This window comes from Vidua macroura, chromosome 1 (genome assembly GCF_024509145.1).
Source record: "Vidua macroura isolate BioBank_ID:100142 chromosome 1, ASM2450914v1, whole genome shotgun sequence".
In the NCBI taxonomy this organism is placed as follows: Eukaryota; Metazoa; Chordata; class Aves; order Passeriformes; family Viduidae; genus Vidua; species Vidua macroura.
In genome coordinates, this window is record NC_071571.1 from 71,512,276 (window position 1) to 71,565,225 (window position 52,950).

Sequence of the window (52,950 nt, forward strand, 5' to 3'; positions counted from 1 at the left end):
CATGATGTGTTTCTGAAGTTAAGATCAGGTGACTGTCAGCTGCCCATTCCAACACAAGTTACTCTCTGACTCTGTGAACTTCAGGAAACCAGTTTTTGCAAATAACTGACTTTGTTCAACCAAGCAATATTACTTGCATTTTTATGTATTAGAATAGTTAGTACTGGAATAAATAGTAATGCCTCAGGGTCAAATTCTGTCATCTCTAAGGAATTACCTTCCCACTGTAAGACCACAAGAAAGCAAGCAAGTGTGGTCTTGTATCATCACAACTCATTAATCCTTTGAATGCATGCTAGAAATTACAAATATATATGAGGTGTGATGGTAGAGCAATAAAACCTCTAATGACAGATCCTAAAGCTGTGAGTATGAGCCTTCTTCCATACTTGTGCTGAAAGACATTCTGTGGGCAATCAAGAGCATAATCCACCTGTACTTCATGGCACAGCAGAAAGCTGGAGTCTCTAGGACATGATGCTAACTATTTTGTTTCTTTGAGGATGGTGAGATGAAACTGTAGCCTCATTTGTTGGCACAAACGAGAGGATTTGTTCCATGCTGAGTGGTGGAGGTCTGATATCTGGCACATAGCTTGGGGGTAGATCCAGATTCCTTAATAGGTGTATGATTTGCAAAATTCCAAAATGGTTTCTGAAAACAGGACTGGGAACACATGGGGTTTTTTTTCTTTTAAGGAAGTGACTACTGGGAACAAGAATATGACTGCTTGTTGCTGTGCTGGCAGCTGAAGTCAACAGAAATTAGGAGGCAGCAGTGAAAATATCTGTCTATATACAGGAGAAGATGTATTTCTTTGTGTCTTCTGTTTGTGAAGAAGTATGCTTTAATTGATAAAAACTAAAACACCCTGGAAATATTGTAGTTTAAAAAAAAAGCTGCTGAAATTTTAGTGTCCTTAGGAATTTAGCTGCCCTATTTCCGTGACCAGATCAACAGAAACTCTAGGACCATATTAAACACACTGTTAGGTCTCTTGCAATAAGTTTCCCCATTGTTATCTCTTGATCAGCAATCAGCTAAGATAAAAGAAAGTGAAGGAATATATTTGAACTATTTGCATACCAGTGAAGGTGGTGTCATGTTATCTTTGCTCTTTTGCAAGATCATCTTTGCTACCAGCAAGTCGTGTCCTCTAGGTCCTGCCAAAGTATGTGTTAATTTGGAGGATGGTGCAGGGGAAGCCAAGACAAGTAGAACAAGTAAATACTGTGTGGTGGAACTGAAAAAACATTCCATCACAGTTCTCCCAGCACTGATGTTATGCTGTCCAAACTGGAATCAGGAAAGAACATAGCCTTCTTGCAGTAACTGCACCCCCAAAATCTTTCTGTTTTACTCTCCTAGTGCTTCATTGTGACAGTTCCTCACAGTTCTGTTTCCTTTCTTGCTTCAGTGTCAAAGAGATGAATAAATAATTTCAGAGAAAAACTATAACTCACCATAGACATCCCATTTCCTAGCATGATTATTCTCTTTAGCTTCTGAATAAAAGCCCATAAATCTTTGTAAACACACCATAAAGATAAGTAAAAAAACTCCTTCCCATTTCCCATTCCCCTCTATTCTCTGAGGCAATGCTGAGTCTCACTAGCATGTAGATTCTGCACATATCCAGCTGCCTTTCAGATTGCTTATCAACTGCTGTTTCAGAGAAACTGGATGAATCATGTTTTGTGCAGAAATTGTGGCATCTGACTAGTTTGAGTAGCATGCATGAAGGAGTATGGGTCACACAGGTCCCTTCCTGGCAGAAAATTGGTCTCAATATTCTCTCTTAGTCCTGAGTTATGACAGACTCATTCCTCACCTCTCTGAAATCAATGAACCAACTCAGGCAGAAAAATTGCAGAAACACAGAATATTTCAAGTTGGAACGGACTCATAAGGATCGTTGAGTCCAACTCCCTGCTCCTCACAGAACTATCTATAAATAAAACCATATGACTAAGAGCATTGTCCTGATGCTCTTTGAACTCTAACAGGCATGGCACCATGACCACATTCCTGGGAAAGCCTGTTCCAATGACCGACCCTCTGGGTGAAGAAACTCTTCCTAATGTCCAATCCTGATACAGCCTCATTCCATTTGCTCATGCCCTTGCTGGTCACCAGACAGAGAACAGCACCTCCCCCTCCCCTGCCCCCAGTGAGGAAGTTGTAGACTGAGATGAGGTCATCCCTCAGCCTTCTCTTCTCCAAGCTGAACAAGCCAAGTGACCTCAGACACTCCTTGTAAGTTTTGCCCTTGAGAGCTTTCACCATTTCGGTCCCCCTCATCTGCACACACTCTCAGTGTGTGATGTTCTTCTTATACTGTGGCACCCAAAACTGCCCCCAGCACTCGAGGTGAGGCTGCCCCGGTGCAGAGCAGGGACAATCCCCTCCCTTGCCTGGCTGGCCATGCTGTGCCTGATGCCCCCCAGGACACCCCAAGCTGACCCTCCTGGCTGCCAGGGCACTGCTGATTCATGTTCAACTTGCCACCCAGCCAAAGCCACAGATTTGTACACATAGCCAGGATTACCCTGTCCCAGGTGCATTTAAAATACTCCAAACGAAAAGCATTTGCTTAAATGCTGTTTATTATGATTAAAGGAGCAAAAGTGTACACCCACAAGACCCATTGTAATACAGGGATAGGATACATGGAGAAAATTTTAATAGCAACCTGCCATGCTTGGTCATGATGATTGACCCAAAAAGGCTTAAGAAGAAATACATGAATATATGAATTATAAGATTCCTATAATGCATCCTTAGAAAGTGAGGAAGAGCCTTGCAGTATCAGGGGTAGAAATAAAAATCAATTGCTTTGTCAGAGTAGGTATGGTTGGTAGTAGTTTAGAGTTTAATTTACGAAATTTTGAGTGACTTATTCCAGAGGAGTCACCACAAAATTTATCTGTAAGAAACCCGGATCAGTTAGAAGACTGCAATTTTTTCCAAAAAAGGTGATGTGGTTTTTCAGTGTGATGATTCAGTACTACTATTATTAAATTGCACCAGGAACATCTCTGTTAATGCTTATGCTTTCTTTGGGTCAGATTTTCATTCTTGCAACTCTTCATCTATGAGTAAATAATAATACTCAGCAGAAAGGAAAGGCAAATGGCCTCTGCTTTCCTGGCAAAATTTCTCTGCCTTAACTTTTTTTTTTTTTCTTTTAATAAAGCATTCTGGTTTTAGAAAATATGGATAAAAGAGAAAGTTTGTGTTTCTTTTTACCCCTGATACTGCAGCACCTTGGGTCTTGCTGTGGGGGATAGAAACTCTTTAAGCTTTCCTCTCTTTAAGGGGAAAAGCATCTGCCAAAGAACAAGATGCTGTCACTTGGGTTGTGCTTGATCAAGAAGAGGAAAGGGTGGTCAGCCCTAATCTCTTCAGAGACACTTGTGTCATCTACCCCAGCTCCTGATGAGCCTGCCACCCTATTGCCTGCTTCATAGATCTCCACAAATGCCTCATGGAATGCTCCAGACACCTTCAGGCTCCCTGCTGAAGAGATGCCAGACAGATTGGCTGATGAACTGAACAGGTCAGTGATACCCAAGGATTTTAAGACAGATGTGAGGTTATATGTTTCCTCAATCTTCATGCGGGGGAGATAAACTTTAATTTTCCTCTCTTCCATCTTACTGGAACTGGTCCACTCCTTGAGATTTTCAAAGGTGATTGCGGTCTCAAGCTGCAAGGAAACAAACAAATTAGATCTCTGGGATGTGAGCAAAACTTCTTTTGTAGCAATGCAGTACCATTTGAGTATTTTTCCTCTTAAACTGACTGCTTTTGTTATGGTGTATTTTCTGGGTTTATATGAATTAATATGTCTAGAAGAGGAAAGTAAACCATGACTCTCTCTTCTCTGTTCTGCTTCCTATTTCTTTAATAAGCTCACTGGCAACTAATAGCCTTGATTAGATAGCTACTCAGCAAATTTCCCAAAGCCTATTTATCTTTTCTTCAGAAATATATTCCAGAAGTCATTCTGTGCTTATGAGCTGTAAGCTCTATCTACATTTAAGACCTCCAAGTAAGGAAGTGTTAATGGTTTTACTAATACCTGAAGTATTAGTAAGCATTAGAGGCATTTGAACACAGCTACATTTCTTCAGTAATAAATGAGCTTTCTTCAGTTAATACTGAAGTAATTTAGCTGTGTCCAAATGATTCTATTTTTATAATTTAGGGTCTTTGAGTTAGTGTGCAATTATTTCAATGAACTTGGATTTATTGCATAACTTTTCCTATTCAAACTGCATTCCTGCTAATGGCTATATTCTTTTCATATCAACAGTAATATGTCATGTATGTTTTACTTTCTGAAATAGCTTTAACCATTCCAGTACTCATATTCAATTTTTAGATAGTTTAATTTTTGAAGGCATGAAGGAAGCATGTTGAAGGCTGTCAAACTATTCAATAATTACAAATACTCAAGCTAAGATGAACTTCCCAGTAAGTTCCTCAGAATGCAGAAATTGAGATAGAAAAGCTTTGGCGCTCAAGCTGCTGGAGTAACAGCTGCTTATCTGAAAAGAATCTGCTCTGCAGTGACAAAAATTTAACCCACTAAAGCAGTTGCTTAGCAATCCATCCTCACACAAACTTTTGCAGGACCACTGAGATAGCTGCGTGCCTCTATGCAACAATCCCATGCTGCCAATATTCAGATCTGTGCTAGGGATGTGCTTTAAGATAACTTTATTGTGAAGAACTTCTTTGGACGTAAAATTTCACTGTGTTTATGGTTTTCTGAAACCAAGCTTCCAGGGCCATACCTGCTCCAGGCCGGAGATGTCATCGGGCAGCATCACCCACAGGCTCAGTCGCCCACTGGCATATGGAAGCTCCAGGATTCTGCATTTCTCAGAAGGGATCTCTGCCACTTTAAATGTACCAACCTGAGACATCATCTGCACAGGTTTGCTTTCTTGCTGCAAAACCAAAGAAAATAATATAGTTTTCAGAAAGATTATTCCTAGAGTGTAGAAATGTGTACTTATGGTTAAAGCTGATAATTGCTCTTTTTCAGGAAGATTGTACAGCAACTTGTCTACTCCCCTCATAAATTCTAGAAGCTGACACCTTTGAAGTGATGTATGCCCACATACCTCAGAAATTCTGAAAGGAACTGTCTGGGTATCTTCTTCCTTAAATGCTTTCTCCCACAATCCCTTGAAGTAGATGGCACTGACCAGGACCATGTCAGTTTGTGAACTCACAGAGCTTGGTTGAAGGATATTTTTGATTGACCCTTTCAAAATGCACAGGAAAAGAGAACATGTATACATCTGTGTATAACACAACTTACTTGGCAATTACAACATTAAATGGAGGGTAAAGAATTTGTGGGAAGGAGAGTGTAGGGCAAGGATATTGCTTTGGTTTTGTAGCTGTTATCTTGTAGCTCCAATGTTGATTTGCTTACTGATGTTGGCAATGGTTGTTGTTTCTCTCCCTATGAAGAATTATAGTGAGAGATAGAAGATCCAGAGTTTTACTTGATACAAAATTAGCATATTTTGTGTCAACAGGAAGAACCATTGGAACCTTGTATCCCAGGATGGTCTCCCAGCCAAACATTTAATACTTTTTGCTTCAAACAAAAGTTGAAACATTGCTGTCAATTTGTCAATGCATAAAAAGCATACTTTAGTGCTGTCCCTTTTATCAGGACTGGAAATATTACATATCCACAAAGCCTCTACAGATAGAGAGAGTCCTCTAACAGGGGTGTGTCTGAGGAAAAAAGAAATTGTTAGATGATAGTTCTGTATCAGGGAACTGATCTATTATCCAAGAGAAGGAGCAGAGGTAGAGGTACTGGTTTTTCATTACCTGACTTAAATGTTCTCACATGTTGTTCAAACAGGGTGGCAGTAGGGAAATACCTATGCTGATATTTAGGTTCGTCTTACCATTTGTCTGACTTTCAACCCAGGAATTTATGAGCTCTCTGGATTTTTCTGCAGCTGTTTGAAAGCTGATAGATTCCAAACCTCCCATATACAGTTCCTTCACACATTGAATGTATTCCTGCAAAGAAAGTGTATGCAATTCAGATCAGAATGCTAAAGCATTTTGCAGATGTAAAACGCAAGAATGAAATTAACAGATATAAACAACCTGCTTATTTAGCCTAATCATTACACCATGAGCTAGTTCATAAGCATCTAAAGATTAGACATGCATTTTTTCAAGCAAGAGTATATGCCCATGTTTTTAAAAAATAATTTTCGGAGCTGAGTTTAATCTAAAATCAACATTAATTTCAGTTAAGTATGGGTTTTTTTTTCTCTTTGCCCACTTTTAAATTGTTTTTTTTGCAATGGTATTCTCCTTGAATTTCAAATTAAATGTTCCTTTCAATGGAAAACCTTGGAATGTTTTTGAGAACCTGAAGTCATTTTTCCAGGTTTGTTTTGCAAGTTGAGAAAAGAGTTGGAGTTATCTCTTGCCAGCAAAAAATTACCTTTATTAGTTACACCTTGACTTGATTGGATCTTTATTGTACTTTGCACAAACATCTTTTAGTCGCATTTTTTTCTCAAGATTTTCAGGGATTAGCTGTGATAGAGAGAATCTTTCCATATGAAAGAAAATTTCTTTAGCAGAACCAAGACTTCTGAGAGTGCTTTTTGCATTACAGAAAGTTACAGTTTTGACATTCAGATCAGATCTTAGAGCAACTCACCGGCAGAATTGGGTATTTCTCTTCAGCATAAAGTCTGCGGGCAATGTTGATCGAATAATTGTCACTTGGTTTGGTGATTTGGGTGAAGATGTCCTTAAGTGAATTGTGGATGCTCACAGATGTGCCACACTGATTGACATGAATACAAATAAAAATACAGATGATGTTACCCTAGTTGTAATGATGAATAGGTATTACATACTATATGAAAGGAGTAGAATAGTTCAGTTGCTTCTGCTTATAAAACTGTTCATCCTATGTTGATGTAGTAATTTTGTAATATACAATATACAATTCAGTGCTTAAAATTATAGTTTTCTACTGTAATTTCATCATACCATTCTGGGGGCGGGGGGTGCTTTTCATTACCTGCTACAGTACTCTAGCTTCAGCAGATCTGTTACCAACCACTCCTGCTTAACCACTAGCTACTTTGCCTAATCATACAAATATCTATAATTTCCCCCTGTTGGCTCAATGTTATGGTGATGGATTTCATTTTATGCTTGCTCTGAGTTCTCTGTTGCCTGCCTTCTCTGTTCATTCTTATGAATGAAGTGTTCCCCCAAAAGTTGGATGAAGATCACTACCTGCACATTGGAGTAGGGTTGGAACTGCTACGAGACTGCTTTATCTGATAGATTTTGCTCCCAAGAGAAACTGACATAGAGAAGGGATTAAATTTTTTCTGTACCTGAGATTCAGTACTCTCTCCAAATCCTGGGATTTTATCAAAGTGGATAGCCTGTAATTAAGAAAAACAGTAGTTGAAATAACTGGTATGACAAGAAAAAAGTTGTGCAACTGAGATTAACACATAATGTTTGAAGCAAACCTATTGACTAACTGAGAATGACTCAAAAAGTGCAATCTATCTGTTCCGTCTCTGAATAGCCATGCATACTGTTGCCTGCTTAGATGATCCTTTTTTCTATTGAGCATCTAGGATTCAGCTCCAGTGTGTGCTACCAACAATGCCAACCGTCTTATAGGTAACAAGCCAGCCACTCTCTGTGAAGATAGTGAGAGCTGTAGGAAACACATGAAACACTTTGCAGTCTATGCATATGTTTTGGTTCTTTCCCTATAGATTTTGTCTCCTTTCCCTATTCCAAAGAAAGGGTCACTAGAATGTGAGAATTCTACTCCTAAACTGTGATAAAATTTAAATCCAATCTCAAATTTTGGGCTGATGCATTTGTTTAACACTGTGGGAGTTTCAGGTGGCCACAGCTTTTGATAACTCTGGATACACATTTTGGTAACTCTGGATCCACATTTTTTTAGCCGCTGAGGGCATTATCATATCTTTAAGGGCTGTGGCTCTGTTGAGCAGCAGGAGGGTTTAAATCCTAAACGTAGTCTCACCTTTTCTATCTGAGCCTTGGTGTTATCTTTTGCACCCATGTAGACCATGGAGAGGGTTGAAATGATGAGCAGAGGGGAGTAGCAGACATTCTCCTGGACACTCTGGCTTCTCAGCTCCCTGAATATGTCACAGCAAACTTCTGTGCTCACTGGACCGATGGAGGCCATTGTGCAGCAGTATTGCCTAGAGCAAAGAGCAGAAGTACAATAACAATGTAATGATGGGAATAGCATACACACACAGCACATGCACTTTAATAGGAATTTTCAGGCTATAAAATATAAACAAGTAATTTGGAAATCATTCTATTCTATGTTAACATGTCTGTTGCTATGCTCACCTCTCATGCATGTTAGAAACTGTTTTCACAAATCTGTTTCCTGCTGCATTTCTATACATTTACCTTTTTTAACAGTTCCTCAGAGATCTGGAATCCGTATGTGATTTCTGTTTACCTTTTCAAAGCACTCAAACATTTGCCTGTACTTATTTTCATTCACTGAAGGCTAAAATTCCTTAGTACTTTGTAGCAGCTTGATGAAAACAAAAAAAATATTATGTCTTTCATATACTTGCCAAACTGGTAATTTAATCACAAATTATATTTCCATTTGGTCTGGGACTGGACAGATATAGGTAAAAGCAGAGACTAGTTATATTTATTTTCTAAAAATAAGTAGGTGTAGTAAAGTATCTATTTGTTGCACAGTACTTACTGTCAGTAGATCTTCAAAGGCCTGTATCTTACTCTTGTTTAAGTAATGGAAGCATGGACAGGCAATATAATTTGTCTAAGGTCACCTAATATAGGAGCAAGACTGATGCGCAAAATTCATGTTTCATTGCATTGTGCTTTCAGATATAGCTTGCTTTGTATAAATATGCTATTTTTTCTCAGACTATAACCTGTCTGAGAAATTAAATTGCTGTTTTTCAAAATCCAGCCCCTTATGTAGGAGCTAAATGCTATGATCTCAAATTTCTCTTTGTAGTGTTAAACTCCACAAAAGTGTTTTGTGGCTGGCCTCTTGGATATACACATACAGACACACACATTTTTCTCTCACTTTCATTTCTGTATACATGTTACCACTTATAAATTATTTTTAAATTGTACATCTGTCCACCCACGTACTTTTTTATGTTGTGTTCACCAACTGTTTTTTTCAGGAATGCAACTCTTAGAGAAATTTCACACTAAAATAAACTTAGCAAATTCACTAAACGCCACAGTTCTGCATTCAGTGCACTCTTTTGAACCAGAGGTCAAGCAAGGAAACTTATTACTTGTCTGTCAAAATCAATCTTAAAAGATATGGAATGGGAAGATAAGATGCTCTGAAATAAAATCATGTTTTGAGCACAAAATAACATTTTAAGCACAGAGAATAACTTCAAAAATCTCCCCAAAACCACAAACATTCAGATTTTACACATAATAAAATAGTGTAGAATGCATATACACTGGTGAGATTTGTAGAGAATATCATGTAAATATTCTGTCCTGAAAAATATCAAACACAAGACAATAACTTCTCTCTTTTTAAGTTTAGTCAGAACCAAGAAATAATGCAATAAGAAGGTAAATTTTCCTGGAGAAATGCTTACCTTCAAGCTTCAGTACCAAAGACAATACAGCTTTCCAGCTGTATGTGGGTATACTGGCTGAGCCCTTGGGAATTTATACAGTCTGAGTTGTGACCCACCCATTGCTGTCCTTCAGAAGTTTGACTTTTGACACCATAAAAATAAATTAATGGTATTAGGTCAGTTTTTTTGTTTCAATGGGTTTGGGTTTGATTGAAGGGAGAACAAATATTAGTATTTTATTCTGTGTAACAGTGCTTTCCACCCGTACGTCAGGACCCTTGGGCTGGAGAAAAGGCTGGGAAATAATGCCTCATTTTCAACGAGATACTGGGATGGCAGAAAAGAACAAAAAAATGTGAAAACCTTAGTGATGTCACACATAATAAGCAGTTATTAGACAATTCATCAATAATTAGTCAATTTGTTATTAAGGTTGTAGTAATAGACCAGAACTCCCTTTCAGGTAGTCCTTTGTGAATGTACAAAATGCAGCCATGCTAGACAGAAGAGATGGAAGGACAGGATTTAGCCTTTTATTCTTCAAAAAAAAAAAAAAAAGGGGAAGTAAAGTAGGGTGCATGTGACAAAACCAATTGAGATTAAAGTCAAAAACAGGAACATTTACTTTGAGAAGATGGAATATTTATAAAAGATCTTTCTATGAATGTGGTTTTATAGCAAAGTATTTTATTCTCAGGGGTTAACAGCAAGACATCACTCTAGACAAAGTAAAAAATAGTCAGTTCTAAATGTATTTGTGTATGCACTTGCCTTGTATCTCTCAGATCTTCCATGAGTAACTTAATGGCCTGACAGATGATGAAGGAACTGTGAAATCCAGCTAGAGCTTTCATGGTCTGTGGGACAATCATAATATATAATAGCAAATATATTTCATTTATAAAAGCTATTGTTCTGTATTGAAATAATAGAATGGACAAACAGTTAAGAAACCATTCTGACCTCTGCAAAGCACTGTGTGATTTCCAAAAGCTGGAGGAGAATGGGGGGAAGACAGGAGAGGGATCTCAAAGTCTGTACAACATAATTCTTTAGAACATATGGGACATAACTGTGATCTCTGTTCAGCAGAGTAGTCTCCTGTACTGCTGTCAAAAGTTTAGGCAGTGCAGTGTTCTTTGTCTCAGTCTGCTTCCTCTTGTGAAAATAAATGTGCCGTATAAATCTACAATCCCCTTGATGAGTCGTTGTCTGTCAGCGTGTAGGTCAGAAGGGGAGAGGAGGTGGTAACACAGACATCAGGAGAGGCAGAAGTGCTTTCTGGTGCTAAGTAGCCAGAAGAAAATCTGACATATGATTAAATAGCAGGAGGTGTGCCTGGACGCCAAATCACAGAGCATGTATCACACGTTGCTTTCCTTTTAAGCTTTGGGCCCACAAATTAATGATTATTAGTTATCCTTCTAAGATGATGATGAAAAAGCTGAAGTGAACATGCCAATGTGGGCATATGCCAGCTATGCTGAACTAGGAGGAGCTGTGGACTCCCTCGAGGGTCTTGGATAGACCAGAGAGTTCAGCAATCACCAAATGTATGAAATTTAACAAAAGCAAATGCAAGATTCTCCATCTGTAATGGGTGATCCTCATTGCAAGTACAGACTGGGGGATGAGAGGTTAAAAACAGTCCTGCATAAAGATATCTGTGGGTTTGGGTTGATGGCAAGTTGAATATGAGTCAACAGTGTGTCCTGGTAGCCAAAAGGACCAACCACATACTGGGGTGCATCAGGTTCAGCATCACCAGCTGGTTGAGGGAGGTGATTGACCCTGCCAAAGGCAGGGGACATCTTTAATGTCCCTTGAAACCCAAACTATTCTCTGATTCTATGATTTTCCCACTCTACTCTGCGCTGATGTGGCCTCACCTCGAGTCCTGTGCAGCTTTGAGCACCTTAATGTAAGAAGGACATCACACTATAAGAGAGTGTACAGAGAAGAGTGACAAAGATGGTGAAAGGCCTTGAGGACAAGAAGAGAAGGTTGAGGGGTGACCTCATCTCAGCCCACAACTTCCTCAATGGGTGCAGTGGAGTAGCAGGTGTTGCTCTCCTCTCTCTGGTGAGCTGTGATGGGCCACAAGGAAATGGAATGAAGCTGCATCAAGGGAAGCTCAGATTGGACACTGAGTAAAGGTTGTTCATCCAGAGAGTGGTCAGTCACACCCTGAAACAAGCTCCCCAGGGAAGTGGTCACAGCACCCAGTGTGTCAGAGTTCAGGGAGTATCTGGACAATGCTCTTAGTCACATGGTTTATTTGTAGGTAGTCTTGCAAGGATCAGAGACCTGAACTCAATGATCCTCATAGTTACCTTCCAATTTGACATACTTCATGATTCTTCAAACCTGTGTGTCTTCACTTAATAAGCTGTTTTCTCACATTGTTTATAGTGCACCCCAGATTTATGCCACTATTTTCACTCCTAATCTTTTTTTTATTCAGGGCCACTTTATGTCCACAAGGGCTTAGTTCTACTACCACCACACTGGTCTCTAATTGCTGCATGTGAGAGTTGGTCAGTGTATTTAACTTAGTGAAATCTGCCTTTCAAATGTCCATCAAGACTCTCTGCTAAATAACCATGATTCCCATTCCCTTAGTCTGGTTGATCATACATGAATTACAGAAGTGTCCAGACCTGTATCACAAGTCCAGCTCATCTCATATGGCCTGAATTTTAGGACCTACAAACATATTCAGGAAGAAGCTGCACTTTTGTTAGTGGTCTTTTTTTTTTTCCACACTATCACACTGCAGGAATAGAATAAAAATTATCACAGTGATTTTTTTAATCTGGTGAGTTTGACTTCTGTGTAATGTCCTGGTTCCAGATCTTCAGAACAGCTTTGTATGCATTTGATGTGGAGCTTTGTTCCATGAGTTATACAAAAATCACGTTTTGTCTCCAAGAATTGGAGTTTCATGTTCAGAACACACACACAATAAGCAAATACATGGAGGATAATAAGCTCTGCTGTGATAAGGTTTGATAAAAGCAGGCTGTGCTCTTTATGAGGGATCTGGTCTGGTTTTCTGTGCTCAGACTGGGAGTTAATGCAAGGCCAGTTTTAAGTGACAGAATATACCCATGAGCAAATGAAGAACAGGATCAGAGCAGATTAACAGCATAGCATCAACCCAAAAAGTCTTTTACAGTCTGCTTGACATGAGGTCTAAAGTAAGCAAACCTTCCTGCACTTAGAAGACTACTTGGGAGAGCTGGCAATGGATTGTCCTGCCCAGCACAGCTGTGCAAGCAGTACAAACAGTTCAGTCACACATCCTTGTTTGACAATGTTTGTCCCAAGAAAGAGGTCAGCTAAGGCTTGGTTGCCCTTTCCTCTGCCAGGCATTTCATTGTGGAGCTGTCCCTAAACCAACAGACTCTTGAGCACCTGAGCTTTCAACAACTGACAGTGTAAAACATACTTCTTATCCAAAAGGATATGAAGTCCAGGTCAGCTCACAGAACAAAGCCTCTCATCCAATCACAAAAACCTACTCAGAACTCGGGATTCTGTCCTTGATCGTGCTCTTTTGCCAATAGAAAGCAGTATATTAATTGTTTTGTGTTTGTCTTCATTCCACATTGTGACTCTAGAAGCTGGCTTTCAGTCAGGGACAGAGGCAATCAGTCACAGAGAGATTTACTGATTGCAGCTGACTGTCTAACTTGTTACCATTGCACACCTAGGTTCTGCAGCTATCATTGATGGTTTCTCTCTTCATTGTTCTGTGGTTCTGTTTTTTCCCCAGTACAAAGCAAATGAAGTATCCAGTCAAGCTCCTTCAGACAGGTGCCCATAGCCCACCTGGCACCTTTCTGCAACAGCTCTATGCCATTGGAGATGTGCACTGTTGCCTGCAGTGCTGCCTTGATCTCTCACAGACAGTGATAGGGCATTTGTCATTGCTCTTAATTGTCATTGCAATATCCTGTATGACATCTTACATCCCTTTATTCATTTGAAACTGACACAGGCTTAGACTTCATTGTACAGATGATGATTTCTTACTGCTCCCCCTGACATAGGTTGATGTGACCTTCATGGCATAATTTTCAATGATCACATCCCACAGGCCAGCAATGGGTTGGATGGGAGACTTTGACTCAGAACTTGAAAAACATCCTCACTGTGCTTAAATGAGTTTTAGACTCACATACATGCAAAGCCTTTGCCTTGCTTCCATACATGCCACATATCTTTCTGTGGAAGCAAAGTGTGTCTGATGATAAAGGTGCCTTCATTCTGTCCAAGGTCAAATGCAAAAAGCAAGTGTACAAGAGTTGAAAGCAAAGAGAGTCCACCAGGCAGGAGTGTAGAAGCTTTCACCATGCATGCAGGGATGGAATCTGAAAAGTAAAAATTGTGCTGGAGGGAAAACTGACAAGGGATGTGAAGGACACTAAGAAAAGGTTTTTTAGGTACAAAAGCAAAATGAAGACTAAAGAAAAGTCTGGATGGTTGGAGAAGGTTCCTAATGGTTTGAAAAATTGACTAATTTTCAGAAAGGAAAAGGAGGAGAATTGAGGAGATTACAGGTCTCTGCAGTCACTGAAAAGGTGTAGTGCACTCCTGCAAAGCACTGAGGATTAGTAGTCATTATGATCTGTGTCAAAAAAGACACAGTCTTTAAGATATTGCTTAAAATACCATTTATTGCAGCTAACATTGAAAAGAAAAAGAGGATAATATAGATATTTTTTTATTGTCATTCACTACAACTACCTGAAAGGAGGTTGTAGCCAGGTGAGGGTCAGCCTCTTCTTCCAGGTAACTAGCAATAGGACAAGAGGACATAGTCTTAAGCTCCACCAGGGGAGATTTAGGTTGGACATTAGGAAGAAATACTTCACAGAAAAGGTGATTGGGCATTGGAATGAGCTGCCCAGGGAGGTGGTGGAACCACTATCTCTGGAGGAGTTTAAGAAAAGACTGGATGTGGCACTCAGTGCCATGGTCTAGTTGACATGGTGGTCTTAGGTCATAGGTTGGACTTGATCATCTCAAAGGTCTTTTCCAACCTAGTTGACTCTGTGAGATCCCCTTAGCTGCAGGGAACTCCAAGCTGTGTAGCATTGGAAAGATCACCAGTCAAGGAATGGCATGCAGTGCAAGTTCCATCCACAGAAATAGGTGTTCACTGACACTTTGGTCTTTAGAGCTCTTGCAGGAATTTTTAAAGAAGAAAACAAAGTATTTCTTCTGGAAAACAGAAGGATGTTCACATGAAAAGTTGCTGCTTCACTTTATGATAAATGCAAGGAGGCAGGGGGTACAGTCACTCTTGCCAAGTGGGAGCTACCTACAGGTTCCTCCCTTCTGACTTGCACACAAAGTTCATGCTGCAGCCCAGGGCGATGTACAGGACAGCACAGGATGGGGAGCCAACCTCCACGCTCGGCAAGCTCAGGCCTGTGCTTTCTCCTGTCAAATACTATGTGGGTCACTAACGCCCTGGTGTACAATTGTATTCGAGCTCAAATCCCTGCAGAAGGCTTCCAGGCAAAGCCTCCTGGGAACATTCTGAGACACGTGAAGGAATAAAAGATGATGGGGAAAACCAGCACAGATTTACCAAGAACAAATCCTTCCTGACGAACATCATTGGCATCTAGGATGGGACAGCTTGTTGTATAAACAAAGGGAGAGCAGAGGACATTGTACACCTGACTTGAGTAAGGCCTTCAGGATGATCTCCCATAATATCCTTGTAGTCACATTGGAGAGCTATAGCCTGAGTAAGCAGGCAATATTTTGGGTGGAAAGCTGTCTGTACTGAGAGAAGCAGCCGGAGCAGGGCTGCTCCATGTGAACTGGGCCAAGAGTCAGCCCCCAGGGAGGGCAGCGCCCTCACCATTGGGTGCCACACCACAATATGTGACCACAGAGAAGCAGAACCAAATGTCAGTGACAGGGTCCATCAACATCCATGGACACAGCAAGAGGAGAACCAGGGCCATGTTCCATTTCCAGAGCCTAGGGTTAGGTAGCAACGAGAGCTGGTTGCTGCCTGTGGAATGGGAGGCTCGCTGACCAGGGCCCAGGCCCATAGCACCTGAGCAAGGGAAACAGGACAGACCCTGAAAGGGTGACAGGTCCAACCAAGCCTTCAGCACATGAGGCAATATAGGTGACAGGGCATGTCCAAAGCCAAGCTGGGAAGTCTCTCCACAAGTGAGGGCTGCAATCAGATCCAGTGACTATGAGGCAGGTCAGTAGTGACAGAGTAAGGCTCAAGTTCAAGCCAGGAAATGAGTGCACAAGTTGTTCTCAAGCAGGCCATGGCCAAGCAGGGCAGGACTGAGGGGAACAGGAGAGCAGCCCCTGATGTGGTGTCACTGGGGTAGGGGGCTGATGGCCCAGGGTGGGGATAGCATGGGATCCTGGGCTTTGGGCAGGTGGGAGAGGAAGATCAAGGCCACTGAGGGCTTCTAGTGCAGTCTCCCCTCTGAGGACAGCATGCCCTTGCTCCTTTCGGAGACCTGCTCTCAGGAGGGACTCACTTCAGAGTGACTCAGTGGGGTGTTAGGGAGCTGTTTCAGGGGATGCAGAGATGGCACAAGGGCAGTGGATAGGAAATGGACATAGCACGAGAGGTCAAGAACTGAGTGAGATGGTCAGGACACCCCAACAGGCCCCAGAGGCTGGCCAGGAACAGACCAGGAAGGATGGTCTGGCTGGATGGAAGAGAATTCACTCAGGAGCCTGGCTGTGGGTAATGAGTGAGTGCTTTGTGGAGATCAAGAATGTTGTAAGGACAAGGCTCTGTGTGACTGGAGACTCAGGCTGCTCGGTGCTTGGCAGAGGGCTCAGGCAGGACTGAGCTCACTGTCAGGGAGCAGCAAGAGCCAGCTTTTCCCAAAGAGAAACAAACCAGGAGGCAAGGGGGATGCCACAGCTGGAGCCTCATCAGCCAGGGCTCAGCAGCTGAGCAGAGCAGGCCTGGAGGCCACGGGCACTCCAGATCCTAAGGCAACGTCATGGCTATGAGGCAGGTGCAAAGACAACATTGACCACAAAGTCAATTCACACAGCAGAGGTAAGTCCAGGTCCAGTGATCACAAGCCAAGGCCAAGGTCACATTAGGAGTCCTTGGCCAGGAATGGGCACAGCTGTGTTTGAGCTGGAGAGTGATACACTACTGATGTAATTCAGACGGGAACTGAAAGTCCAGCACATAGCTTAGAGCTCCTAGGGTCACAGGTGTGGGAGAGGCTCCAGGTATGGCTGAGTAGGACTATTACAAATTCATTAGTGCACTCTGTCATACCTTTATGAGCAAAAGAGATGGGCCTGGGCCTCAAGGCTTTGAGGTCTGTCAGGAGGTAGAACTGGAGACAGGAACCTGCAGTGTACTTCAGTGCTATGTCTAGGCTGAAGCAAGTTTCTGTTGTGGGCAACAGCTTTGATTTGGGGAATTTCACTTAATTTCTTGCTGATTAAGATTAAATTTTTTTTGTTTATTCAGGAGCTGACAAAATCAATGTAATAAATTCTGAAATAAACAGACCTTTCATCCTGCTTCCCCACATTTCACTTCAATACAAAAAGTCTCCTCTTATGCTTACTAGTTTCAGCTTCCTTGTTACATGCAGTGCTCATCAGTCCCTTTGGTGAAGCAGCAAGCAATGGAAGAAGTTGTGATTGGTGTATAACTGTTTCTATCTGCCAGATGCTGCTGCTCACATTTATCCTGTGCTCTAGTGTGCTTCAGGAGCAGCAGTTCCACAGGGATGTCCTTGCTGCAGCATCAGTGACCAGCAGGCTGCAGTTCCTCTGGAGTGTCACTGCCCTGGCATGAGCTGCCTGTGGCTGCAATGCCCCAGGGGTGACTCCCAAGTGTATGCCTTCAGCTGTGCTCTTTATAACTCTTTATAACTCTTTATAACATCCCCTTCTTATTAACATCCCCATGTCTTCTCTCTTTTGTTTCTCCAAGCACATCTGTCACATGTCTCTGTCCACTCTTTCTTAATTACACTCGAGCAGAGGTGCTGTATGCGCTCCTCTGGCCAGAGATTTGGCATACAGTGAGTTCTCTTTATTCATTACAGGGTCTGCTGCAACTGGCCAAGGACAGTTCGTGTCCTCCTCTCTCAAATGGTGCCAGCACCCAATACAGGCTCCAGACCCATGTGCAGAGGGTGTTGGGGAAATCTGCTGAAGTTGGTTGTGCTCTCAGGGTCCTAACACTGGCTGTTGTCAGTCCTGGAACTTAAATAGCTGGTGGCATTTTCTATATATTTATTACCTCTCAAACAATTTGTCTTCAATGGTTTTGTCCAGTTTCCCTTTAAAATCATGTGAAATTTTATCATCTTCCACATTCTTTGACCATTAATTCCATCATTCAGCTGTTTGTTGTCAGCTACCTCTATGTTCTGGGTTTTTTAAACTGCTTTCTGCTAACCTCTTTTAACGCCATTAAGTTCCTGTGTCAGAAGATATACCAAATAGCCAACCTCTGTCACTGCCTCCATAACACTCAGGACTTCGGAAATCTCTGCTCTTGAGATCATCCCTCTCCTAAGAGTTTGACTGCGTGGGCTCAGGGATGGGAGCAAAGCAGCTCCCAAGCCTTGAATCAAGGCACTGTTTGTGGCAGAGCTGTGAGATGCCTCCATGGGGGTCTACATCCCCCTCACTCAAGAGAAGAATTTAAGTGGAGTCTCTTGACTGGCCCTTGCTTGTTTGCATGCCTTTGCCTGGCCATGAACCTCAGCAAGATGGACACTGCAAGTGTTCATTTTGGACACTAGTAAGAAAATTATTAAAGTGCATTTTATTGGAAATGACATGAGAGGGGGAAAGGAGAGAGCATAGACAATTTCATGTCCCTTCCAGTGGTCAGATCCCGAAGCGGTGCAGCATTGGATGGATCTTTATTCAGGCAACAGGACACTGTGCATATCCCACACATGCAGAGGTTCAGTGGTAGTGTGATCTTTACACATTTATAGGTATGTTCTGTTTATCATTTCTACTGATGAATGAAAGTATACAGAATAATGCTTCTTCACTTCAAGATAAAGACAAGGATACGCCAGCAGCATCATCACGGGGTGCCACTTCGTGACCATCTGTGAGGTTCTCCATTATGATTAGCAGATGAAGTTTAGCCCACAGCCATATGATATGTTCAGCACTGTGTAGTCCCAGACACTAAGCAGTATGTGCAGCATAACTTAACACAAAACTGCCCACATTGATCAGCCTGATCAGACCCATTTTTATGTGGTCACTAACTCTTCAATGTACAATAGTGTTCTGGTTAGGAGCACTACAGACCCTGATTTGTGGGTATAACCTGCAGGCTTGATATTTGACCTACCTCATCACCACAGGTTTGTTTGGCAATCACTGGACTGTAGCAGTAGTGTAGGGAACTGCAGCATTTAATATCTTATGGGGAAAGCACCTGCCCTTCTGGTCTTGTTGTCACCTCCTGCTGTGTATCCCCTCTCCTTGCCAAGCTGCCCCACCCTTGCTGCTTTTTGACAATTCCCTCTCTGCTGTCCCTTTTCCCTGTTGATAAATCTTAGCTCACTAGCCACAGGAAACAGAAAGCCCTGCTCTGTGGCAAAGCCTTTCCAGCAGACATGTAGCTTTCAGTTTGATTCAGCATGCTGCGCTTTCTCAAATACCATTTGGGAGCCCAGGACAGCTCTGCCCTGGAGCCAAGGGGGTTCTCTGCACTTCCTCTAGTGACTATGGTTACAGCATAATGCCTGCTGAATCTTGTGCCTTCAGCCATGGATTTGGTTTGCTTAGGAGACAGCAGGCCACTCTCACAAGTAATTTATGCAGAGGTATGTGGAATGGTCTCAGAAATTTACATTCCCCAAAGGGCAGGGAAGATATGTCACCTCCAGCCCTTCCCCAAATGACATAAGAAGGAAAGGCACACTTAGTTCACACAGCATTTCAAATGCTGTCCTGTGTGGGTCTGTTTTTGTTCCACAGACCCCTGGCAGTACAGTAAATCCAGAACAACACGGCACATGTGAAAATGGAGTGTAGTGAATGGACATATGGCAGTTCATTGACATACCAGCTTCAATGATGCTGCCAGGGAGCAACAAGGGCTGCAGGACTTTGTGGGAGCTGGGATTCGTGTTATTAAACTCTTAGCAGACTTCAGAGCCAGGAAAGAGCAGGCAGAGTTTGCTCTCCTCGTGGCTGCTCTTCCCTTATCCCTTTGTAACACCCTCAATGCTGATCTTTTTGGAATTGCTTTCCATGGGAGCTGCAGCAGCCACACTGACCATGGCAGAGCCTTTGCAGCAGGTCCTGCCAGCCCAGACCAGCACTGCGCAAGCACAGTAGTGGGCCCAGCCATTGATAGAGGGGTATGGATCTTATTCAACCTTGCTGAATTTGCACTTCTACCTCTCCTTTTAGCCTCTTTAAAGGATGGTTTCTCTTTCATAAACAAAACAGCTACATCCATTCTACAGTGTTTTACCATGATATTTTTTCCAGGACATTTTAAACTAGACATTTTAAAATACCTCTGATCTTTCACCAAATAATATTTCTGTCTTTTTCTTCAAAAATTACTGGGTTTCAAGCCCAGTGCCACTAGTTTACATTTTCAGTATATTGATCATAATAATTTGCTTGAAAAAAAATAAGAATGGAATTGGAACCTACGTTAAGTTCCCAGACCTCGTTTTCAATTGATGTCTGTCTCTCTATCAGCAGACTTGAGACATCATTTTGTGTCCCTAGTGACACCTAATGGCCCAATGTAAAATGAGTCAAATAGTTCTGTTTCACAGTGAGGATATTAAGTGGACCTCTCTCATATGTAGTTTTAGGATATAATTTACCATTTCATTCATCTTCATTTCATTACCATTGATTTTCTCCATTTCTCTTCTTTAAAATAATCATCAAGCAAAGGAACAATTAAACAAGAGAATAGGTTTTTTTTATATTCATGTTCTATAATTCAATAAATATTAATTTTATTTTCATTAGACCTAGAAAGTGCAGAGTATCAGATATGCTTGTTTCAGTTTAATAACAGATCTATAATTGTTTATAAACTTTCACTCTCTGCTTCTTAGAACAGTATTTTATAAATCCCACCCTTTTCTTTTTTCCTTTAGTTGTAGCAAAACTCTCTTGGCTTCCTTAGGTTTTAAGGGAAGCAGAACATAATATACATAGTAATCCTTGAAATAGCATAAATAAGAACAAGTTTTTACTTTAATACCTCTGTTAACCGTGTCTAATCCCTTATAACTGTCCTGGGAAAACCAGTATTTGCAGTGCTTCCATAGACTTCATAGCAGCCAAGATACATTTCCCTGTAGTCAGCATCAGCATTTCAATTTATGTTTAATACTCACTTCGAAAATGTTTGAGACAGCTCCAAATATTGCCAAGTGTCTCCCTTTTCTAAGCACTTTTAAAGTATTGTGATTTGCAGTTCTGCACGTGTATGCCAGCAGAAGGAATATTGCTTAAGTCAGTGATTAACACTAACATTAAAGTCTTTCAATTGGATAAACTGCAACTTGAAGAGCCTTCCCCCTAAAGACTCTTGAAATAGGAAATAATTTCTCTAGGGGATTATGCTATAAAAGGCAGTAACAAAGATTTTCTCGCATGGTTCTTTTGGGTATTAGACAGCTGAAGCAGGAGGAAAAATAGCAATCCACCTTTCCTCATGTTTTTGAAGTTGTATCTCTTAGGCATCACCTCAATGTATTTCCTAAGGACAATTAGAGGAAATCTTTTAAAACTATCTGGAAATACAATAGCAGATTAAAAAAACTGAGTTATTTGTTACGTCATAGGGAGATGAGTGCAAGGTAAAAATAGGAGCTGTAAGGCTTACTTTACTTAAATTCAGAATTTTAGGGAAAAAAATGTTAAGCTCTTGAATGACTTCATATATGGATACATTCTGGTTTTGAAAATAGTATCTAAATCCTAGTCTAAATGTATTCTGTCAATAACCATGACCCACTATATCATATATTTTGATTGTGTGGTTTAGTAACACAGAACAGGTAGAGACATGTTAGATTGCAATGCTTTTATTAGAATAAATAGAAGGACCAACAATTGATATTCACAAAATCAATGACATATCACAGGAATGAAGATGGAAAATTGTATCAGTCAGGAAGGTGTTGTGTTTGGATATGATGATTTAAAAAGAAATGGTAAACCTTCTGTATGCCCCCTCAGAACAACACCTTAGCCTTACAGTATGTGCAGCACAAAGAAGCACAAATGCATTACTCAAAGAAGAATGATTTGCTGAAATTAAGAATTCCATCTGCAAGTTGACCAGGCATCAGTTCAAGTATGGTTGCCCAACAAGTTTAACAGAGAGGAACAGGATTATTCTAAAAGCTGTGTTTATTTCAGAGAATTCCCGTAGAAAAACCAGACTCTCAATATCAGTGTCAGAATTTCTCACAAGAATCAAAACACTGGTCCTGAATCTCAAGTTATTCAATCACAGTGGAAAATACTTCTAAGCTACCTCTTGAAGTTCTCATTTAGTCCTGGATATAAGTCTTAAGTACAACTTGTGTAAGCAGAAATATCTGCACCCAAAGATCTGAAAAGTCACAGACTTCTTCAGGAATATCTCCCTAGATATTAATGGCTTTCCACTTAGAGATAGTGAAGAGATGAGATTATACTACAATACTAGAGTAAAGGTGGTCTGTTTCTTAGGGGTAGGCAAGCATTATTTCCAGCCCTTTTTCTCCTTAGGGAGAACAATATCTACCAAAGAGAAGGATCATGTCACTTGGATTGTGTTTGATCAAGAAAAGGAATGGGTGGTCAGCCCTGAACTCTTCAAACTCAGAGGAATGTTGGATGTCCTCAGTCACAACCTCTGAGCCACCGGCCTCAGTGCCCTCTTCAGTGACTTCCATGTATGCCTCATGCATGGCCTCAGATACCCTCAGGCTCTCTGCTGAAGAGATGCCAGAGAGGTTGGCTGAGGGGCTGAACACCTCAGTCATACCCAAGGATGTCAGGACAGATGTGAGGTTATATTTCTCCTCAATCTTCATGCGTGGGAGGTACACTTTTACTCTCTTCTTTTCCATCACCTTGGGACTGGTCCATTCCATGAGTTTTTCATAGCTGATTTTGTTCTCAAGCTGCAAAGAGAAGCAGGGAATGAAATGTCTGAGACAAAAGTTCAAGGGCCTTAAAAGCTGTGGTTTTACCACCTGTTACTGGCTTTTTCCATTTACTTTAGGCACACAAAAAACCGATACTTGTTCTTAAATGCATTTTTTTATCCTGTGTGCTTCCTCCTGACTATGGAGCCTATATCATCTGTCTGTCTTGAAGAAGTTCCTCAAACCTTTTTCACCTGAAAATTTCTTCATCAGATCAAGTCTTTTTTCTAAAAGTACAGTTTTTGAAAACATCAAATCAAATTTCCTCTAAGACTGCTCCTCTTGGAAGATATTTTATTGATCCCTTTCTACAACTTTATTCCTTTCTACTGTTACTTTTATCATTTTCCTTTTAGTTAGTTCTTGGAATGCTTTCTTCCTCACTTTCATTTTTTATTTCTCCTAGGATAAAATTTTCTTCTTTAGCAAACATTTGAAATCACTCACAGTGACAAAAATCCTGCTACCTTGCCTGCCTCTGATACCTGATCGAGATTGGTGCACATAGCAACATCCTCTTCTGCAGGGCTGCAGCAGCACTACACTGCTTTACCTTCATTCTGTAAAACTGAGCTCAGGACTCTCCTAAGAGGCTCTGCCTGAGCATCTGGGCAGATTTTGTGCTCCCCTGCCTGCCCTGCACAGCCGTGGGGGGGGGCAGCTGCAACATCACTGGGCAGCAAAAGCTCTGACAGCAGCCAAGCCCCACTGAAGGTCATAACTCTTCTGCTTGCCCTGCCAGGGCTGTACCTGTGCCAGGCCAGAGATGTCATCAGGCAGCAGCACCAACAGGCTCAGCTCTCCACTGGCGTACGGAAGCTCCAGGACCTTAATTTTGTCTTCAGCCACTCTTGCCACTCTGAAGGTGCTGTTCTGACACATCATTTGCACGGGTCTGCTCTCTTGCTGCAAAAACAAAAATGTGAGATGATGCGATGTGGGAGCAATCTTTTTCTTTGGTCAGACAAATGTACAAGGCCTTTGAAGGGACAGGACTCAATCTTCAGTCATGCTGACTTTGGAGAGGAACTGTGTCTCCATTTTCCTCTCTTGCCTGCTGGTGTGCCTTGGAAGCATGGTCAGACCCAAATCTTGCGAGCACTACTTGGCTTTAGGTCCACTCACTGGCAATGATGGACTCAGATAAATCACTCAACCTGTGACAGGTATTTGTGGCACCCAGACTCCTGGCTGTGTGAGCCAACAGCTGCCCTGGTCAGAGGTGTGTCCCTGCCCTCCTACCTCGGTCACATTGAAAGGCTCTTCCCGAGTGTGCTCTTCTTTAAATGCAGTTTTCCATATCCCTTTGAAGTAAATGACATTCACAAAGACCAGCGCAGTATTGAGATCAACAGAGTCTGACCCAAGGAAGTCTTGGATCCGTCCTTTAAGAAAGAGACAGGACAGAGAGAGGTAAGATACAGCTCCTCTGGTGCGCACAAATCTCTGTGATTGGGTGAGGGTGGGGGTTCCTGGTTTGTGGAGTTTAATTTTCATAGTAATAAGCAACCTGCACTTGCTTGACCCACCTTTTCTAGAGGTTATGAGGAGAGGAAGACAAGGATATAGTTTATGGTGGGTGAGGGAAAATTCCTGCTATCCATTTTTCAGCCCTTACCATTTGTCTCTTTCTCCACCCAGGAATTGATGAGCTGTCTTGCTTCCTCTGCAGCTGTTTTGAAGTCAACTTCTTCCAGCTCTGCTTTGTAGAATTTTTTTGCACACCTTACGTATTCCTATAAGCAGAAGGGTTACAGTTGTCAGACTGATGAGAACTTGGAATTATATGGATGTGAAGACTGTGAAATAAAGCAGAATGGTTTAAGGAACAGTGAATGTTTACTCCTGGGTTTTAACATCAGGCACTGAATATGTCAGTCACATCTGTCTTCCTGTAACTGAATCTTAAAGCTGTACAAGACTGCTTCGCATATATAGGTCTGGCACTTTTTGATGAGACAGGGTTCCAAGTTAAAATTTTTATATATTCCCTTTGTTTTGCCAAAATAGTTTCAGTTTAGCAAACATTTCCAAGGGCAGAAAATGTTTGTTTTCTTGTCTTTGTGTTCACTCTTTAGGGTTTTGAATATCGTGTTCTCACATTCTTAGATTTCAAAAGCAAGGCTTCCTTTCACTAGGAAAACTGACAATTTCATTTTCACTATTTCAAGTAATAAAGTTTATTTAATTTCCCTTAAAAATTACATTTTTCATTACAATATTAATAATTAAATAAATAAATATTAAATAAATAATTACATTTTTCTAGTAAATTAACAGCAATCTTGATTGCTCCCTGTGATTTGTAATTTAAGCATATTTTATGCCATTATATCTTTTGCCTTCATCTAACAGGCACAGAAAAGTCCAAACTCATTCTGTACCAGTTCCCCTCATGGCTCACAAGCACCTCTTCATCAACACAGAGTGGGCTACTGTTGGTGGTGCATCTCTAGGGCAGAGTCACAGGGGATTTACAGGAAATCTCATGGAAGTCAGTTCACAGTATAACTCACCTGAAGAATAGGGTATGTTTTTTCAATATAGAGTCTGTCAGCAATCCTGAGTGAGTAAGTAGCATTTTGCCTGCTGATGTCTGAGAGGAGATCCTTGAATGATTTGTGGATGTACTCAGCAGTGCCACACTGAGGTGATGACATGAAAAAAGAAGATAGATTGCATAAGGAAATAAGATCCTAAAGTCTCGTCCCTTTCAGTTAAGAGTGATGCTACAGGGCAGTCTTCCCCCACAGACTGTCACCCTTAGGACAGCTAGTGCTGTGGTGGTGGTGCATTGAACAGGCAAGTTCATCCTCGTCAAGACAAGTCCCCTGAAATGTGCTTTATAAAAGATGCAGTTGAGTTCCTGCCACTGAGACTTCTGGGCTCTTCTCTGCTCAGCATCTTCCTGCCCAGCTGAAAATCGAACTGCTGTACCCTGGCTCTAGGTACTGAGCCCTCTTCACTCATCCCCCAGCAGCCTGGGAAGACACCCTGGTGCCCAAAGCATTCTCCCCACATGATTACTGTTCTGGTACAAGATAAGCAACCTGCTGTCTTTCTATGTTTGTTTAAAAATAGGTGAATCACACCCTCCTTCCCTCCCTCCACAGATCCGCTTGGTTTGAGGCCATTACTGTAGTTTTTGTCAGGGTCTGAAACTGCCAGGAGGAGAGGCAGAATAGTTCTACTTTTGTTCTGAGGAGAAAATAAGACAGAAAGGAAGATTAAGTTATTTCTCTACCTGGGAGTCAGAAATGTCTCCATCTCCTGTAACATTATCAAAGTGAAGAACCTGCAAGAGAAAATACCAGTGGTAGAAATGAGAAACATGACCAAAAACAATGTGAATTTGAGATTGACACGTGTTGCTTGTGTAAAAAAAACCTGTTGGCTCAGAAAAAAAAAAATATGCTGAGAAAATAGATTAACTAAAAATTCACAGGTAAGCTTGCAACTGGTCTATGCCCTCTGTGACCTTCTTGGAAACTGTAAATACTATTCTTTGCTTAGATTATATTTTTTTCTAGTGAATATCTAGAAATCAATTGAATTACATATTACACGTTGCTAAAAGTAGTCTGTCTTCCGGTCTTTCTGGGATTTATCTTTTATATATTAAAAAAGAAAATCTGATTACGCTATTTGGAACTTGTCAGAATTTAAAAATCATAAAATTGCCCAACTGATAATCTATTTTGCTATTGTCCCTGAGATTTTTTTAAATGTTTAAGTCAACTGCCTGTTATATTGAAAATATACACCGTTTTTATTAGTATTTTCTATATGTAACTCTTGATTCAGTTCTCCATATTGTGACTTTGGCTTAGTTCTTGTGCATTGAAACAGGTGGGAACCTCGTCAGTGCATATTTTTCAGGGATGTTATTTAGAAGGAACAAGTAGCACAAGTAGAGGTCACTTTACACCCATGTAAGTAACTTACCTTTTCCATCTGAGATTGAGTCTTACCCCTTGCTCCCATATACACCAGAGCCAGGGTTGACAGCATGCTCAGGGAGGAAAAGAGCACGTTGTCATTGCTGCGGTGGAATTTCACCTCTTTGAATACATCAAAACAAAATTCTGCATTTGCTGCGCTGATGGAGCCCATTGTGAAATCCCTGTTGTCTGATGGAAACAGAAAGAGTCTGACTTACTGTGGTGAAATAGGTCAATTGTAATGCAAAAAATTCAGTGTACGTGAACCCTAAACTTAGTGCACAGGGTTTTTTCAGCAAACAGAATCCAGTGGTGTGGATTTAAAAGGCAGATATGCTTTTGGATTCATGAGCAATCAAAGTGCTGGACATCTGCCAGCTGTGCATAGGCTGGTGAAAGAAGAAAACACAGACTAGACACACAGACAGTGTGCAGCTGCTAGAGAACAAAATCCAGGGTACTCTGCCATATGTATCACGGTCCCTTATGGAATCAATATCTTCATGTGACAGTCATCTCCTCATGTGAGATAATTTGAACAACAATGCATCTAACTGTTCCCCTGATAGAATGGATGTTCATTTTCTCTCTAAATTGAACTGATTGTATAGGTGATATAAGGTAGATTTTTTATTATTTACCTATTCTGCCTACTATTATATTTTAGGCTTTAAGCTCTGTCTTTGTTCCCGGTGAAAAAACAGATTCATGAAGCAAATGCTTGGGGGGGTTCATTGTCATTTATCTTTGAAAATGTAACTATTAAAGATAACACAGAACTGTAGAATGATGGGATCATTTGAACATTCTGCACTCCTTGATTTCATTCAGAGAATATCTTACATAACCCCTGGAATTTAAACAAATTCAATTTTGTCTTTTAATAGTAAATGAAATATTAAAGCAATAGAGGAAGAAGAAAGAAAGTCTGTTGTAATTTATCACCAGCTTTTCAGTGTGGAAGAGTTAGTAAACAAAACTGTAGTTCATAAATACAAACACTTTGACTTTATGCATGGCAGACTGTGAAACAGCAAAAGAACACAGACAATGCTCAGAAGGTAGGTAAGGTTTCTGCAGAAGGCATCCTGTGATAATTAGTTTCTTCAACTGATATTGAAGGCCACAAACATAAGGTTACATCAATATAAGTATTTTAAAAGACAATTGTTTTTATCTTACTGATTAGAACTTAAATCATAATTGAAAGACATTTTCCTTACCTTATCAGATTCACCAGGGAATGGTATAGCACAGCTTCTCAGCTGTACTTGGGGCAGACTTGACAAACCCCTTGAAATATATCTTGTGTTATTTTGTGACACGCCCCTCCTGCCTGTTCTGTGTTTACCCAATAACGTGATGGATGGAGCTCAATGTCAGACATGCACTTTTACTTGGAATAAGTCCATTCCTTGAACCAAAAAGAAAAAGAAAAAAGAAAAAAGCCTGAATGAAAGGATTTTAACTTAAAGTTTCCAAAAAGGAAGGTTTATTCATCATAGCACGTGAAACCTTGCAGACGAGACAGGACAACATTAAAATGACTGAAGCAAAAATAATGATAAGAGCTATTAATTGGAACTTGAATAGTAAGTATGATTTGGGTATGGCAGCAAATAGTGTAACATAGCTTGTGAAAATAAAACAAAAAAGAATGGTGAGGAATTTAGTCTTGTAGAATGTCTGTAAGGAATTTTGTCTTATTTTCCTTAATATTCCTCTGTCTTGAATAGTGACAGGTCAGATGCATTTCACAGTCACCATTTTATGAACTTACAAATTTTGGTAAGATCAGCATATGCAGGGCTGTATTTATTGCAACTTTTCTCCCATTGTTGGCTGGACTACCAGTATCACTAGTCTTCCTTCCCACCAGAATCCATAGCTCTTCTTAAAGAATGGAGAAAATTTGCCACTGAGGAACGTAAGAAAGAGTATTTCCTTTCAATGTTTATTGCCAAATTTAATAAAATTGAAGTACATTTTTCTGCAAGATGTTATATGTATTTTTCTGGTGTCCCTTGCTGCATTGTAAAAGACCACAGACATAGTGTTTCACAGAGGACAGCATTTCATTCCAGAGCAATCTAGTTCAAGGAGCTCAGACACAGTCATAATCTCGGCAGCACATCAGTGGCACAAAACCCTCAGTGAGACTATTTTGGGAATATAAATTAATTTCAGCACATCTATAAAGGGAAGAACTACAGAATTAATAAAAAATGTGTTGGGGAAAGAGAAGTTGAGCAAATAAGAAAGGCAAGATTTCTGTAACTTTTTAATTCAGGCAGCAGGATATTTAGATCCTAGTCAGATGCTACCAGAAAAGGATTTGAAGTCGCTGCTATAATTTTGAAGGGTAGTTTAAGGTGTGCTGTTCTTTTCCACAGGTCACAGCACCAGATGCTAGGTTCAAAATGTGCCTTTTTTACATACAGAGACCATTCTTACAAGACCATTCTTACATTCTTCCACAAGCAACTTCATGGCACATCAGCTGAACAAACCAGCTGAAGAAACATTCATGGTCTGCAAGACAGTCATAATATACAATAGCCAGCAGAAACCAGTTGCATAATTCCTTTGAAATAAAAGAATGGACAGACAATAAAAGAAACTGCTTTGACCTCTTAAATGCCACATAATTTTAAAACAGAAATCCAAAGTCAATACACAAAATGGCTCTGAAATTGTCTAGAACAAATTATGCTTCAGGAGAGTAGAGGTGGACTTTTTAACCCTTTTCGTTGTCTGTGCAAGAGGAAAGCCTCTGGATCATCCCTACCTTTCTCTCTAGTACAGTTCTTCATAATCCCATTCAGCTGAAGTTGCCCATGCAATTGGAGCCATGAAGAGCTTGGTCTGGACTGGTTCATTTACATCACACTGGCACTTTACATGGTACAGTGTGTGGTCCAGGCCAATCTATCACAACCCTTGATATGCAGGAACAGGGCTTTTGAGGAAAGATCTTTAGACCTTGACCCCCTTGGGTGGCTCATCACTGCAGATCTACTGCAAAGAGAATGGGATATTCTCTCACAGGAGCAGTGTGTAAACTGGTCACCACTGTTGTGAGTCCCATTTAGCTGAAAAGGGTCCCACCTTGTGGGAGGACAACAGGTCAAATGGATGCATGTGCCTGTGTAGGGTGAACCTTTAACCACACAGCTGGGAGTGCTCCATAGACTGTAAGCTGTTCCTGCAGCTGTTGCTCCTTCTGCTTTTCCATCTTGAGACTGCCTTCTTTCTTTTCAACTGCCTTCAACACTTGTGGCCATGGTCCTTTGCAATATACTTGACAGAAGGCAGAGGACTAGCCAGTATGTTTGTCCCTGTCACTTCTAACATTTGAATATTCCTTGAGTCTTTTTCCTTGACAATCAAACTGTCTAGTGGTGTGCTTCAACTCACTGTATGTGAGCCACCGTGGCCCTTGTGACCGTCTACCTGAATCATATTTGTATCATCATAGACAGCCTGTAATTTGGTAGCTACAAAGATGTCTCATGACTTGGTACAGGTGTTTTGTAACAGCCAACTCACAGCATCAATGTTGTTAGCAAAATATTTCTGAGTTGAATATATTCACTAATGAAAGAATTTTTTTTGTTTACAGTAGAGCAGGGGCAGTCCACTGCTTAAGTGTGTACTAATGCACAACCCAGGTTACTGGTTTTGTTAGCATTTCTATTTTATACTGGTCAAATGAATGATTAATGTAAAGCAAATTGCAGAGGCAACTAAATCATTCCACAAGTAAGTAAAAATTTTGATTATGATCAGCTATCAGCACAGAATTGTAAGAATATGAGAGGTAGTGCCTAGTGAACTGGGCAATTTTAGATCTGTCGTGGAGTCCAGTGAGGTTAAGTAAACCTTCCTGCAGTTGAAACGCTTCCTCAGAGGGAAGATAATGTATTGCCCTGTCCAGCACAGCTGTGTAATGCAGCACAAACACAAAAGGATGTGTTTATCCACACATCCTTGTTTGATAATGCTTGTCCCAAGAAAGAGGTCAGCTAAAGCTCAGTTGCCCTTTCCTCTGCTAGGCATTTCATTGTGGTGCTTGTTCCTAAACTAACAGACTCTTGGACATTTGGACCTTCACAAAAGGATATGAAGTCCAGGTCAGCTCACAGACCAAAGCCTCTCATCCAATCACAACATCCCACGCAGCGCTCAAGATTTAGTTCACATCCGTGCTGCTGTTCTTTTGTCAATGGGAAGGAGCATTTTGATTGTTTCGTGTTTCTCTTGGTCAGAGTGAGTGCCAGTGATTGTTCAGTGAGGTGTTACTGCAGACCTTGGTGCTGTAGCTAATTAATGATGGTTTCTCTCTTAGTTGTCCTGTAGGACCGTGTTCTTCTCCCAGTCTGAAGAAGCTTTAGGTGTCTGGTCAAACTCCTTCAGGACAGGAGCTCTTGGCCCACCTGGTATCTTTCATTGGCAGCCCTGTGCCATCCTGAAGTGTTGGGCACCTTTGCTTGCAGTGCTGCCTTGGTCACCCACAGGCTGTGACAGGCCTATGCATACCTCAGTGTTGGCAGAGCAAATTTCTCCAGTGAAGGCATCTTCAGAAGGATCCTGTGATGGATTTGGTCACAAGTCTCTCATCCTTACTACATCTGCTTAGCACTGCACACAACATCCAGGGTCTGCAGCTCTACAGGTTCTGGACCAGCACACACAGCTGTGCCTTCATCAGTCACCACAGCACATGTGAAGTCCCTTATTCATCCCTCAAGTCCATGGAATCAGTCAGCAGCCAGGGTGACTCTGGGTATGGCCTTACTCACTGGCTCCTAAGGAGGCAGCAGGGCAATGAGGGCCTTACACACAGGGCAGGAAAGATGGCAGCTGGCATTGGCACGACATTTGGCATTGGCTGTGCCATGTGGGAGCTTAGTTACCAGCATCCCTCCCCACAGAGAAGCCTGTTTGTGGCAACCTGCGGCTAACACTGCCCGTATCATCATGCCTGCTACTTTATTTCCCATCACTCACAGTCTGCCCAGCATGTCCTTTATCTCAGCACATACCCCCAGGAAAAATAGCATTTTTCTTTTGCACAAAATAGGATAAACTAATCTCTTGGTTTGTTTCAACACAGATATCCTTCCACAAAGCCTTCCTCTCCTCTGAATAGCAGCCTACTGAGATTCTTGGCAATATTCCTGACATGCCTCCTGCAGGAAAAGACTGCAGAAAAGGAGAAATGTCATCACACAGAGGTCCATGCCATCATGTTGGCTTTGCAAAAAAAGAATTGGGAGGTCTGGCAGACACTGAGCTGACTGTGAGTCAGCAATGTGTCCTTGTGGCAAGTAAAGTCAACAGCACAAGGGGATGCCTTAAAAAGGCACTGCCAGCAGGTAAAGGGAGGCTTTCCTGCCCCTCTACTCAGCACTGGTGGGACCACAGATGGAATGCTCTGACTGGCTCTGGGCTTTCCTTTCCAAAAGAGATGGGGGTGTCCTGGGGAGCAGGACCAGAGATGATGTTTAAGTGCTTAAAGTGTCTGTCATGAGAGGAGAGGCTTGGAGACATGGGACTTGTTACCCTGGAGATGAGAAAGTGCAAGGGGATCTTATGCATGTGCATAACCTTCTTGATGGGAGGGTAAAAAGAAGATGCAGCTAGACTTTCTCCTGTGAACCAGCAAGAGAGAAGGGACACAACCTGAAGTAGCAGAAATTACATTTATATTACATAAGAAATACATATGAAACATACATTTCTCATTACATAAGAAAATACAATTTCTTTTAGATAGGGAAGTAAATCCACATTGCACAAAGAGGCTGTGGAGTCTCTATCCTTGGAAATATTCAAAATCCATAAGGACATGATCCCAAGTAACCTGCTGTAGCTGACCCTGGTTGAAAGGAGGAGCTTGGAATAAAAAATCAGCAGAGGTCACTTCTAGTCTCAGCTGCTCTCTGCTTCCATACTATATCTAGAGGAAGATCTCAAGGGAGATGGAGAGAGCAGGGTTATTGCACATTAATGTGCAAAAAAGTACAGCAGTGTGGATGAGGCACTTGGAATGGGAGTATATGGCATGCTTCATAAACAAGTATTATTTCCATGCTGTACAGAGAGAAATGTTGCCTCATAGTGGCAGACCCTTGGATGTCTCTTTGTGCTTTCTGAAGGCATGCAATTTGTACCACTAGATGCAGAAGGTTTCAGATTTTGTCTTGTTACCTGCTAAGCTTTATTTCTGGTACTGCACAGCAGTCTATAAGAGAAAAAGGGTCTCAGTTCTCCAGAAAACCCATTTAGAAGGCTGTGACAAAAATGCCAGTTATAAGAAGGACATTTTCAAGGTTTATTTATTTTTGCCTTTTTTCATGAAAAACTTTTGGAGCATTTTAATATTGTTAAAAGCAAGTATTAAAGCAAGCTACAGCTTTAGTACAGTATTTCTGAATTTGCACTTTTTACTGCCTCCTGTCTTTTCTTTTTGGAAAGGAGAAGATTTGTACTTGCCTCTGAGTCTCATGTCCCCTTTGCTTTTCTCCCATGCCTTCACTTTGACCATTATTGCTGTTCAGGAAACAACATTGGTCACTGAGGCGTATCTTTGTACTTTAAGCACTTTCCAGTTTAATCATCACAGGAAGGAAAGTTTTCAAATGTAACCCTTTTGAAGTCTTCTTATTGTTTAAGTGTACAGGCTTTTAAATTTAACAGACTGGATCAAGTGCTTCTGGCTACAAGAGATGCAGATAGTGATTAAACTGCTTATGGCAAGCCTTGAGATGTTGAAATTTTGCATCTCGACAGTTAAGACCACTGCTTTGATTTCTAAAGAAAAATAATTAAAATGTACTTGGTGAAATAGCTGTCTTTACCACTGAAAAAACCTGAGTCTGTATCACAAACATCCTGATGATATTCAAATAACGTGGATGTCAGACAGGTAGCACCACCTTCTTTCCTCTACAAATATGCTTTTATCATGCCACACTGTATCTTAATGTGGAAATAGAATCACAGAATGTCCTGAGTTGGAAGGGACCCATCAGGATCACGAAGTCCAGCTTCTGGCCCTGCATATGACAGTCCCAGGAATCACAGCATGTACCCAAAATCACTTCTTGAATTTTATCAGGCTGGTGCTATGACTGCTTCCCTGGGGAGCCTGTTCCAGCACCCAAACACCCTCTGGGTGAAAAGTCTTTTCCTAGCATCTAACCTAAGCCTACCCTGACACAGATTCCTGATATTCCCTCAGGGCCTGTTACGAGTCACAGAAAGTTACAGAGGGTTACATGAGTTACAGAGAGGAGATGAGTTCCTGGTCCTCTTCTTCCCCACCTGAGGAAGCTGCAGATTGCAATGAGGTCTCTCCCTCAATTTCTTCTTCTCCAGGCTGAATAAACCAAGTTCTCAGCTGCTCCTTCTAATGCTTCCCCTCAAGGCCCTTTACCATCCTCATGGCCCTCCTTTGGATGCCCCTCAACAGTTTATTGTCTTTTTTATATTGTGGCGGCCAAAACTGCCCCCAGAACTGGAGGTGAGGCTGCCTCAGCTCAGAGCAGAGTGGGACAATCCCTACCCTTGCCCAGCTGGCCATGCTGTGCCTGGTGCCCCCCCAGGACAGGGTTGGCCCTCCTGGCAGCCAGGGCACTGCTGGCTCATGTTCAACTTGCCACTGACCAGGACCCCCAGGGATCCCATCGACCAGGATCCCACAGGTGCCTTTGCATGGGGCTTCTCTCCAACAACTTATTGCCCAGTCTATATGTCCCTTATTATTGGAATAGCTGATATTAACGACAGAATACCTCCTCTCAAAACTCCCAGTGTGGAAATGCTTTGCCTAAGAGTTGTCCATCTACTTATTCTCTCTTATGCCCTTTGAGTTATATGATTTTTTTGATGATTTCATCCTCTCAAATGGCAGAGTTGCTGGAACAATTTTTCCTTGAAATATTTATCCAACTAATAGTGCATCTTTAATATCCATTGGATTTGAATCAAAGAATACATAAGAACAAGTTAATATTTCACTGGGCTATTTCTTGGTAATCAGTATTACAGTGAGGAATCAAATTATAGATGTGTGCACTCATTTATTTCATAAACGGATAGGAAACTTCATATCTACATACTTTATTCATACTAAAAACTGGAGGATTTTGTACTAAATCCCATTTTGTTCACAACAGTCACCAATGTTATCATATTTTAAGGGTTAGTCACCCAGAAAATTAAGAAAATTCACAATTTCATTACCAGGATTTGTGACTTTCTTTTATTGTGTTAAGAAAGAAAAAAATCAATTATGTGCATCAAAATCAGCAATATATTATTAGAATGACAACAGTCATAATATTGTGCCAATGGAATCATATTTGGAGATGCTACTGGACACATCAGAAAAAAAAAAAAGACAGAGAAAATTAAGATTCTGATATATTTCTTGAAAACAAGAGATTTAGTCTTGAACTATCATAGGAATAAAGAAGCCCAGCTACATTCATGGAATAATAATGCTCTTCAGTTTTGAACAACGGAGAGCTTTTCGGGAACAAATTGAAATTTACTTGTTAAGCAAGATAAACAGAGATAGGAATTATTTTTAAAACTGTGTTTTTTCACAAAACTCCCATGGAGAAACCAGATTTTTTAGCATTACTTTCATGATTTTTCACAAAAATCAAAATGTTCTCAAATTTGATGTGACTTCCAATGTTTTAAACAAGAATTCAGATAACTTTTGTTTGGCAGCTGAGTCCTGGATCATCCAGATACCCATGTTTCAGGCTTTGAAGCTGTACTCTGTGACAAGACATAGAGTAGATGTCACCTAAATGTTGTAGATGTTTGCACCTAGACAAAGCTAGATCTCCTTGAACATTCTGAAGTGGAAGGGAAACTCTACATGACTTTGGAAAGCCTCTGGAAGAAATTCAGTATTACATGAGGTACTCATGGTGAGAGGACAGCTCTGGTCATATGTGCACCATTTCCCAACAGATAAGTGAAAAAAAAAATTACATAGACACCAATTAATACCCTGCATAGCGAATCTTGTCCACAAGCATCTTCTCCAGACTGGGGATTTCAAACCCAGTGTTTCGGGAACTGCATGGGTTCATTAGCAGGATAGAACCAGGGAATGGGATGAGTACAGCCCATGTCTTTCCACGTAATGGAATACCAAAGACTTGTAGCCCTGTCTGCAACTCCTTCAAGTGAAAATCATTTGACCCCTTCCTGGCCTGTGAGGGCCTCTATTCTCTGAGGGCTTACTCTTTGCTTGGCTCAATCCACACTGAAACCAGTCTGAGAAGGGAAAGGAGCAAACACACTTGCTGCTGTTTCCTCACCTGCACGTATGTCTTGGCTATGGAAGCTTCAGGAAAGGGCATGACTTAGAGTAGCCTTTCCACTCGCAGAAAATATTGAAGAGATGAGATTATACTACAATACTAAAGGGAGTTTGTTTCTTAGGGGTAAGCAAGCATTATTTCCAGCCCTTTTTCTCCTTAGGGAGAACAATATCTACCAAAGAAGAGGATCAGGTTGCTTGGATTGTGTTTGATCAAGAAAAGAAACGGATGGTCAGCCCTGAACTCTTCAAACTCAGAGGAATGTTGGATGTCTTCTGTGTCATCTGCTGAGCCAGCCTCCTCAGTGCCCTCTTCAGTGACTTCCATGTATGCCTCATGCATGGCCTCAGATACCCTCAGGCTCTCTGCTGAAGAGATGCCAGAGAGGTTGGCCGAGGGGCTGAACACCTCAGTCATACCCAAGGATGTCAGGACAGATGTGAGGTTATATTTCTCTCCAATCTTCATGCGTGGGAGGTACACTTTTACTCTCTTCTTTTCCATCACTCTGGAACTGGTCCACTCAGCAAGTTTTTCAAAGCTGATTTTGTTCTCAAGCTGCAAAGAGAGGCAGGGAATGAAACACGTGGAATGCAAATCCAACTTCTTCCTACCATTCATTTCTGTCTTGGCTATCATAAAAGTAAAACCCCAAACAGAATGGTTCCTGAAGCTCATCCTAATGGCATCCTTCTGGTATTTTATTAATTGCCTCTCTAGTACTGCCTGTGTCACTTTCCTTTTATTCAGATTTTTATCAACTAAACACATCCCCTTTTGTCCAAGTAATCTTGTGTCTCATGAGGCACAACCCAACAGTTTCACAGCCTAGCAAATTAGTCAGCTTGTGAAATATTGCAAAAACAAGACCATGAAAATTTACCTACTGTTGGTAACACCTAACAAATGCAAACTCTTCTACATCTGTACTAAGTCTATTTTATAATTTAAAAATATTACTGAAATATGAGTAATTGTTCATATATTTTAGACTGCAATGATTTTTCTCCTTTCTTGAGTACAGATGGGTAATTTTATAACACTGCCTATATATACACCTTCTTCTGCAGGGCTGCAGCAGCACTACACTGCTTTACCTTCATTCTGTAAAACTGAGCTCAGGACTCTCCTAAGAGGCTCTGCCTGAGCATCTGGGCAGATTTTGTGCTCCCCTGCCTGCCCTGCACAGCCGTGGGGGGGGGCAGCTGCAACATCACTGGGCAGCAAAAGCTCTGACAGCAGCCAAGCCCCACTGAAAGTCATAACTCTTCTGCTTGCCCTGCCAGGGCTGTACCTGTGCCAGGCCAGAGATGTCATCAGGCAGCAGCACCAACAGGCTCAGCTCTCCACTGGCGTACGGAAGCTCCAGGACCTTAATTTTGTCTTCAGCCACTCTTGCCACTCTGAAGGTGCTGTTCTGACACATCATTTGCACGGGTCTGCTCTCTTGCTGCAAAAACAAAAATGTGAGATGATGCGATGTGGGAGCAATCTTTTTCTTTGGTCAGACAAATGTACAAGGCCTTTGAAGGGACAGGACTCAATCTTCAATCATGCTGCCTTTGGAGAGGAGCTGTGTCTCCATTTTTGTCTCATCTGCTGGTTTGCTCTGTCAGACACAGCTGTCATAAATGTGACAGTGAGGCACCCAGGTAAATCACCCAGCCAAAGATAACAGAACTGTAAATACAACGAATACACATCAGGCCAGAAACTGTATCTGTGCCCTCTACCTCAGTCACATTGAAGGGCACTTCCTGAGTGTCTTCTTCTTTAAACGGGGTCTTCCATATCCCTTTGAAGTAAATGGCATTCACAAGGACCAGCGCAGTCTGAGGATTAACAGAGCTTGGTTCAAGGAAATCCTGGATCTGTCCTTTAAGAAAAATATAGGGCATACGTGGTAAGTTTCATAGCAGTAGTCTTACATTTTAGAAGCCAATCTATATACTGCTCCTTCACTTGACTTTTCCTTCTCCAAAAGTCTGCACATTGAATTAAGGATCATGACGACGATTTAATAATACACTGAATGTATTATTGTGGCCAGACATTTCTGCAAGAAGACAGGTAAGTTCAAGAGTGTTACCGATTGCCAGGAACATTTCTAACCAGAGCTTGCCAAAAATAAGTACTTATATAGAAAAGAAGGAAAGGGAGATGGAAGAACCAACACAGATTTTCTCAATATGTTTGTTTCTCACAATTCACTTTAGGTTTTTCCTCCCACCTCAACACAATAAATGGACACAAGCTTCTGAATCATTGATTTCCCACCATCAGTTTAGTGCGCATTACTTTCTCCGCTGGGAGGCCACTTCTTACTTATCCAGCACATCTTTGTAAAAATATGCCAATATTCTAGAGAAGCTGGGAGTAACCTTGCATGAGTTAATCTCTCCAGATACAAAAAGAGTGCATATAAAACGTGCATATTAAGTGTGCATATCATGGCACCTCTGCCTTTGCCAGATGTGTTTAAAACACTCTGTCACTGCCACACAGATGCAATAGAGTCATTCCTTTCCACAGAAAATATCCACTAATGGGGACAGGAAGAGGAAATTTCTCTTCTAATGTTTAGTCCTTTCAGAAATTGCTAAAATACAGTTGTCAGAGAGAAGTATATTTCATAGTCTTGTCTGACTTACCATTTGTCTGATTTTTCACCCAGGAATTAATGCGCTGTCTGGTTTGATTTGATGCTGTTTTGAAGTTGACCATTTCTAGACCAGATCTGTACAGCTTCTTCACACATTTTAAGTAGATCTGTAAAGACACCAATTAATTGTAGCCAGTGAATGGATAATTTTTTAAAAACAATATGGAATTGAAATAAAATATGGCTAATAAGATTTTTATAGTTTTGTTTTTATAGTTTTGTTTCATGACAATTTCAGATCTGACATCTTTACTATGTTACCAGTTAAGAGCATATATTAAAAATGTTTAAGAATTTGTGGAAGAAAGCCTGATCCAAACCCCCTGTTTTTAGGTTAATTTTAGACTGTTTTGTCATCTTTAAGTCCACTTCCTTTTTTCAAAGCATTTTTCCTTATTTTTAAAGATAAGAAGTTCCTTTTATTTAGACTACTTGTATCTTTTGCTTTGAAAATATGAAAGAAAGATTTTGACCCTTTCAAAATTTGGTTTTGAGGTTAGTTTTCAAGTGAAGAAATATGCCAAAGTCAAATTATTTTCTGAAAAAAACTCTGACAACCAGTTAAAATGAAATGCTTTGGGGGAGCAAGTGGGGAGTGAGGAGTTACATTACTAATCATTTTGTTTATTACTCCATTCATTTTTTTAATAGGGCCATATTTTTGCCTCAGATTGCTTTCTATTTAGACTGTTGCCAGGCCCATGGCAAAGGGAAAAGCCATGTGAATCCAGACCAATAGGGACTATTGGATTAACTGGTCACCCACTCTGGCCAGTCCTCCCAGATTAGAGAATGTTACCGGGTTTAGCAAGAGATCACTTACCGGTAGGATCTGACTTGTCTTTTCAGCATAGAGTCTGCTGGCAACGTGCAGTGAATAATTGGCTTCTGGTGCAGTGATATCAGAGAGAATTTCTTTAAACAGTAGGTGGATATTCACAGACTTGCCACACTGAGTTGTTGATAAGAAGACAGAAAAGTACAGCTGTTAGGTTATTTAATGAGAAAGAGGATTATTTATAAGGTACAAATAACGTGGGAAAACACACAGTGTTTGAACATTTGCAAATGAACATGTAATGGAGTCTAAGAGTTCCATGGGAGGGATGTTCAGTATGAGCAGCTGATGAGGTATAATTTATTCACAGCCTATGATGCTGCTCATGCCAGAGGTTAATTACTGAAATTGGTGACTTTTCATAGGTACAAGCCTCTAAATCCCAGGCACTCCTTGCATTTTCGTGGCATTTTTTGCAGAAGCTGAAGATGGAAGAAGAGAGCTAGATGGCAAGGGAGCCAGGAAGTGTTTTGTAATACAGCGAAGAAATAGATCACCTGTCTCAAGTTCTAAGAATGGTGACACAGGCTAAAAGCATGTAAGAAAAGTGCACAATTATAAACAGTCGGTGGGACTTTATTTTTTGAGAATCATTGTGTTGAACAGCTGCTTTCTAAATGCTTACTGAGTCCCTAAATGCCCTAGGTTTAGATAATACCTTTGTAAAAAAAAAAAGTTTCATCTTTTTTTAAGTCCAACCTTGTGTTTTGGATCCCAAGTGAATGAGGACACACCAGATTCCATGGCTTTAGTTATCTTTACAGAGGCAGCAGATTAACATGGACAAAAGCATACAGGTAGTATCAAGGTACTGGGACCCCTCATGGTTCTCTTGGGGTAGCAGTGGGAATTGGAGGCTGGAAAAGTCCCTGTAGCTCTGTAAGAGTGTGATTACTTTCCATGCTTTGGGGATTCTGGGCTCTTTTCTGCTGTCCCACTTTGGAGTCTCAGCTGCAAGTCTGCCTACTGTACCCTGGCTTCAGGTACTGAGACCCTTTCAAGGGCTGTACTCCAGCAGCACTCGCAGGTGTGGAGTGCATTTACACCAAAGTATATCCTGGTGCCCAAAGCACCCTATCCTGTCCTGTCACTTGCAATATGCGCAGCCTGTCTTCTTTTTCTGGTGGTGTTTTGTTTTGTTTTGGTTTTTTTGGTTTGTTTTTTTTGTTTTGTTTTTGTTTTTTTTGTTTTGTTTTTTTGGTTTTTTTTGTTTGTTTGTTTTTGTTGGTGGTTGTTTGCTTGGCAGTTTGTTGTGGTTCTTTGGGCTTTGGTGGTTTGTTGTAGTTTTTTTTTTTTTTTAATTACATCTCTTAAATTAAGATAGTTAGCTAAGGTTTGGCAAAGTGTTGGAACTACTAAAACCACAATTAGAACAGTCTATTCGCAGGAAAAGGATGTGAAAGAGAAATCAATGTACCTTAGATTTCTGCACCTTGGTCTGGATGCTTCCAAGTCCTGCAATTTTGTCAAAGTGAAGAACCTGCAATTGAAAGTAGAAATTAGGTATGCAAAGTCCAGTGACAGTCACTGATATTTGTGCTATGTAGGTTTTCACTAACCAAGTCTGATTAGCACATGGATGAACTGAGAAATTTCATCTGAGCTTTAAACCATGCATCACACTGAAAATTTGTGATTGTGATCTTTCAGCTTAGATCCCTTCTTTTCCAATTAATGGCATTGTCCATAAATCATCTACAGCCTTACAGCATTGTGTTTATAACTATGACTCTTGTTTTCCTAATGTTTCATCTTTTGTATGTGTCATGTTGTCCTTTCCACCTGGAAGGAATTAGTTCTCTGACATAATATAAGCTGAAGCAAAAGACCTGCCTTAACCATCCTACAAAACTGCTCTTTCTTAATGAAAACCAAAGGTTGTTCTTGCCTTTAATGGGGAAATGCAAGAAGCGAAAAGTAGCTCCAGAATTTGGAAAGCAAAAATTTTTTTGCTAGGCAGGTTTGGAAGGTATTAATGGATAATCTGCTGCCTCTTTGAATGGGATCAAAGAGAGTTTGTACCCATTTATGTAACTTACCTTCTCCATCTGATACTCAGTGTTATTTCTTGCTCCCAGATAGACCATGGCCAAGGCTGCAATCATGCTCAGGGGGCAATAAAAGATGTTGTCGTTGGGTTGGTGAAATTTCACCTCTTTGAATACATCAAAACAAAATTCTGCATTTGCTGCACTGATAGAGCCCATTGTGAAATCAGCGTTTCCTAAAGCAAACAGAAATAAGACTTTATGGTCACAATATATAGTGCTTGTTTTAAAGAGTATTGCCAATAGCCCAGAAACTGCCAGTTCATTGCTGGTTTTGTGATGCTGAACCAGTGAATGATGTGAAGCCTACAAATTCTGTGATCATTAGAAATATTGTAACTCCTGATTCATTTACATATGAACACATGTTTGTTTTCTTTCAACAAGATCCTGTCAGTAAGATAGTACCTTGTACTTGCCTTTTAGGAAATAGAAAGTTTCATCCACCCTTCAGTATGATAACATTGAATGAGTTTCCCTATGGCCATCCAGAGGGTTCTGAATGGTGTTCGAGGCAATGCAAACTTAGTATTTCATTTCTTCTGTGGCTGCTCTCCATCTTTAAATCAAATGTAGTCAGCTCACTACACTCTTTGTGTACTTCTCACTGTTGCTTAGTACAACCAGCCACAAGTTTGGAGGTTGTTTTTCTGTAATTTATAGCAATAATACTAGTAAGTTGTTCTGTTAGATGCTGACATATAAATTTAGGGGTTTTCTGTGGTCCTGTTTCAGACATTTAATCGCTGCTGATGCTTTTTAACACAATCATGCATATATATACATATCTACACACATACACACACACACACACACACACACACACATATATATAATATATATGGATTTTGTCAGGGAGTGAGACTGAGAAAAGAGAAATGCCTTTATTCCCAATTATTAGAATTATAAAAGGATAGTTTTAATGTGACAACAGGTTTCAAATGATAAAGAGCTATTTCTACTCAATGCTGTGGTGCACAAGCCACATATTTTGCACACCAAAAAGTATTTGACAGTCAAACAGTATAAGAGAAAATGAGAACGCAAGGCAAAATTACTGTATATGCTGTCTTTTTACATACCTGTCTTATACTTACCTTAAGGTTCTTAAACATAATATAATTTTTTTTCCATCTTAAAGAATACAAATTAGAAATTACATTTTCTTGGAGAAATACTTACCCCACAAACTTCAAAGAGGCATGTAATAATCCAGCTTGCCAGCTGAAGCTAAATATCTCCCTGAGCTCTTGGTGATATATATAGCACGATTTGAGACACTCCCACTGTTGTTTTCAAGACCTTTTCCCACTGTTGTCTTCAAGGAGTCATCTTTTCAATCTTGCAGTTTTTCAGCCTTTCACCTCTTGATTCATTGCACCTTGAAACATTGAGCAGGCCAATGTTAAGCTGGTAATCTATCTGCAGCAAGTCAATCTTGATTTATTGAAGTAAAAATTATTTCAAAATTAATGATTTAAGCTTTTGCTGTAGCCTTCTCTTCTCCTCAGTGGTGAGGCACTCTCAGTGCTGAAAGCACTCTAACACAGTACTCCCACCAATCATGAAGGGAAAGGTGGATGCTGGGCTAACTGCTGAACATCTGGTAGATATGCAACAGCTCACTACAACATCTGTGCACTGGAACAGAGGGAAGTTCTTCAAGAATGGTGGCCATCTGACCTTGCCAAAATAATGTTATTCCAAGTAAAGCCAGCTGCAGGATGGTCATTCCATTGAGAGGGATTTGAAATGGATTTTTTTCCATGTCAGAACAAACTGAAAACTTTCTGTTTAGTTTTCAAGACTGAAAGGTTTTTGGTCTGACAAAATGCAGAATATTCCTGGAGTGCAGAGATTGGTGTGGTGTATGGCTTGTACTTGTTAAAAGCATAGCCACATCCATTTCTCTGCCTAGGTGAGCCTACAGTATTTTGCCTGAGGCCAAACTACGAGGGTCTACAGCATAGGCATGCAGGAAGAGGGGAGAAAGGCTCTGAGAAGAAAGCACATTTTGCTAAAACCTTATTTTGATGAAAACATTTAGAGCAACAATGTTGAGATGACTTAGAGGCCTGAAGATGGGCATGGAAGAGGAAGAGATTTGAGGAACAGTCAGGAATTACATATTTCCTGGGCTGTAAGCCTGACCCCAGAGTATTCAGGTATTCAGAAATTTATTTAAACCAGCCAGTGGTATTTAAATGACTAAGAGTCAGCTTTTAATTTCCATTCTGTGCAGGTCATGGCAACAAGGCCCATGGTACTTGCACAGGCCATTCCCATAGATCTTCCAAACCTTGTAACTATGGCAGGTGAATAAACTACAGAATCTGTCTGCAGGAACTTTCATGGTCTGTTAGACAACCATAATGTACAATATAAAATATAATTCAATTGTAACAAGCTATTACTCTTTATTAAATAATAGACTTGATGAGCAGTAAAGAAACAAATCTGGCATCTGCAAAGGCCATAGGGGTGGGTAATAGAAATCCAAATTTGTACAAGTCACAGAACATACAGCAGTAAGTGCACCCTCTGTGAAAAGGAAGGGGAGTTGCTTTACCCTTAAGAGTGTTCTTTGCCTTGTTGAAATGCAAGGATGTATGTGCAGAACCTGATAACTGGAGTGGTTTTGATTTTCCCAATTCAGAATGAGGATATTATAGCAGCAATGAAGATGGGAAAATCTGAAGATAAGAAAGAGCTTTCCTCTGATGCTGGCATAAAGAAGGGGACCAAGGAGCTGGGAAAGCAGCTCTTTCCAACATTTCTCTGTTCTTATTTTCACATGTAATTTCTTCTGGTTGTTCAGGAACTATTGAGCAGTGTTTGAGAGTAATGTTTGCTTGTATTTTTGGAGGGCCTGTCCATCTGTATGACACATACTGTGTGCACTGTACTGTGCCTGAGTATCTTTCTGAGTGAGACCATAAGGAACCAGGACTTCCTACTAAAAAACCTAATACCTGTTATATTTTGAGGAAAATAAACATTAGTCTTCTTCATGGTGGGGGGGGGGGGAGGGGCAAAGGTGAGGGAGAGGGTGGAATGTGACTCCAAGCTGCCTTCTTTGGCTTTTTCAGTGACAATCCAAAAATCTTTCTTTGCCCTTCTTGCCTATCTATTGCAAAGCTTTTGAAGATATAATAAAAAATTATGTTATACATAGGTACTAAGAAACTGTTTAAAGGAAAGCACAGTTTCAGAGAAAACTGAGGAGAACTGCAGCCATCAGAGAGAATAAAGTTCAGTGGAATGTGAATGCATAGAGTTACTCAGTAATCACACTGTGGGAAGCCACAGATCTTTCTGTTGCGGGACAAATGTGTGTTACCTTTCCATGGATCCTCATGCAAATACCATTTAACATCTTTTGCTTTGCTTTTTGCCAGTCTACACTTTTGTAGGCTGTCACATGTGCTGGCGTGGTTCAACACTTGGCACAGAGCATGTCCCTGGGGAGGAGGCAGAGGAATGCCCTTCAGGACTATGTCTGCTCCAGGCACCGTTTGGAGTTTCCAGCTTTTCTCTGCTCTGCAAGCTCTATTGCTTGGCATTGAACTTTTACAGTTTCCCACAGGAGAAGCATTTGCAGACACAGTGGAGGGCTTACCTTCTATTTTAAAATAAACATCCATGATTTTGTGGGAGCTCTGCCCTCCACAGTAGGAGCTGCTGCCACTACACTAGCAGCAGAAGGTTACTTTCCAGCTTCTAGTGTTTTTCACCACATTTTTTTTCATTTCTTGTAGATTAAAATGGCAATAAGGAAAAAAGATTGCATAATTATAATTATAATTTATACTGTATTTTTTTGCTGGTTCTGAATTATCTAGATATCCCTGAAATAAGTTTTTGGGTTTTTTTTTAACAATACAAAGTTACTTCTGCTGTAGTAAACTAAGTGATATACTTGTTTCAGCCACACCTTCTCCTTTGCTCACACACAAAATTCCTGTTGTAAGACTTGTGCTTTTTGGGCTAATATGTTAAAGCACTTGCCTTTATCACATTAATTCTTTTTCTTTTACATTTTATCTGAAAATATATAGGCCTGATTGTGCAAGCTAATAAATTCTAATACTGTTAATTTCACTCTTCTTTTCTTTTAACCAAAGTAATTTTAATTGGAGACAAACCAGATATACACAAAATTCCAATGTCAGTTGTTGAAAAGCATGTATAGCTGTTTTTTGAATACTTTATTTATCAAAGAGCTAACAGCCTGTGTTTTGTGTTCTCTTACCAAGCAATGGTATGAAAACTGTGTCTCCATAGGTAATTTAACTATTTCAGGCTGTATTTCATACTGCAATTGCAGCCATATGAAGTATCTCCAGACCACAATGGGTCTGTTTTATTCAGCAGTTCAATTTGTGTTGAGAACTGTAATTTACTGTAATTTTTCCTGCATATCTCAGCATTTGGAAGAGCCCTTTGAATCATCAGTTCTACAATGGTACCAGTGTGCTTCCAGTGTTTACCTTCTTCCCATCAGTGAGTAACAAGGAAAGGAGAAGAGAGTCATCAAAGGCTGGAATATTTTTCCCATAAAAGCAAGTATTCTTCATGTACCTGTAGATTTTGGATGTTACCTACTGCCAGACTGGGCAGGCTGCTCCCTTCTTGTGACCCTGTGCTATTCCTTCTCACCACCTACTCCACAACATCCAGGAGGTGGTTTAGGGAACTAGATCGTAAGCAAGAAAATTAGCTTTACTAGAAATTTTCCTCTTGATTTGCTTCCCAGAGAACTGCTTGTCCCCAAGTCAGGCAACTAATAGTAGTCATGTAAAAGTGGGAGAAGGTTCAGAGTTTATGTACCCTAATGTTGAATTGTCCAGTGCCTAAACTCAGTCTGGTGAATATTTAAAAGTGGGAGGTAGACTTCAGTGTAATTTACATTTTTTTGAAAGGATTACCATCATTTTTACTTATTAGACTATTCCTCTGTTTACCTAATTCTGCAGACTACTACATTTACTATTTAGTGTGCAGTGGGCTTATCATGATAAATAGCAATAATAATAAAAAATAATAAACACAGACAACCCATTTAAAAACCATCACTACAGATTTTTAAAATTTTTTAATGTTAATGATTAATAAAATAGCTGGAACAAGAAACTCATGCTACCTTGAGGCTGAAACAGAGCTGACTCTTAGAAGTGAGAATGGGTGACCACTACTTAAAATTTAATGTGAGAATTACATGTCTTATTCCCAGCCATCACAGCGCAGGCCTTGTCAGAAAATTGTTCCATTATTCTGAAACCCTGGTTTTATTATGTGGGAGTTTATGAGGAAGATGGAGAACTTGGTCACACATACAGGGTCTTTCACAAAAAAAAAAAAGCAATGCGTCTGCCTTTCTTGAGAGCAAGCAAAATTACACCAGAAAATCTTCTGTCTTCTCTGCTCTCTGAGAATAAACCCTGAGAGCTCCAGTTTGAAACGCTGCCCCCAGTCAGTATTTAATAGGAGGCCCTAGGGGAATATTTTGATACTCCCCTATAAAGTGGTATTTTCCTTGAGACCTTAGGTAGGTAAGGCTAAAAGAGACCAAGTGCCTGAGGTTATGCTTTTAATGCAGATCCCTATCCTCCTGTCTACTTCATGTGAGAGAAGGTAACACTTATCTTCAGGGCACTAAAGTCATGGGTTTATTGGATCCCTACAGCATTAAGAAAGGCTCAAAGTAAAATTTACTTTGAAGATACTTCTAGAGGACTATAGCATTTTGGCAAATACCTCATAGTGTATTTTAAAGTAGATGTCATTTTCATGAGGTCTCCTAAAAGTAAAATATGCCTAAAATTCATGGGGTTTAGGGTTTTATCTTTAATTTGGGTCTTCTCAGATAGTATTTTTATTTACAGCAAACTAGACTTTAGGATAAAATCTAGAGAAATGGCTTTTGTTTTGTCTTTTATCCTTATTGCTTGCCAGTTGGGATGTAAGTGGGAAAAAAGAGCCAATTTCCAATATAACCTCCACTTAAGGAGAGGAATATCTTCCAAAGAAGAGAATGGTGTTGGTTTGGTTGTGTCTGATGAAGAAGAGGAATGGATGGTCAGCTCTGAACTCACAAGTTACTGGGCAACACAGAGGCATTGCAAGAAGCCCCATGGAACAACCTGCTTCAGTGCCCTCTTCATTGACTTCCATGATTGTCTTCTGGATGGCCTTGGACACAACCAAGCCATCTTTCATAGAGATTCCTGACAAATCAGCTTTTCCCCAGTCAAAAACATTCATCACTCCCATCTCCTGGAGAGTGCTGTTGAGAACATAACTTTCCTCCATCTTGAACTGGGGCAGGTACACCTTCACTTTCAGTGGTTGCATCGTAGCCGAGCTGGTCCATTCTGCCAGTTTTTCGTAGGTGAGGGCACATTCAAGCTGTAAGGTGGTATTGGGAGTAATGATTGGCATCATAATGAATGGAAGTTCAGTTTTTCCCCCTTGTCTTCTGACCACACTAGAGCAATGCTAAAGCATTCCTCTCTTATGTATATTACTAGAGAGAAAATGAAGTGTTACCTGTTCTAGGCCAGTGAAGTCCTCACAATCGTCTTCAGGAAGAAGAATGAACATGCTCAGTTCATTATTGAAGTATTGGAGCTCTATGACTTTTGTTTTCAGTTCCTCTATGATGGTCATGTTAAAATACCCTTCTTGAAACATCATCTGCACTTTTCTTCTCTCATTCTGGAACACATGAAACATATTAAATGGAAAATAAAGAAATTATCACCCTGGTTTAATTGGTTTCACCACTGAGCTTAGAGTCCAGCTCAAAAGCATTATTTAAAGTGGTCATGGGTTTAATACACTTGTAGCATTTATATGCTCCTCTCAACTGTAGTCCCAATGAAGTTATCCATTTTAGAAGCATAAAAACTACATTTCCCTTTCTAATGGTGCCAAATTACTTTACTCACAACTTCCTCATTACATCTTTCTTTTTTCTGGTGTGTCAGATGAGGAAACTGATACATCTTATGCAACTATAAATCAAATTCTTCATGAATAATGTATACATTCCCCTGAGATTAATACTTTTTTTTCCTGAAAGCACACACAGTTCTCTTCATAAATAGTAGGAGAGAAGCAAAACCCTCACTTTCAATCTCAACAGCAGACTATTTTTGAAATAGCATCCTTAGTTGCAAAATCCCCAACAAAGTTAGTGCATGTGCTCAGTGAATTTGGTCCAACAAGGATCTCAGCTGCACAAGAACCACTTCTGATGTGAATTGGTACAAACATTTATATATTTGGTTAGGAAAACAGAGAGAAATACAGTCTTCTATTGTTCTCATTTATGGCCACTGTTTTGTCTAAGGATAACAGAGAGGAGAAAAGTCCCTATCTGTTATTATAGGAGACAGACATCTGACCTGCATCCCCCAGCTGCCTCAGTTCCTGCCCATACTGTACCTTGTTCAGGTGGAAATATGCTTCCTTAGTGTCTTCTTTCTTAAATTCTACTTCCCACTTTCCTTTAAAATATATAGCATTGACCAGGACAAGTACAGTAGAGGGATCAATAAAACCAGCAGCAAATAGGTCTTTGATTTTACCTTTAAAAATAATGAATTAAGACAAATTATTACTTTGTTCTGGCAATCAGCTGACATTGACTATTAATAGTTATTTCTTTTAAATTGACAAGTGGTATAATGCTGTCAGACAAATGACAAATATTTATGTACAGCTTTGGAACCAAGGAACTCAAGGCATTTTTGTTCCACTTACTATATTTATTTCCTGTTGAAAAAAAAATAGTGCAGGTGTTTAATATATAAAAATCTTGCTATCTTTGGAAAAAGAGTGATATTCGTAAGTGTTTCAATTGCAAACCAAAAAACCTGCACATTTTCTCTTTACCTTTTGTTTCATTTTCAACCCAGAAGTTAATTTTGTCTCTGACTTCTTCTTCAGTGTATTTAAAATTTACTGGTTCCAGTTCTGCTCGATAGAATTTCTTTGTGGAATCCAAGTATTGCTGGAAAGTACAAATTGCAGAAGTTTATTGCATTGTGATGATTTTTATAAGATGGGTAATTTCATGGCTTCAGAATAGTTCCATGTAGTAGATCAGCAAGAAAGAAATTGGTAAAAAAGGCATATGTCCCTTTGTGCTTCTTGATGGAAAACATTCTGCTGAGCTCCCCACTCCTAGGAACTGTTACAAGGGAGACCACGATCCCTTACCTGGAAGAATGGATAAGTAATTTCTCCAAAGAGCCTGTTGGCAATGGTGAGACAGCAGCCTGGTCCAGGTTCACTGATTTCGGCCAACAGAGCCTGGAACTGGGAATGGACTCCTTCATCTTCATCACACTTCAAACAGGAAAACAGATGTTTCGTGGTAGGCTTGAGCTTTCCTATGCAAAGTTGGACCTGAGGGTGAATTGCAGCCTCTCTCTGCATGAGAAACCCTACTCCACCCAGCTGATTCAAGCACTAGAATAAATGCACCAGGACACCACCTCCTATTCCCCCTGTGCCACATGTGCAGAATGACAAAACAGTTCCCTTCTCACTCTTTACCTCCAAACCACACCATATCCTACAGTGGTGTCCCTGTGCACACTAAGGGACAGCAAAAGGCTACTGGCTTAGAGACAGGGAGAAGCAAGCTCCAAGGTGCTTTTAGCATGCTCAATAGGCAAACCTTTGCAGGTGGCAATTGAAGCACTTATCACATTTTAGATTGGCACAGCTGTTTTGGTTAGAAACCCATAATGAGAAAGCTCAGCTGCTGAAATGTGTGATCTCACAAGGCCCCTTAAATAACAGTAATAAGCAGGTCGGCAAATCAAGGTGGAGAGGCTGATCAGCCCTACTGTGCTTTCTGATTAAGTGATTGTCTTCAAGGAAAAAGGCTGACAAACTGGTTCCTGTTGATTCAGCTCAGAGCTGCAATTGTGTCTTACCTCCTCAGAAGGGTATCTGTTTTCCTGTCTCGTACTGCTCAAAACTTCTCTGAAATGAAAGACCTGCAATGTAAATGTTGGGTGAATGCAGATGAGTGAAGGTACTTCAAAGCTAAAGCAGTGTTGCAAGCCTATCCCAAAATACAGCCAGACACAGGCCCTGCAGAAAGGCCCCTTTGCTCTTTACCCTAAAATCCTTGCAAGTGAACAAGTAGTTTTAGGAGATGGTGAATGCATGAAATCTTTGAAATTTTTCTATATGAGAAAGGAAGCTTTGGGTGTCCAGAGAAGAAACAAAAACACATTAAAGGTAAGGAGCTCTAAGAGTGCAGGGATACCTCCAAAACACTTTCTTTAGCACATTGAAAATCAATTCAATAATTATAATTATGCTTAGTCTGAAGAAGTTTGGTATTAGGAACAGAATAATGTATTTTTTAAATGGCTTTCTGTATGCATCAGCCCTTTGGATGTTTAGGAACTGTATAACATGGTACAATCAGCCTCTTGGCTCATATCTTACCAGCATTCCCTTTTCAGAGCAAAGCCCTACCTTCTCAATCTGCTCGAGTGTGCTGCCCCTGGCTCCAAGGACAACCATTCCAAAGGCAGCTGACAGACTTAATGGGGAGAAGAAGATGTTTTCATTTCTTTTTCTTTTGTTCAGCTCTCTGAAAAAGTCAAGACAGAACTTGGCATTGGCTGCACTGAGAGAGCACATTGTGGCACTGTGATGACCTGAAACAAGGGTAAAAACAATTTAGGTTTCTCATCTTTACACCTGCTATGTTTAGATGCCCTGGTAAGGTTTTTTGCAATAGCTTGGCTGAATTATTCTGTACTTCATAGAAATTCCCTGTTCATTACATTTGGGATTTCACAGTGAATCTGAAAACCAGTGCCTTGAATAACAGAAGAAACACATTTGCCAAAACAGTATTCTGAGTTGAGCTGCTTCTCCAGTTCAAGCAATAGCTATGGCTTTGCCACTTAGCCCTAACTTTGTCCTAACCAAATTTCCAGCTCAGTTTATATCCTGATCTTTTTGCCTTGAGTCCTCTAGGCACAGCACTTATTAAATTACACCCTTGATCATATCTTACTCTTTGTTTCTCTCTAAAAACTTTGTGTGTATTACTTAGCTGTGCCTCAGATACATGTCCTTCTAAGGCTGGTTGCTTAACAATTGTTTGACAGAAAATGGAACTACAGACAGGCTCACTTAGTAAGATTTTGAGCAGAAACACATTTTGCATTAGTAGAAAATTCCAGACATATTTTTTTTATCTGAAGCTTAAACTCTTTTTCCGGCAGCTTGAACTCTTTTTCCCAGATATCCTTCAGTTACAATCACAATTATTACAAGCAGATCATCTTGAATGTTCTGCAAAGCTCTTCATATCTTAGATCTAGAACAGAGTTCCTGTCTCATTAGAGACTTAAAGATGTAGTGTCTGCATCCAGTGAAGTGTTGTAGAAACACCTGATCATAAGTTCAGTATTTCAGAAGTTCCACTATTCTAAGTCACATTTGGTTTGATTCTTACTGAGTCTGAATAATTTCTTCCACACATGTAGTAAGCATATTTCCCGTATTGCACAAGAAGAATAAAGTATCCATATAAACATTTGGAAGATAGAGCACTATAGAAAGACTGTGCTCTTATAAATTATCAGTCTGGGTCATACAGAAGAAGTGGCAAATGGTTTTAATCTTCTTTAGAAGCACACTCAGAAAGTAGAAGTTTAGAAGTATCATTGTACAAGTTAAGCACAGATTCATTACACAGCCCATACATTTTAATGTAATCCAAAACATTGTCGCTTCCTCAAAATATGTCACATGCCATATATATGTGCAAAGGAGGTATGTATATTACTAATGCACATATTGATCCTTAGATCCTAGTTCCGTCATTTAGAATTAAAGATCACGGAGATATTTACCTTCTCAGTACTGACGGTGTCAACTTGGCGCTTGAGCTTCTTGATGGAGCTTCTGGAGCAATGGGATATAAAACCATTGCCACTCCCAGTGGCAGCATAAATTTCACTCATGATGAATCACATTCCTGTCTGTTGCAACCAGTTAGAATAATTAGGGGACTTGTTGTGGAATCTTGAATTTTTCCATATCCCTAGGAATTCAGAAAGAAGTCACAATTTTAAATGTATACTAAGATATTAAAAAAAAATCTAAGTAGTTATAAAAAAAAAAAGGCAAACTCCTAGAAACAAAGGCAATTTCAGAGAGGTTTTTCACCTGTAAATAATTAATTCTAGGAATTTTGTT

The 52,950-nt window shown here is 40.4% G+C and overlaps 4 protein-coding genes and 1 long non-coding RNA gene across 5 annotated transcripts; 1 reads left to right on the forward strand and 4 right to left on the reverse strand.

Moving 5' to 3' along the window:
• Positions 1 to 2,627: 2,627 nt before the first annotated feature.
• LOC128806289 (ovalbumin-like) lies at positions 2,628 to 8,415 on the reverse strand. The gene is made up of 7 exons (XM_053975722.1): positions 8,087 to 8,415; positions 7,413 to 7,463; positions 6,719 to 6,847; positions 5,943 to 6,060; positions 5,136 to 5,278; positions 4,803 to 4,958; positions 2,628 to 3,709 (listed from the first exon to the last, which is right to left on the reverse strand). The coding sequence occupies exons 1-7, from the start codon at positions 8,333 to 8,335 to the stop codon at positions 3,314 to 3,316; spliced, it is 1,242 nt and encodes a 413-aa protein (XP_053831697.1). The 5' UTR covers positions 8,336 to 8,415; the 3' UTR covers positions 2,628 to 3,313.
• A 7,322-nt stretch (positions 8,416 to 15,737) lies between these two features.
• LOC128806308 (uncharacterized) lies at positions 15,738 to 24,696 on the forward strand. Its single transcript, XR_008436778.1, has 3 exons — positions 15,738 to 15,915; positions 24,160 to 24,280; positions 24,509 to 24,696. It is a non-coding gene; the product is annotated as an uncharacterized LOC128806308 (long non-coding RNA).
• On the reverse strand, positions 21,739 to 27,735 carry LOC128806297 (ovalbumin-related protein Y-like). Its single transcript, XM_053975733.1, has 7 exons — positions 26,813 to 27,735; positions 26,112 to 26,162; positions 25,384 to 25,512; positions 24,486 to 24,603; positions 24,110 to 24,252; positions 23,618 to 23,773; positions 21,739 to 22,843 (listed from the first exon to the last, which is right to left on the reverse strand). The coding sequence occupies exons 1-7, from the start codon at positions 26,978 to 26,980 to the stop codon at positions 22,442 to 22,444; spliced, it is 1,167 nt and encodes a 388-aa protein (XP_053831708.1). The 5' UTR covers positions 26,981 to 27,735; the 3' UTR covers positions 21,739 to 22,441.
• Positions 27,736 to 36,314: 8,579 nt separating this feature from the next.
• LOC128806300 (ovalbumin-related protein X-like) lies at positions 36,315 to 41,868 on the reverse strand. Its single transcript, XM_053975746.1, has 7 exons — positions 41,698 to 41,868; positions 41,076 to 41,138; positions 39,644 to 39,772; positions 38,810 to 38,927; positions 37,892 to 38,034; positions 37,453 to 37,608; positions 36,315 to 36,716 (listed from the first exon to the last, which is right to left on the reverse strand). Exons 1-7 carry the CDS (start codon positions 41,863 to 41,865, stop codon positions 36,315 to 36,317), a joined length of 1,179 nt encoding a protein of 392 aa, XP_053831721.1. The 5' UTR covers positions 41,866 to 41,868.
• Positions 41,869 to 46,767: 4,899 nt separating this feature from the next.
• On the reverse strand, positions 46,768 to 51,378 carry LOC128808759 (leukocyte elastase inhibitor A-like). The gene is made up of 7 exons (XM_053980251.1): positions 51,211 to 51,378; positions 50,658 to 50,720; positions 49,933 to 50,061; positions 49,606 to 49,723; positions 49,156 to 49,298; positions 48,256 to 48,423; positions 46,768 to 48,114 (listed from the first exon to the last, which is right to left on the reverse strand). The coding sequence occupies exons 1-7, from the start codon at positions 51,376 to 51,378 to the stop codon at positions 47,710 to 47,712; spliced, it is 1,194 nt and encodes a 397-aa protein (XP_053836226.1). The 3' UTR covers positions 46,768 to 47,709.
• Positions 51,379 to 52,950: the final 1,572 nt, after the last annotated feature.

Bases quoted from the DNA above. Each gene is read 5' to 3' on its own strand.
- LOC128806289 (XM_053975722.1), bottom strand. From the start codon at position 8,335: ATGTGCTGTGTGTGTATGCTATTCCCATCATTACATTGTTATTGTACT. The intron at 5,279-5,942 runs GTAAGACGAACC...GCATTTTGAAAG, and splicing joins GGTTGAAAGTCAGACAAATG to GGTCAATCAAAAATATCCTT. The intron at 3,710-4,802 runs GTATGGCCCTGG...GTTTCCTTGCAG, and splicing joins ACATCTCCGGCCTGGAGCAG to CTTGAGACCGCAATCACCTT.
- LOC128806297 (XM_053975733.1), bottom strand. From the start codon at position 26,980: ATGGGCTCCATCAGCGCAGCAAATGCAGAATTTTGTTTTGATGTATTC. The intron at 23,774-24,109 runs GTAGGAGGGCAG...TTGTTTTTGCAG, and splicing joins AGCCTTTCAATGTGACCGAG to CAAGAGAGCAGACCCGTGCA. The intron at 22,844-23,617 runs GTACAGCCCTGG...TTCTCTTTGCAG, and splicing joins ACATCTCTGGCCTGGCACAG to CTTGAGAACAAAATCAGCTA.
- LOC128806300 (XM_053975746.1), bottom strand. From the start codon at position 41,865: ATGGGCTCTATCAGTGCAGCAAATGCAGAATTTTGTTTTGATGTATTC. The intron at 39,773-41,075 runs GTACATTGATTT...TCAACAACTCAG, and splicing joins CCAAGGTGCAGAAATCTAAG to TGTGGCAAGTCTGTGAATAT. The intron at 36,717-37,452 runs GTACAGCCCTGG...CTCTCTTTGCAG, and splicing joins ACATCTCTGGCCTGGCACAG to CTTGAGAACAAAATCAGCTT.
- LOC128808759 (XM_053980251.1), bottom strand. From the start codon at position 51,378: ATGTGCTCTCTCAGTGCAGCCAATGCCAAGTTCTGTCTTGACTTTTTC. The intron at 50,062-50,657 runs GTAAGACACAAT...TCCTGTTTGAAG, and splicing joins ACAGATACCCTTCTGAGGAG to TGTGATGAAGATGAAGGAGT. The intron at 48,424-49,155 runs GTACAGTATGGG...CATGTGTTCCAG, and splicing joins CATATTTCCACCTGAACAAG to AATGAGAGAAGAAAAGTGCA.